The sequence below is a fragment of the Neopelma chrysocephalum genome, unplaced genomic scaffold, assembly GCF_003984885.1.
Source record: "Neopelma chrysocephalum unplaced genomic scaffold, ASM398488v2 Primary Assembly neopelma1_22b, whole genome shotgun sequence".
Classification (NCBI taxonomy): domain Eukaryota; kingdom Metazoa; phylum Chordata; class Aves; order Passeriformes; family Pipridae; genus Neopelma; species Neopelma chrysocephalum.
The window spans coordinates 25,354,337-25,420,214 of NW_020897690.1; the positions used below are offsets into that span (position 1 = coordinate 25,354,337).

A 65,878-nucleotide genomic window follows, 5' to 3' on the forward strand; every position below is an offset into this window, starting at 1 on the left:
ATAAACGTTTCTTATTCATATTCATAAGCTTCTCACTCTCATTCAGAAGTCAAATTTTCTCAGCTACCAGAAGGGGAATATGTAAATCCTGTTAGATGGCTTGCTTTAAAATGAAATAAGTCACCTAATACAGCTATACAGCTTTATCCACAGCTATTCAGTTTGTCTAGTTAGCAGATGAAGCATTTTGGCATGTTTCTAAGCTTTTCTGGCTAAGTTACACAAACTGGCACAGAAACATAGTTACTACAGCAGACCCATGATTGCACTCTAGACCCCTTTCCCCTTTCTTCTACTATGCTGCCCTCACCAGGAGTAAAACCAACTAAACAAAGAAATAAAAATTGGTAAATTAAATTTAAATTTATTTGATGTAAGAGTAGAGAGGAGTCAATGAACAGCTGTTTCCACTTATGAAAGAGTTGTATATGCTGATGTCCACTATTGATTTCCCTGCCAAAATAGTCAAGGCAGACAACCAGCTCCTTTAAGAGAGTTAACAGGGGCATGTCCCAGGAGAACCAAGGAGAAGAGTGAAGAGCTGAGATGAGAATGAAGGGCTTCATAAAAATCATGAAGGTGAGAAATTGATGGACAGGTAAGTTAGCAGTGAGGTTTACAACTAAAACAAAAGTAGAATCAAAGAACCATAGAATCATAGAATGGTTAGAGTTGGAAGGGACCTAGTTACAACTCCCCTGCCATGGACAGTGAAACTTCCATTAGACCAGATTTACAGGTTATAGTAAAGAACTTTTTCCTATATCTAGTATACTCTACCCTGAATAAGGGTGAGACATCCCTGAGTAAGGAATGAACATGAAATTAGTGTTCCACACGGAGGGACCCAACTTGGGCTCCATCATGATCCTGGAAGCAAGGAGGAATCAAATCATATCCCTGAAATTCTTCTTCCTATCCTTTCTTCTACCACCTAATGCTGAACTTTTACTTCCTTATTCTGTGAAGTATTACAAGAATCCACCTCTCACCCAGCAGGTTCAACTCACCTTCTGTTGTCTTTTACTAAGGAGAAAAAGAGGAACTCATTGTGAATGTGGAAAAATCCAGGACTGGGAAATGAGGAGAGGAAAAAAAAAACAAACAAAAAACAAGAGCTAAGAAGGTATGAACCAGTCTGCTTAATTTATACTACCGGAAATATTTCCACGGAGAAAATCATGTCGGTTTGGATTTCTGCTCATGTGGCCGTAAGGAAAGTTCAGGCCACAAATACTTGAAATATGCAGATGAATTTTAAGACGTTCCAAGGAAAACAATAGGATTCATCAGACATTCAGAAAATAAAGGGAATATGAGAATTGATGTAGGCTGTTTAGAGGAGAAGTTGGAAGGGAAATGTTAAATCTTCAAATGCATAAAAGACAAATGTAAAGCAAAAGGATATCATCTGTTATCCATGTCCACTATCAATAGAATGAGGATAATGGATTTAAAATGGAATAGTACAGATTTAGTCTAATCAGGAGGACGAAAGGGCTAATAGCCAGCTCAGGTCAGGTGTCCTGGCCATGTTCCCTTCCAGCTTTTTGTGCACTTCCTCACTGGTACAGCACGGGAAACTGAAAAGTCCTTTAATTCAGAGTAAGCACTATGTAGCAACAACCAAATCATCAGTGTGTTATCAACATTATTCTCATAGTAAACACTGTACCCACCACTAAGAGGAAAATTAATTCTATCCCAACTGAAACCAGGATGATACACAGACCACAGCCTCTCATGATCACTTTCTGTTCTATATTTCTATGACTCCCAAGTGAATTAAAAATAAGATAAATTTTCCTTGTGTACATGTATATGTATATATGTATATGTGTATATATATGTGTGTGTATATATATATTTAGTTATACAATTATTCAGATTTTCTGAAGCATACAGCCAGTTTTTCTTACTAACCTAACAATTAACTGAAAGAGTTAAGATTTTTTTGCCTGCAGCAGAAAGTGTGCTAGTAAGGAGTACAAGAATGTTAGATTTTTCAGATTATTAGAAAACTAAGGGAAGGTAGCTAATAGGCCTTAAAAATGTGTGTAATAATTAATGACTCTGTCTCTTATTAAAATAATTGAGACATATACTTACAGCATCAGATTTCTTAAAAATGCTGACCCATAATCTTCAGGTTTTAATTTAGATTTTGTGATTGGTGGGGTTTTCCCCCAGGTATTTTGTTACATTTTGATTTGGGGTTTATTGGGGATTTTTTTAGCTCTTCAATAGTAACAATTGGATAGAAGCTTCTCCAGCTTTGGAAAAGATACAGAATGAGGGGAGTAAAAAATGTATACTTCATAACTTCCTTCTCTAATTTTTAAAGTTTGTGAACCATAGAAAAATTTCACAATACCAGATTTACAGAGTTTTAAAATGGAAATGTCAATTTAAAAAAGTCCTAGAAATTCTATCTAAAATTAATCAATCAGTTTTATTCTATTTAAAAAATCACAACAAAAGTATGTACTCAGTTTTGGGTACCAAAGAAATATGTATTTCTACGAAATCCATTTTTCCAATAATTTCTTCCTTTTTTTCTAGACTGAAGTGAAAATGATTACGAAGTGTCTCTGTTAATGGGGTGTGAAGTTGAAAAATGTTGGCCTACAACTTATGCAGTTCATTAACACATACTTTATCCTCAGTTGGAGTCTTCCTGATTTGAGTGAAACTTTGTAGCTTCCAGAAATATCAATCTCCTTTGAAAACTATCAGATATGAGGAACAATCACAGAAATTTTCCAGTAGGTCTCTTTACCCTTCAGAACATATTTCCATATTCATGACATTTGTTTAAGCATAAAGTTTTTCTATTTTCATGTAACACATATGAGAATAGATATTCTTGGTTACAGGCTAGTGCTGTAAAGGGTGATTGGCTCATCCCAACACGACAATTCTTATCTTCTTTCTTATGTTATTTCCTGGAACAAAGAAATTACAGTGCTTAGAGTCCTTATACATTTTTAAAGAGTCTCGAACTCAGTTTTGTCAACAAAGAAAATTAGCTGCAGACCCTAGATCATTTCCTAAAATCTCACATCCTAGACCTTGACCATGGTGGAGATGCAGATAAAATGCATCTTGTTCATAACAGTACTTTAAATTATAGTGAATTAATAAAAAAAAGTAGTGTGCTTGTTTCAATTTCAGAGTTGTACAAAGAAATTATTTTTTCAGTTATAAATAATTTTCAAGCAGGAGCTCAACTGGATATGTTTGTTGTAAGACAGAAAAGATAAAAAAAGGGCTTTTAGAAACAAAACAATAGTCAGTTACTCTGCAACATTTTTCAGTGGAGAATCCATTGGCAGCTATTCAACTTCATTTGTAAGCTAACTTTAAATTAAGTCTAAATGTAGACAGTCCTTAACCATACTCTTCCACCTAAATATTGCTGAGTTTTAGGGGATTTAAAATCTCCAATTTACATGTTACAACTGAGGTCCTTGCCTCATGAACTTCAAACTACTTACACAATTGGTCAGCTTTCTTTACTTTTATGTGTCTACAGCTTGGAATTATATTTAAATCTGAGAACTGTAGAACATAAATGATGCCTAAAAAAAAACTCAGGGAAAAAAAACTCCGAGGCAAATTAGTTTTGAAGGTGAGATAAGGAAAGGATTTTAATTTGTGTCTAGGCATAAAGTTACAAGATGTGCGTCCCTCTGTTACAGATGTTACAATTTATAATACTGCCTGTCCAATCCGAGGTTTTCCCACCCTTTGGCTTTTGCCCTGGACTACCTTCAGCCACACCCCTTGGGAATTGGGGTTGGAGTCTCTGAAACCCTCTCTTCATCAATCTTCATCTTCTTCGGGGTACAGGGGGCACACATTCACCCAGTTCTTGACTGTACTTTTGCAGTTCAGGTCAGGATTAGATGTCCTTAAATAGAAGAGGCCTATCTTAAAGAGAGACTAAACATTTCTACTGGAATTCAGGGGATATTGATATGGGGTACTGGGGTAAGAGGGTTGTAGTTACTATGCTAAGGGTAAGGGAATAAGTGCTGCTGCTTCTAAATCTACTTCTACTATATAACTACTTATAAAACTTACAAAAATTTAAAAAATAAAAAAAAAAAGATGGACCTTAAGGTATCATAAATATCACAGGACTGGTATGGGATGGTTTCTTCTTTCCCAGCACACAGATTGGTTGGCATCATGAACAGAGAGACAAATGGCAAGATGCTGTTTATCATGTGTTCGCTCTTAGAGTGATTGAATAAGACTGGACTTGTAAAAAATGAAATCTGATGTAGAATTTGAGGTGTGTAATAAAATATATGCTGGAGTTTCTGTGTTTCTGCTTAAGTGTTTTCAGGGCAGTTCCCACTTTGTCAGTTTCAGAAAATCGTTTCAAATAGGTATCCTAACAGTAACTGCAATTTCATTAATGCTTAAACTACAATATTTTTGTTGCATGAAAGTTTGTATGGGAATTGTTTGCAAGAATGCCTGAATTCAGTCAATTTATTACTCAGAAGAAATACTTTTTGGTCAATGTACTTTGTGGTTTTTTTAGCCAGTCTTAGTATTTCTTCAGTAATAAGAATGCACAAAGTAGTAGAGCAAGCACATTGCTTGCATGGGAACTTTACTTTTTGTTCTTCACCTGCAGACAAACCCAAGCACACTGGTAAGATCTAGGATTTCCAGATCAGAAATCTCAATTTCTTCATGCCTCCTCTCTCATGCCTTTATAAACAATTGGACACAAGAACAGTTTGCTTTACTTTACCCCAAGAAGTATGCATGTGTAAAGTCATTTCTTGTAGAATATCTTTCCCTCAGTATGTTACTCCTTCTGGAAATCCATGTAATCATCTTGAAGTGATAAAAATGTCTTTTTGAATTAGTGAATAAATGGGACATTTCACTTTTCCTTGGAATAATCTTTTATATTTACCTTGGGGTTTTTATTAAATAAATAGGAAAAAATAATTTCTTAATTCTTCCCTTAATGATTCTGTTATGGCATACTGTCATTGTTCAATATGCAATACAATAATGAGGCACACATGGTACTTAAAAATGCATTTGTCTCCTTAGGTCAGTGTTAATTCTTCTGAATCCATTATGCTTTTAATTTCTATATTGGATGCAGCCACATATCACAAAATTATTTGCTCTAGCAAGAGAAATAGAGTTCAGTTCCATCTCAAGCAGATTTAGTAAGTACTTTGATTTATAAATAATAAAAACACTAAACCATGTCAGCAACAAAACTAAACAAAAAGTAAAAAATACATTATCACAGAAGAAAAGATTTAAGGAAAGGTAACCTATTAAAAAAGAACCCTTAGGGGTTTTTTGTTTGTTTGTTTTTTTGTAATTATAATTTTGTGGGGTTTTTTGGTTTGTGTTTAGATAAATCCATCTCTTCTGAGCATACAAGAAGTGTTTGAAAGGCAAAAGGAATGTTCTGCATCATGGAGCAGACAGCTTATTTAGTCAGGTTCAGGTTAGCAGGAACTAAAACCATTTCATGAAATGTATAAGCCAGTTTATTGATTTGACAAGTAAGAAGGGAAGGGAACTAACAATAGGAAAAAAGAATTTAAGGAAGACTGGAATTAAGATTGTAGGAGAAAGGTCTACAGGCACTTACAGCTTGGGTTTTGTTCCTCATAGGACTTTGTATTCAATGAGTGACAGACTCTTTGCTGTATAGTTGATTACTTTGGTAACCTAGTTATGTTAAGAATTGATACATAACTGAGAACAAAAGAAAGAAAACTAGTGACTGACCTGAAAAGTAGTGGAAATTTTTTGAAAGTTTTCAGATATCTTCAGCAGTGCCTGGTCTAGCAGGCACTAGAATACCAGCATTTTGTCATGCTGGTATTCTTATCTTCAGTTCATAGCAGGAAGCTCAGTAACTCATTGAGGTTTCTATTGCCTCTATTGCTGTTGGCTACTACTTTCTGTACATAGGGCTTTATACATTGTCAAGGGCAGTCCTTTGTTACAAAATAACTTATTTGTTCATAGAGATAGTCTTTGAATTAAACTTAAAAATACTGCCTTCTTGCGTTTTATACCCAATGATAAAAGAATTTTTTTTTATGTGCAATGCTAGTATACTGTCCTTGACCCTATGTATACTGCAACCATGCTAAGCCATGACCTACAAGATCAATGAAACCAAAGCCTTTTAGACTTTGTTCTGAGGAATACAGCACCATAATTTAAAACAAAGTGAACTATGATTTGAGCACAATCTATTCTTCACTGGTTACAGGAGTTCACCTACAGAAAGTTTTTCAAAGTAGGAAAGTCAAATGTGACCAGATGTTTGTGACAGTGAAACTAATAAAGTCTTCTTCCGGACACATTCCCTTTCCCAGAGGCTTTACCTACTGTATTCCAGTAGAAAGAGTATATAAGCAGGTTCTTCTTATGAAAAACTGCGGGGAAGAAAGCAACTGAGGCTAGTTGCTTCCTAAGAAAGTATTGACTGAGTTCTTTCTGTCTCTTCCTCACTGTCAGAATCAATTTGAATCTTCACCCTCCATCTAGTGGCTCATTTTCAAGAAATATGAGACCTTTTTTCAGTTCCTGTGAAAATGGCCAATATGTTTAACAGTTTAGAGTGTTATGAGAAATAGACTGTTGGCAAGAAGACACATGGACATCACAGACATCCCAATAATTTAGTATTTCAAATGTGTAGCATGAGATAGTTTCCTCTTCTCACCCCCTAGAACACCTATATCACCCCCAAAGGAACTAATAGGATCTCTCAGATTTGTAAAATGCACATGTGTGTGTTTGTGCAAATAGATACACATATAATTGCACCCACACTGGAAGGACAACATGCAAATATCCCTGTATTCAAGCTCAGGCATAAGAAAAGCACTTTATCCCCCTTCCCACTTCCCATGAAGAAAGATTACTTCTAAAAGACATAGATAATTACAAGGAGTGTCAAGTGGATGGCTCACAGTGCTATCATTACAGATTTGTATATTTTCTATTGCTCTGTGTCACCTAACAGATGCTTTTTACCTCACCTATAAGTTAATTAATCTTTGACGGTACAATATCAAGTACAAGGCAATGCTACACTAAAATTCACTTAATGTGTGTTTGTCTGCCATACTAATTAAAAGAATAATTTTCAGTCCTTCCTTTTTCTTCTATTCATGAAAAATAAGTTCAGGCATCCTGGCAAAGATATAAGGGAATGATGTAAATAACTTAAAAAGGAATGAATGCTCTGCATTACAGCAGTAGGAAGAATGTCATATGAAAAGGAGTAGAAATGAAGGATTTTCTGTCCCATTTCTATTAATATATTTTTTGTCTATTAGTGTCCCCCTCCCGGGAGTTCAAAGTCTCTAAAGTCCGAAAACAGTCAGTCAGCGTCTTCTTAGGGGGAGACCCTTCACTTGACAGATTCACTGAGATGGACAGGACTTTTGATACCCTATTTATGGGGACTGCACTTAATAGCAATGGAGCTCAGCAAGTTTCTCCTATGAGTTATTCCACTGTCGTCGAGCCTGCCAGCACCATAAAACCCACCAAAAATGGACTAACTCTTAGCAACTCACAAAATAACTTTTATTAATACAAATCTGTGACAACTTATAGGGTTTGCGTATTGGTGATAATGTTTAACTGCAAAATTCCACTTAACTAATAAAACCTCAAACCAGAAGCACACTCTCCAAAAACAACACAACTCTGTAAGAAACAATAGATCACTATAACACCTTAACACAAAACTCAAGCAACCCCCCTCCACGACAGACCAATTTACAAAGACTAGGACAAAATCTAAACACACTCGCTAACACAAAGCAAAAAGGAAAGAATATAACTGCTTCTCACTAGCACACACTTTAACTCACTAATACCAATAAATATGCACTGTAAGGCAAACCACGTAAAATGAGTCACAGTACACGATCTAAAGCAATAAGGTACAATATAGTCTATAAGGTATAGGGAAAATTAGTATCTATAAGGTAAAGCGAAGTACAATTAATATCTATAGGGTAAAGGGGAAGTAAAATAAATAAGTAAAGTAAGGCAGGATATAAGGAAAGGTGAAAGCAAAGTAAAATACAAAAATGGTTGCTCACGTCGCAGTGTCCTGAGGAGTGGAAGGAGAAAAGGCAGCTCATCAGTTACCCCCACAGAAATGATGGAACTTTCCCTCATTTTTGATCACATCCGATCTCTTTTTATAATTTTTTTGTCTTAGGCAGTTTGAGTTAGTACAGTCAATAAACTAATTTTTGGGGTGACAGATAGATGACATAGGCCTAAGGATTACCTTCCTGAGTTCTTGTCAGGTAGGATGTTTGTGAAGAAAGACCATGCTACCCCCATACCATTCCATCCTTCCTTGATCCTATCAATCTGTTGCTGGGAAGTCTACCCCAGGTGCTGGGGTCTTTCAGGAAGCCATCAGGAGTCTCTTTGTCCCTTTTTGTGTAGCCTTATCACCTTACAATGGGTTTCTGGGAATACCCCCTTCAGGTGCTGGGGCCTTTCCTGTAACCGCTAAAGACTGTCAGTGTGGCCTTAAATTGGTCTATCACCTTACAAATGAGGAATTCTTGCACAGGATCCAACACCAGAGAAATTTGCTAGTTGGAAGAATCTGAGGATCTGGTGTACCTGCCACTAAATTTACCACACAGGAGTCTTTAATTTTACTTCTCTGAAAGATACAACTAAACAGTAACTAGTTATAGAAACATTAAAAATCCCTAAACCAAACCAAACCAAAAAACATCCAGCTGGTTACATAATAACAGTAAAGAATATAATAATACAGAATAACTTATAAGGTAACAGGTAATGTTCTGAAGAATTCAAAAATGCCTAATAAATTATTGTAATATGAGCATTGTCAGTGATGGTGGTGTACATCACAAGAATATCTTCCCTTTGTTTTCATATTTTAAGACGTACAATATATTTTTTTTATTTATTTATTGACGTATATTTTTGCTGAGAATCCTGCAGATGATGAAGATACATACAAAAAGCTTCATTAATAATATAGGTAAAATCATTGGTATTTATGCTTCATATAATTTTGTAATATAGTTGATCCCTCAGTATCTTCTAAGCCATAGTAAAAATCTGTCATTTTGTGTTGTTTTGTTTTTTTTTTTCTCCACAGTTTCATGAAATATCAACTAAGTTTACCTTTAAGTGTCTTCATGGAGTTAGATTCATTTTTTCACCTATCTATAGAAGAAGAAGTTGGTTTGGATTGCTGCCCAGCGTGTAGAGTCTCTCCCTGATGCACCAAAAATGGGAATCAGATTGAAGGACATAGCTTGTTTTACTCAGTAAAAACTCTGGAGTACAGAGCTTTTAATTTACCGTATTTTGAATTCAGATGAAAGTCACTAATTAGCTGAAATTGCAATTAACCCCATGAAATGAATAAAGAATTACACTGTGAACATTGGAGGCTCTGTGCAGAGGAATGGTAATATAGATGTCAATGCAGAGAGTTCTAATCCTCATTTATCTAATCACCATAAGGTAATCCAAACTATTAAAGACGTTTCCTCATGCTGGACAATAAAGTACTATAGGACTTTGGATCATACCTCACTACAGTGGGTGCTGTTTGACTTTCTCACGATTACTTTTAAAGTTACGGCAAACAGAGCTTCTCAATAAGGTTGAACATAATGAGCAAACATAAGATTTTGCAGGAGAATGTACTAAATATAAGAGAATACAGTTTGATTCTGAAAAACAAATATGATGTACTTACATCATTGTTTAACCCCAGCCAGCAGCCCAGCCCCGCACAGATGCTCACTCACTCCCCCACCAACAGGACTGGGGAGAGAATTGGAAGAGTAAAAACTGGAAAACACATGAGTTGAGATAAAGATGGTTTAAATAGGGAAAGCAAAAACTGCACAGACAAGCAGGACAAAACAGGTAATTAATTCATTGCTGCCCATGGGCAGGCAGGTGATTAGCCATCTCCAGGAGAGCAGGGCCCCATCATGTGTAATGGTGACTTGAGAAGATGAATGCCATCACTTCAAATGTTCCCCCCTTTCCTCCTTCTTCCCCCTACTTTATATACTGAGTATTACATCATATGGTATGGAGTATCCCTTTGGTCACTTCGGGTCACATGTCCTGGCTGTGTCTCCTCCCAGTCTCCCATGCCTCCACAACTTCCTTGCCAGCGTGGCAGTATGAAAAGCAGAAAAGGCTTTGGCTCTGTACAAGAACTGCTCAGCAATAAAAAAAACATATTATCAACCCTATGTTCAGCACAAATCCAAAACATAGCCACATACCAGACACTGTGAAGAAAATTAACTCTACCCCAGCCAAAACCAGCACAATTTATGTTCAAATATTGTATTTGATTTAAAAAAGATAAATCTACTTTTAAGGTTAGATGGAAGTATGAAATCAAAATGTCATTTTAAAGAAGCATTTTATAGATTTAATTTTACATTGGGCAATAGTTGTGAAGTAATTCATCTCCTTATCACATTCTGACTGAGGCCAGTCCAAGTACAAATATCCCTAAGAAGAAGGCACAAAAAGTGTAGCCTATAATCCCTTCTGTCCTCTCATAATACCATCTGTGGTGGAGAACTAAATTAATGTTTTTGAAAATACCAAAAATATGTAAGAATCCTAGCCCAACTGACTTTAATGAAAAATTCTATGAACTTAGATCCTTAAATACTTCCCTCTGGAAGCTTCTGATTTCAAGAATTATACTTTAATAAGAGAAACTGAAAGTAGCAAACAGGAAAGAGGACCAATATCTATGACCAGTTTGAAGCTGATTTTAAAGATCAGTAGAAACATGTGCTATTTCTAATTTTGTTGTTAATCTAGTTTGTTAAGAAATGTCAGAGAACATTTTGCTCCTAGGGTATTTTAACTCTATTACCACTTACAATAAAGCTGTTATGATTAATATCTGAATTCACTGTTTGCCTATTTTAAATGATATTTTAATTGCCTATTTTTTACTGTTCTTAATAGAAAGTAAGTTTATAAAGCATTTGTATTTTATGCCAGGCTTTCACTTAAAAAGTGCTCAGTGCAGTCACACATCTTACATCAAATTTTTCATATTTTTAACATTTTTGGTCATTTGCAAATGAATCTGATGAAGCAAAGCTAACTGCAAAAGTATCATCATAATATGTAATAATGGAAAATAAAACTGTCAGTTTATGTCTACCCCATTCTTCTTTCCTTCCCCAAATTGTAAACATTACATTAATGTGGCTAACTTATTACATCTGAAGGCATCATTATGGAAATATGCTGGATATCTATTATTAAAGCATTTAGTATATAATATTACAGAGATAGAAATGGTTTTTGTAATGCTATCAATTTTATATACTGAAAGTCAGCCAGAGTTCAGCTTGTTAGACATTATTTTGACTACAAAAATTATGTGATACTACGAAACTGACATCACAAAAACAATTTTTGCACTGTTTTGGCTTTTAATAATACTACTACTCTATGAGAAAATTTCAGATTACAGTTTTCATAAATGCTTTTCTAATCCAGGGATCTGGGAAGACAAGAGGAATGAAAGGAAATAGGCAGACAATAGGCAGACAGTGTTCATACACTGAAGAAATTATGACTTTACTAGAATATACTATAATTAAAGACTATCATAAATGTTTTTATTGTCAAGGTAAGAAGCTAGAAGACTGAGAAGATGGCTTGCTCAAACAAGGTGCATGTGACAGGTACAACTTTGTTATGCCAAATAATGAGAATCATTTAAAAGGGCAAGATTACACAGCTACTTGATAACTGCATGCATCTTTTTCTGTAGACAAAAAAATATGGAGCTGAGGGGAAACTAACCAGTTCAGGTTAGTAGTTCAAATTGCATTACCTTGATAAAGCAGGACATTTGCAGATTGTGCTCTATTTTGTGTCTGAAACTGTTGATGGCTTAAGGTCCTTTTGGTTTTTTATTTTTCTAATTTAATAAGTTTTATAAGTAGTTATGTAGAAAGTGTAGATTTTAGAAGCAACAGTATTTATTCCTTGACCCTTACCCTTACCCTTAGCACAGTAGACACACATTCCCCAACCCTCTCACCCCAATTTCCCATATCAATCCTCCTAAATTCCATTAGAATGTTTAGTCTCTCACCAAGGTAGGCCTCTTCTGTATAAGAACATCTAATCCTAGCCTGGACTGCAGAGTATAGTCAAGAACTGGGTAACCATGTGCCCTTTGTGCTCCGAGGAAGACCAGGTGATGAAGTAGGTGGTCTCAAAAAGACCCTAGCTCCAATTCCCAAGGGGCGGATCAGGGGTGGACCAGGGCAAAAGCCAGAGGGTGGAAAAACCTGGGATTGGTTGGACAGTATTATAAAATTGTAACACCTAAGACAGAAGGGGCACACATCTTATAACCCTATGCCTGAGAGGCATGATTAAATCCTTTTCTTATCTTACCTCAAATTAAATTGCCTTGGAGTTTTTTTTCTCCCTGAGTTTTCTTTTAGGCATTACTGTGCAAATTCAAATACAAACTCCAAAACTTTTGGAATGTTATCTGTAAGAACTGATTTTAAAGCAAATTATGTTGCATTAGTTCTAAGCAAGAAACAGTAAACAAACTTAAATTAAATGGGCAATGTATTCGAGTGTATGTGAGTATATACAGACAAGCACACAAATGTTGGTCCAGAAATAAACAAAGAAAGATGTGCCCAGGCGAAAATGAACACTTTTGTGTTGCCTTTAGCTGCAGGTCAATGGTAAGTTGAATATGAGTCAGCAGTGCCCCATCAGCCAGGAGGGTCAAACGTGTCCTGGGGGACATCAGGCAAAGCATCACCAGCCAGTCAAGGGAGGGGATTGTCCTGCTCTGCTCTTCACGGGTGAGGCCTCACCTTGAATTTTGTGTGCGGTTTTGGGCACCACAATATAAGAAAGATATTAAGCTATTAGAGAGAGTCCAAAGGAGGGCAATGGAGATGGTGAAGGGCCTTGAGGGGAAGCCGTACGAGCAGTGGCTGAGGTCACTTGGTCTGTACAGCCTGGAGAAGAGGAGACTGAGGGGAGACCTCATTGTGGCCTTCAAGATTGTCACAAGGGGAAGCAGAGAGGCAAGTACTGATCTCCTCATTCTTATGACCGGGAACAAGATTTGAGAAAATGGCATGAAGCTGAGATGGGGGAGGTTTACGTTGAATATCAGGAAAAGACTTTTCACCCAGAGGGTGGTTGGGCAGTGGAATAGACTCCCCAAGGAAGTGGTCACAGCACTGACAGAGTTCAAGAGGCATTTGGACAATGGTCTCAGGCACATGGTGTGACTCTTGAGTGTCCTGTGGAGGGCCAGGAATTGGAGTCTATGATCCTGATAGGTCCCTTCCAACTCAGCATATTCTACGATTTTATGATTCTATGTTTCTATATATTTCTGAACATCCAATGAGTGAAGTTCAAGCTGTTTTGCCATATTATCTCTTTACAGTACCCACTTAAAGGTAAATAGTAAAGCAAGAACTATTTGCAGAAACATAATTTTCTGAGAAATAATAATCTGATTTTACTTCAGTTAGTGCTATTTGGTTTGTACATTGTGAGAAAACCTTTATCTCTGAGCTAAATCTCAGAATAATGTCAAAGATATCTCAGTCTTGGTCTTTCACTAAGATTTTACATTTATCCAAGCCTTCTCATTGCATGCTTGAGGGCCTGTTCATTACAGAATCATAGAAAATCCTGAGTTGGAAGGGATCTACAAGTATCATTGAAGCCCAGCTCCTGGCAGTAGCTCTATAAGAGTTGTAATAACCCATCCTTAATATTGTATAACGTTAACAGCAGCTGATTACGCTATCACCAAGTACAGATAAATTAATCATTCCCTGAGAACCAATGCTATAAATACAGTCACAGTATGTTATTAGAAGTCAAGTTGCCCAGATAAACTCTGCAAGTGCCTTCTACAAATTCAGGTTTCAGAAACTTGATCTTTCTTGGTTGAGATCTTAAGGTACCAAATAAAAGGGAAAACAAGGAAAAAAAAAGTCTTCCTCATCTATGAGGCCTTTAAATTGGTCCGTGTTGAAGTGAATCAGAATACGGTTCTGAGAAAAAAATAACAATGCTTCTGAAAACAACAGAAATTATATGCATGGGCATATTATTGGAAAAACAGCTCTTAAAACCAGTGGGATGCTTCAATTATGTAATTAATATTTTACTGAATAGATCCCCAGTACAAAAAAAATCTGTCACATTCAGTAAACATCAAACTCCACCAGAAACATCACACATTTGAGATTTATCATACAATAAATGATCAGCTCACTTGAGCACGTAAGTTCAGACACTCTTGAAGCTCAAGAGTATTTCTGTAGTTAATTGACATAGTCTCTACAGGGAGGATGTTTTTAAAAAGCAGGATTAGATTACAGACATCTACCCTTGAAAGTGAGGAAAAAATGCTATTATATACCAAACAAATATCTTATCGGGTAGTCATTTATCTTTGAAGTTTATTACAAGGTTCAGACATCCTAATAAATTGCCATTCTACTCAGAAAATTAGTCTGCTTTTTTTTAAAGGAAGGATATGAGCGTATGAAACAGTATTCACAGAGGATGAACATGGAGATAATATTGTTCTGATTTTTTTGACCTTTAAAGACAAGAGACATGTTCATTTTTATAGACTGCAATAACTTTAAGCCATATTCTGTGAGACACTCTCCAGGGTCACAAGCTTCCCTGCAAACATCTATGTTAGGGACAATATAAGTTTCCAAACAAGTTTCTGTTTTTTTCTGACCTTAACAGTTAAAATGACAGTGTACAGACATGTCAACTACTCCGTGTAGGAAGGGACTCAGGGCTCTCCCAGGTGGCAAGTACAACCCCTTTTATTCAAAGAAAACACACTTTTGCCTATTTCCTACAGATACGTGCATCTCTGCAAGCTCCCAGCTTTCCTCTGAAGACATCTTTTTCTTGTGCCTGATTACAACGTGTAAAATAGGATTCACTGTGTTGATATATATACATATATTTGCATATTGTCCATTTTCTAATTTTTAGTCTTGTTTTACTGCAAGTGAAGCATAAATCTTGTGTCAATATTTCTTTGGTTGAAAGTTTATATTTTTTTTAAGGTGAAATGTCTCCAAAAGATGTTAGACCAATGAAAGAAAATTAGAGAAAGGAATTATTTTCAAATATGTGTAATTTAATAGCCTGTTCATTAGCCTTCAGAGCATGTACAAATTTTTCATGGTTGCTTGGTTGCAATTTAAAAATATTTTTGCTATGTAAAATAAAGAAAAAAACATGTTAGCATATAACAAAAGTCTGCTTGTAACCTTCACTGTGCAGATGCTTTTTATCAAAGCATTTTTTTGATGACCTGTAACTCAAAAATCAGCTTGACAGATTTAAATTCATAATTTGCAGGAAATATACACATTTGGGTGCCACTCTGCAACAAATCCATTACCACTGCAGAGACGATAATCTACATAAACCATACAAACCTTCACATCTAGGATTAGCTCTTGTTAATCCTCTTTTTACTTCTCTCCACTGTCTTTCCATTCCCTGCTGCACCAAGCATAAATGACTTGCTTTCATATTTTAAGTCCTTATGACCTATCTCTGCCCAGCCTTTCATCTCTTCTGTGATAGCGAGACATTGACTCCCACCTACAGTTTTGCTAGCACTACCTGTACATATATTTGGTGATATTTTGTTGCTTTTCAGCAAAGATCTTCCCTCCTTTTCGCAAACCATCTTGCAGGAATGGACAGTATGCTCTTTTCATTCTGACCCCTCATATCTTCAAAATGATGACATTATCTTTCTCAAGTTCTTTAAATCTATTCTATGCTTTACAGCCCACAATGGGTAGGTAAATGAGGTGGTGTGACTCAGGTGTACCCCTAGCATTATTTCCCCCACCTTGGATATTTCTAATTCTACTTCATCTACTGCTGCAGTACATAGCTATGTTGGTCTTCCTGACACATCTCATTCTCTGTATTTGATGGCTGAAGGGATAGTTCTCATCATAATCAGTCAAGTGCATTTTTCCCCTTTCTACTTTTTAGAACATTAAGATTCTAATATGTCAGGTTTTGAAAAATTTCAAGCATCCTGAATTGCATCATAGTGTCTAATGCCAGAATGAGTACTTGGAGTCTGGTTCTGGATTTATAAATAATAATATATCATTCTAGAAGTTCTGACAGAGTTTTTCTGACAAAAAATATGTTACCGATATGGAGAAATTCTGTCTTAGAGTACAAGTTACATATTAAAGTCATTTATCTTCTTCCTGAAAGTCTAAAATAAACTCTCAGTTGGCAGCTGGCAGCCTAAAGAAATGAGGTGCATTGGTTTATTCCGACCATGGAGTTTGAAGTGTGATGACTACCCACACTTCTCTTTTTATTTATCAACAGGCTTTTTCATTTGCATCACTTTGCCTCATATCCCATCTTTATTGAAATCATAATGATCAACTCCTTTTCCTGACATTAGCAAAAAATATATCTATTAGAAAAGAAACAAATTAATCCAAGAGAATCGGTGCTGTTTTCTATTTTGACTTATACCACCATTTTGAAAATTAAATGTATACTTTACATTGTTCATCTTCCCCTTTTTTCTGTGGTAAAAACTGTTTTCTGAATCCTAAACAATCACAGTAGTTGAGGTTTGTCTGTTTTCACTAGGCAAAAGACATGCAGACATACATCAATCAGACGTGATGGAGACTTTACACCAAGCTGGAATGTCATAGAATCATAGAATCATAGAATCATAGAATCAGCTGGGTTGGAAAAGACCTCTGAGATCATCAAGTCTAACCCTTGATCCATGTCATGCTAATTTAGGCCTTTATGTCATTAAAAAACCAGCAACTTATGCTTTTCTACTAGAGTACTATAATGCAATTTCTCAATAACGTGTCATTTAAGTATAGATTAGCTATGCTCTTCCTAGCTGAAATTAATACATAATCTTTTCAACCTTCCTGTGATGCAGGTGCTGTCTATTGTGGGGCTAACAGAAAAGGTTAGAAACACAGTCTTCCATTTTTTGAGACTCATGTCATTTGTCAACCTCAATTTCCATGTAACAAGCAATAAAATGAAATGATAAAATGATGCTTCTCAGCAAGAGTTTGAGTTCTAAGCAATAAAAAGATATGCTTATCTGGGAATATTGCCATCAATTCATGCTTTTCAGTGGAGAGAAAATAATTATGCTGAGCTGGCTTTCATGTGAAGCAGAGAATTTGAATTGTAAGAATGTTTTATATTTATAATTGTTATCATTTAGCTGGATTTTAAAAGTGGAATGATAATGATGAATAAAAGGTGTAATTAGCCTTTCTCTGGCAGTTATGCATGAGTGACAACACATATAAATCCATTGTGATTTTGTTTGTGCAATCTGATAATATATCTGATGGACAGCAATAAATAGCTGATAAGGGACAGAGTGTTGATTTTTTCCAATTGCTTTATCTGTTTCCAGGGTCTGACTCAAACTAGTATGGGTGGTTATATTTTTATCTATTTGAGTAGGGGAAGTATTTTACAATCATGTAAGAGAGGAGGGGGAATAGATGTACCAGTATCTGCATGTGTATAAACAACATGGATTTTCCTTTGCATATTGTGGTGTTTCTTAAGAAAGTGTTGTTCTGTGAAAATTGGACTAGTGTTGAGAGCACCTATGAAGATGCAGTTGAACACAAATTAGGGGTGAGGCAGCCTGATGTTGTTCTGAAAATAAATATTTTGCTTCATCTTTCTGAAGTGCTGCCATAAAGATTACTAAATTCTTAGGCTTTTCCTCACTGGGACACCAGTAATCTTGAAATACTTAATCCTGGATTAATTCTCAAGCTTGTCAACTTTACTGGAGAGTATTGAATTGTCCTTGATTAGCATTGTAATTATGTTACCATGTCCCAAAGCCATATTTTCCACCTCGTTGACATTTCATTTAGAAGCGTTCATTGCACGTTGTCTTAAATATCTACACTGAGTCCCATAGACCGCCTATTTTTTTTACACATTACAGGTACAGAACTGTAACTTAAACAAATTAAGTGAGCCAAGTTCACACTCAGCAACATAGTTAAATGCAGAATCTTGTGACTACTGGGAAACATTGTTTCTTCTCTGTTCTCTAATCTGTTTGCACACTGAGTCTAGAATTTTCAACCTTTAGATCGATTCAGAAACCAAACATGGTTGAATTCATACCAGGTGTTAAGCAAGAAGTAAGGATCTTTGGAGTCTTCAGAAGCAAAAAGTAGTTCCAATGTATAGTGTTTAACCTAAAGAATGCATAGATGCTTTCTAACTTTTCTGTATCACAAACCCAGCAGTTCCTACAGTTCAGACAATTTTATGGAAAGTTAAATAGGATTTCTAAGATAAAGGGGTTTATGTTTGGTTTTGTCTTAGTGCTAAACTGCCTAAAATCTTTTAATGTTTTTTTTTTCCTATTTATTTTACATTTGTTGAGACCATTAGTTTGCTGTTTTCTCATGACAATTAAATTAATTGCTGTGGAACAACTGTCCAGCTGTTTCATCAAATGACCTCTGGACTTTATTTTTTTGAGTCCTGAATAAGCAAAGCTGCAAGAAAAAGTCAGTGAGAGATATGAATGTTCAGAGCTTTAGGAAAAAGAGGAGAAAAGTCAAGTTAATGCCAGCTGATTGGTAAAAAATATTAATCACAGAAAACACACAATTAGTTATCAACTACTATGTCATTATTAAATGTATATTGTTCCTGTTTACAAAAAAACCAAACCACCCGTCAGTATTTGAATTGATGATGAACTGGGTTTATTGCATATACTTGCTGGTTTTATTCCAATAAGATCAATACCCTCACACCTTGAGTGGAGGAGAGACTAAGAAGGATAGGAATTGGAAGATATAACTAGCAATAATGTAATCTAATATTGTAATTAGCCTGGTAAGTGGTGCTAGCAGATTAGGCTGATGGAATTTGTAAGCATTCATGGTAAGGAATTTGGTTTTAATATTTAAGGTCTTTTAATTTACTTTATGAGTCACTTCTTGGTATGAAAGATTGCTTTGAAATTTCTCCCCATAAAAACACACATTATGTTTATTTTAATTGTGTAAAATTATACAAGATTTAAGAATTAATTCTACCTGTACAACAGCAATTGTATGTTACTCAGAGTAGATCTAACCTTCATGTTGCCAATATAATTTTCTTGGTTACTAGGCTTTATTTAGTCACCAATCTGAAATGCCTGCATGAAGAAAGCAAGAATATGTGTTGAAGTCTTTCTTATTTAATCACAAAGGTTATGGCCAGGCATTTTTTAAGTATAGGTTCTCTTGTAATGTGTTTTCTTGACACATGTGCTCCATGCAATATGTATCAAACTGTACACAGTATGACTGACCCAATTTTAAACATTCTATGCCACACTATTTAAAATATAGATCCTCATTTGTCAAGACCAAAGAATTTACCAAATGTTGTTCACAGCTTTGTTGTCTCGCCACAGTACTTCAAAAAGATTTTTCTATTTAACTGAAAATTATCTCAAAGTTTTCTAAAAGGAAAATGTTTCCATGAATATTCAATGACTAGCATGAAAATTTGAAGTTGGAGAAGTGTATAGGCAACATTGTTAAAATATTCAGGGGTAGAGTTATCCATATTGCACTTGAGTAGTCAATTGCTTATTGATGAAAATTAGTCTGAAAAATTAATTTGGCAAGGTTCAGATCTGGAAATTCCCATACTTAGTGAATCAAAAGTCGGATCTAAAATGTATATCAAAACAGCTTATTGTCAATGATGAAAACACACGAGAAGCCTTGAAAACAACAGGGTGAAGAAAACTGACTCAGAAAGCCTCTGAAGAGTAACCTGAATGTCAGCTTTGATCAATGTTGACAAATTTGTACATTCAGCCCTTTTCTGCTATTACTTGAAAGTATTGAAAGAGCCTTGGGGGGATATATTCTTTGGAAACAGGAGTAAAATAATACAAAATGTGACCATTTATCATGTAACATTGCTTGAAAATTAACTATCATATAGATACATTATGAACAGAAAATGTCAGCCTGCACACTGTTACCATTTTTTTCCTAGATATTTGAGATGTTACCGAAATTTGAGCTCTGAAGTGCTTAGGGAAAAGAGTGCTTAGGGAGTCAACATGACCATAGGACATCAGATACAAAGCATTTCTGTGCTCATCACTTTACATTACTTTTTTGTCGGAAAGAAAGAAAGAAAGAAATGGGACCTTACAGTTCTGACCTATAAAATGAGGATCCACAAAGCAAGTTAGGAGGTGTTTGTTTTTAAAACTGGAAACTATAGTTTTTCTCTCAGAAGAAAACAATCCAGTTTCCTAAAGAAGACAATAGTTCTATCAGTGAAGTAGAGCCTTTTTATCTACATTGATACAATTGATGCAATGAAATCTTTTTTCCACTGGGCAATTGTTTGTACAAGCTCAGAATGAGAGATAGTCCTTGTCCTCCTGCAAAAAATTAAATCATTTTAAAAAGGAGTCTAATACCTTTAAGAATGACCTTTAGTCTGTGAGGATCTACTTATAGAAGGGGGAAAACTCAGTGATCATGTAGGTTTCTTTCTGTCATGTGTCTTGACAAAAGCCATGATGCAGATTCGGTCAGATCCGAAAACTAAACCCTTATCTCCTGAGTCCTAAACTCCAGGGCTTTTCTGATTGAGCACTTGTAGTAGCTGGGAACTAAATTTTACATTTTTCTTTGAGTTCCTGCATGACTGGATTTTGAGGGATGTTGAAATAAACTCATTTTTTTCTGGCAATAGACCTATGTTTTCATTTTTGGATCATTGACCAGTCTGCCACAAAGTGATTGAAAATTGTGCTTTCAGTTTACTTAACATTGATTTATTAAGGGAGGGAAAAAAAAAGAGAAAAAAATTATGAACTCCAGTCCCTTCTGCGTTAAAAATAATTAAATGTGTTAGAGCCTATAAGCAATATGTTGCTGATAAAGGCCATGTGTCTTGTCACTCTCAGTCTGCTGTCTCGACCACCTCAACCTCACCTGGCCATTTCCTACCCATGCCCTTGGCAGGACCAGTCCTGACCTTGACCCTGTTCAACTCAGTGGGACACGGGGACTGCGTCCCTCTAGGGAGTGGATTACTGTACTCAGAATGCTAGAAATGCCCACACAGGTATTTATTCATTTACTTAATTGTTTTGAAGCATCAATTTGTATTATGGCCAGGCTATAGCCCTAGAACCAATGCTCTATCACATAGACAGATATGCTGCATAAATGCTTTAAAAAAAAAAAGTTAAGTAGTTCTCTGACTCATATGTTGCTATGATTAATGAGAAGGCAGAAGAGAGATATTATTCTGCAATGGTTTATATAAATTGATAGCTTTTTCTGGCTTTTGCATCCTGTCATCTTTGCACTACACTTTGGTTCAAGGGTCTGCATGTATCCTGGTATGAAATCAATTACTGGGGAAAAAAGCAAAAATGAATGGGTCAAAATATACTCAAGAAATTATAGAAAACCATGACTCTGGGGTTGGAACATGCAATGTAAATGAATTTGATAAGACATGAGTATGTCATTTCACAGTAGAAATTTGGATGAACCAATGAAATGGGCATTTTCTTACTGCACACAGTGCAGTTGCATTAAGCCAACTAATCAATTGTCTGCTATTTAAAGTGACTGATGTACTAAATCACTACAGCAGGAGTTTTCGGAGCGAACAGATTTTTAAAAATGTAAAATAGGTTTTGCTGCTCAAGTTTTCTCCTGGTCCCTTTTCCCTGTATTTCTGGTTTAATCTTATGTTCAACTTCAAAAATAGTCAAAGACAGACATGCTTACCTTTCCCAGATCCAGCATGAGAAGCCAGCATGAGGGAGTTTCATATATATATATATGAAACATATATATATATTGTTCCCCTGTGCTCAACACTGATGAGGTTGCACCTCAAGTACTGTGCTCAGTTTTTGGCCCCTCACTACAAGAAAGACATTGAGATGTTGGAGTGTGTCCAGAGAAGGGCAACATAGCTGGGGAAGGATCTGGAGAATAATCATCAGAATCAATCATCAGAATCATACATAGAATGACTTAGTTTGGAAGGAACTTTGAAGACTGTCTAGTTCTAACCCCCTGCCATGGGCAGGGTCACCTTCCGCTAGACCAGATTGCTCAACTCCCAAATCCAGCCTGGCCTTGAACGCTTCCATAGATGGGGCATCCAGAACTTCCATGTGTAACCTGTTCCAGTGCCTCACTACCCTCTGAGGAACAAGTTTCTTCCTCACATCTAATCTAAATCTCTCCTTTTTTCGTTATAAACTGTTCCCCCTTGTCCTATCACTATCTGCCTGTGTAAAAATTCATTCTCTTTTTTTATAAACCCCCTCTAAGTACTGAAAGGCCACAATGAGGTCTTATCAGAACCTTCTCTTCAGGCTGAATTTCATGGGAGAGGTGCTCTGATCAATTTTGTGGCCCTTCTCTGTACCCACTCCAACAGGTCCATATCTTTCCTGTGCTGAGGATCCCAGACAAAATACTCCAGGTAGGGTGACATAAGAGTGGAGTAGCAGGACAGAATGAACCTCCTTGACTTGCTGGTCACACTTCTTTTAATACATCCCAGGATGTGGTTGGCTTTCTATGCTGTAAGTGCACGCTGCCAGGTCATGTTGTTTTTCATCCGTGAGAACTCCTCTTCCACGGGACTGCTCTCAATGAGTTCTTCTACCAGTCTGTGCTCATGTTCGCAATTACCTTTAGCCAGGTACAGCACCTTGCATTTGGACCTGCGGAACTTCATTAGGTTCTCATGGGCCTACTTCTTGTCCAGGTCCCTCTGGATGTCATCCTGTCCTTTTCTTATGTCAAGTGCACCGCTCAGCTTTGTGTCATCTGCAAACTTGCTATGGGTTGTTACAACCTGCTCCTGAAGATGAGGGTAACTAAGGTTCTTGGTAATAGATCCCTCTGGGTGGATTAGAATGAAATGACATTGAATGATCAATGTTTATATATATACATATATATATATACAAAATTTTATTTTCTTAATATACACATATATGTAGGATTTAGTTTAGAACAATTTGGTTGCAATGGAAAGGAGATATGTAGCCATTTTTGCTATTATCTATAGAAATTCAACAATATAAAAGCATAAAAAAATCATTTAAGAAAATGTACAAAGAAAAGAAGATGAAAGAAAGGATAAGAGTAGAAAGATATTACCACCTATGAATCCAGCGAAAATTGTTTCAATTTACATGTCTAATTGTCTAAATCGTTTCAATTTAGATGGCTGTTGATTGAAGTAATGATTATAGTCTGGATCTTCCAGTGGTGGCAGAAGCCTATAAAACACTAAGTTCAAGGGGTTAATATATGCTTAGGCTTACATGGGAACACCCACATACTTGCCCTGGTGGGGGGAGCTTTGTTGTCTGTTGCAATACTGTGGATCATGCATAGTCCTGTGGTGGAAGGCCCCTGAACTTAGTCTGGGGGCACTTTGGGGGTCTTTGATGGTTTATGACACCCTCTAAGACATGACATCTGCCTCTCACATCAGCACAGTTGAGCCAATTATGTCCCATCAGAAGGGATGAATACCTTCAGGCCTATGGGTGAATGTCCCAATATCTCTCCAGGAGGGGGGGGGGGGGAGTTTTAGACCTGAGCCAGTTGTGTAAGGGAGGACATTGGCATGATAAAAAGCATTATCCCACATTGCAAGATCTGCTTCTTATCAGCCTGTTCCCTTATCTGGCTCAAAACCAAGCTTCTTGCTGAACAAAGGTTGATTTGCTGGTGCTCACACCCTCTGTACCTGGGCTGTTACCTTGTGCATTGTCAGCAAAGTGCCCACTGCTTTTGCAAATGGCCAATAGTCTGAGCCATTAACCATCAACATTTCAGTCACTCACAATGGTGCACTCAATCCTATTGTCTGTGTCACTGATAGAGATAATAGTCTGTGTCATCGATAGAGCACTAGTCCCAAGACGGAGCCCCTAAGGGACACCACTTGTCACTAGTCTCTGCCTAGACATATAGCCATTGAACACAACTCTCATAACAAGTCTTATGAGGAACAGTGGAGGGAACTGAGGTTGTTTGATCTGGAGAAAACCAAGCTGAGGGGGGAACCTTATTGCTCTCTACAACTACCTGAAAGGATTGTTGTGAGGTGGGGGTCAGTCTCTTCTCCCAAGTAACAAGTGTTAAGAAAAGAGTAAATGACCTCCAATTGAACCAGGGGAGATTTAGATTAGATATTAGGAAAAACTGCTTCAGCAAAGGGGTTGCAAACACTGGAAAAGTCTGCTCAGGGCAGTGGTGGAGTCATCATCCCTGGAGGTATTCAAAAGGTGTATAGAAGTGGCACTTAGGAACATGGATTAGAGCTGGACTTGGTAGTGCTGGGTTAACATTTGGACTCAGTCATCTCAAAAGTCTTTTACAACCTGAACAGTACTATGGTTCTGTGATTCTGTATGTGCAGACACACAGAGGCTCCACAGATTCTTATTTGACAGCCTATTTTTCCCAAACTGCCACCTACACAGCTACTCTCATTAAGTGTAGGAAAGGTGGCCAGCTGAACTAGAATCACATCTGTGTGGCTTTACAGGTAAAAAAAAGGGCTCATTTAAGAGTCTCTGGCTAAGCAGCAGGTTTTGTGATGTTTACCTCGAACTTACGAAGTTGTCTGAACTTTGCATTGTCAGCCATTACAGCTCCAAACCCCTTGTACACCAGCAGAAAAACATGAACTTGGAGAGCTGGCTAAAATTTGTTCTTTAGTTCACATGAACTGCATAGCTCCTGTGCAACTCACTTTGGCAAATAGTACCTCAATATCTGTAATTGTGCTCCTCTTACCTTATTTTCAAAAAGGCTGACCGAAACCTTTTCATTGTAAAGACAGAAAACCTATTAAAGTCATCTAGGACAATGGAACACAATAACCTGGATACTGTCCAGGACAAGTGTCAGTTCACAGACAGAGGTAAAATTTCCTTACCCATGCTGCAAGCTGGCAAGCAGTGTGCTTGTGTAGGGAAACAGATGGCTGCTGTGCTCTACTAAAGTAGCAGAACTAGTACACACTCTCTCCCAGCTTCTACATCAAAAATAAAAGAGTTCCCCCATGTAATATATACCAGTTTTATTTGGTTATGACTCTTCAATCCCATTTTGTCTTTAATTTATTATGTGATGCCCAAAACAGCACATATGTACTATATCAGTTTAAATAGTTAATAATTTTTATTTATATTTTAGCCCTTATGGCAAGAATTTTGAAAACCTGGTTTTCTGCAGTATCCCGCCTAGGAGCCAGGAATGAGATTTGTAGGAATGAAATATTAAGATAGGATTGAGTTAAAAGCAAAAAATGGTCCATGATCAGTACAGGAAATAAATCCTAAAATGTAGTAAAATGTCAAGTATGTACCAAAAGTAAGGAGGAACTTAATTACAAAATAAAATAAAATAGAACCCAAACAGAAAATCTGATGAAACCAATCACTTTGAGCACCGAATAAAGGGCTATAACACAGCACTAGTTTAGGAAAACTAGTTTATCACAGGCTTAATCTCTGTTCTCATTATAAACAAAGGGGATTTTGTCACCACCTTCAATCACATGTACTGAACTCTCAGCTCCTTTTATGTTTTATGTTTCTGATCTCTCAGCTCCTTTCTTTGCCAAACTCCTAGCTAAAGAATTAGGCACATTATTACATTGCTGTCCCAGACATTGATAATACTCTTACATTTTCTTATGACCATTTTTTGGTCACCTCACAACCTTACATTGTATCTCTGAAATCTAGCATCAAAGGATACAGAACTACATACAAAACCTCAATTAAAAGCAGACTGCATATGGCCAGAATTACTGTATCTACAATCAGAGATAAAAGAGAAAGAAATCGAACACTAGTTCTCTCAAAGTCCTGCACTCTAGAGGGATTTTATATATGAAATCCGCAGCTTGAATTTTACGTACCATGAGCTTGCATTTGATTGCAATAACTTGAATGTCAAAGATATTCTTTAAGGAGGGAGTATGACCTTTGGTTTCATTTGTTTCAATTTCATGCTGAACACTGAAGGGGTGAGGTCTGTTTATGTGTAAAATAATGTAGGTTTCCCCATCCTTCAGTCCAAAGCAAAAGGGGAAGATAAAACATACAGAAAACAAAGCAAAACAAAATAACCCCCGTGGAATGTTAATATCAACTCCACATGAATAATGAGATATGAACAAGTTACTTAGGAGATAAAAAACTTCCCATAGTTTTGGACATATAACTTTCCTCATGTCTTCTGTTCATGTTGTAAAATACAGCTTTTGCATACTCATGTATTATTCCCATGGCCAAATATCTGAGGGAATGTAAAAATGTAAAAGAGGTAACATAAAGCAAATTTCCATCCTCAGCTTTCAGATTTTATCTTTTTTTTTTGTTCTTAGTAAATTTCTATGTAGAATAATGCATCACATCAAATACTTTCACTTTCTTCTTTTTGCATTTTTTTTGTAAATAAGGAGGAATTTTAATGCTTCTTATAAATTTGCGCATCAATCTAACAATTACTTCCTTTTAAAGTTTTACAAAAGAAAGACCTTTGATATACATTATGTGATATCATGCCAGAGGTATCTGTGTTCAGAATCTTCTTTTCACATGAATACTTTCACTTCATGATACTTGCATTGTTGAAGTGTCACAATTACAATTTGATTTGCAGAAAAGGCCATGCAATAGCATGCTAAATGAAAATAAATGGGGATTTTCAGGGATCTATAATTCATATTTGGTTGGGAATCTAAATTTTTTCTTAGACTGAAACTGGATTTTATACTAAATTTTTAGTAAATGTAAGAATTTGCATGAAGTCCTCAGAGACTTGAACTTTATGAGATTCAAAACTGTGGTAAAAATTCTAAATCTTAAGCCCATATTTTATGAGAACAATCTCAAATAAATTTCCTCAGGAGTGTTTTCTTAATAAAAACCACAATTACCTTAAAGCTAACTCTAGTATACAAGACATAATAAAAACAAACAAACAGAAAATAATGAATAGATGTGCCCAGGCCATTTCTGTGTTAACTCAACATTTCACTTTTATGAAGCTTTTTCTTCCCGTCTTCCAGTTCTTTCTCTCCTCTGATCAATGACTCTGATATAAAGATTAAAAATTATTCAAAGTTCTCCACGTCAGAAAACTTGAATTTTCTGTCTGTAAAGTACTTTGCAAAGTTATGGCTTCTAGAAAATAAAGAGAACCTACTAGTTATTCTTATATTCTTGTTTATTAAGGATTTTTTTCCTCAACATATTATTGCTTCATGTTAGTGTAACAAAAACATTGAAAGTAAACGATTAATACTCCAGACGTAATCCTCTTTGACTTCAACTGGTTTCTTAAAAAGAATAATACTGAATTTTACTGTTGCACAGAAAAAATGTTTCTTTGTATAATCTTATTTTGAGAAATGAAAACTTTTTGCAGTTCAATACTTTTAATTGCCAGAAAAGAAAAATCCATGTTCCTTCTCTAAATGGTTTGAAAGTTGGCTGACAGAATTTTATTACTATGCTATATGCCCGTGAAAATGGATGTACTGACAAGACATAAACTGGAGCAGTTTAACTGACATTGCTCTCTAATATATTCATCCATTTATTTATTACTGCCATGTTTATATTTTTCTATTTAATTTTTAGTTATGTTTTTCATTTACTTGGAGATATAAATTGCTAATTTTGGCAGATAAAAAAATAGCGGAACTCAGAAAGTGGTTAAATAATGTAAATATTCAGAATTTTTATTCAGATGCCTAATAAAAGAAATAGCAATCCAGCATCCTTTGATCTGTGTTTGCAGAGGAGATAGTAAGAAAAATATTCTGTCACTTACTATTTCAGTTTTCCTATATGGATCGCTAAGAAATCAAATCATAAAATAAAAGTCTGAAACTTCACCTAGGAGCATAATATGCTCCTGACACCTCTTATTAATAAGACAAAATTTAAATAGAGATTTATGTATACTTTTAACCTCTTTATTCATAGCCATCCTGTCAGCCCTAAGATTTCTTGTAAAGAAACTTGAGCAAAATTTCTTGCTTTCCAGGTGTATGTTAGTATATTTCCTTTCCCTCAAAAAAGTCTCCAACTAAATAAACAAAGAATATTGGAGAAGACTGTAGCGTGTCATCAAGGACAGGACATTCCTTTGTATTAATATCTTTTCTGTAGCATTGTTACATGAATAAATATTGTAGTATGCATGCACAGTATGCCAACTTTGTATTTTGTTGTAAAATTCCAAATGCATATATAAAGAATTCAAATAATGAAAGCATTATATAGCATTATCATTATGGGGCAAATATTGTGGAAGATTTAATATTGAGTTGACATAAAATTTATATTTTATATAAAACATTTAATTATCATTAGATAATACATATATGAAAAGTTTGTGTCAAGGGCTTTCCTTTTTCTTAGAATGGAGTAGAATTACAGTCATAAATTACTTACTATAATCAGATCCTAGTCCTTGACTGGGTTTCCTTCACTTTTGATAACAGAGATGGCTGCTGGAAGTAGTTATGAAAAATCTTCAGCATCGACATTTCTGACATATATATAGATGGCTTTTTAAAGTCTTAGTACACTACCGTAAACAGTCTTATCTTAACCCTATTTTCTGAAATTCAGTAAAACACAACACATTTTTACCTGTGGATTTTAATGAATGTTATGCTAGTGATGGGGAAAAAGCTTGAAGGCCACCACAGAAGTTATACTGGAAGTCATACTTTGTACTGTAGGGAATTTATTTTCCAATAAGATCACTCATAACTCTTAAGGTGTTAAGGACATGTAGTACCATGCTTTTGATATTAGCAACTTGTTGCAGTAGGGAAGTGGACAACAAAAGAGTTTTTCGGACCTTAAAAGACCTCTTCATGTTTCTGTAACATAAAAACTTTAATTTGAGTGACAAATTACTAACATCAGTAAACAGTGAAATACAAGTATTATGTTGAACTAAAGAATCATATGTTATTTCACTGGTCTATGTCAACAATCCTAACCTGTCCTCTCTCCGCATGTACTCTCTAACCCGTTCTGTGATTTCCCCAGAATATCTACCCAGCAGATCATGCTCAATATGAATAAAGGAAAATTCCTATTACTTTTCTGTGCTTCACGTGCTACCTACTTTTTTTCCCAAGCACATTTTCTAACAACTCAGTACAGTCAATCATGAAGACCCATAGACCAAGCATGTTCTTCACATGATACATCAACCAAAAATATCTAAGTCTCAGAGGTTTTCTTCACAAAATCACAAAGGCATGGCCCTCCCTAAGCATTCACATGTTTACCGAAAATGTTCTCTAATATTCTAACACCTTTTTCTTTGACAATGTCACATGCAGTCTTCCCTATTTATATCCTGCTGCGAGTAGGATTTAGACCTTGACTTAGGACGTAAAAAATGAGATAAAACAAACAAACAAACATATTAAGTCATTAGAAAGCATCCAAAGGAGGGCAACAAAGATGGCGAAGGGCCTTGAGGGGAAGCTGTATGAGGAACAGCTGAGGTCACTTGATCTGTTCAGCCTGGAGAAGAGGAGACTGAGGGGAGACCTCACTGCAGTCTACAACTTCCGGTTGAGGGGAAGAGGAGGGGCAGACACTGATCTCTTCTCTTTGGTGACCTGTGACAGGACTCGAGGGAATGACCTAAAGTTGTGCCAGGAGAGGTTTAGGTTGGGTATTAGAAAAAGGTTCTTCACCCAGAGGGTGGTTGGGTGCTGGAACAGACTCCCCAGGGAAGTGGTCATAGCACCAAGCCTGACAGAGTTCAAGAAGCATCTTGGGCACATGGTGTGACTTTGGGAATGGTCCTGTGCAGGGCTGAGAGTTGGACTCAATGACCCTTGTGTATCTCTTCCAACTCGGCATATTCTCTGATTGTGTGAAAAAAAATACCACAAAGATCCTCGACTACAGGAAAATATTTTCATTTATTTTTTCTAAGTGGAAAGCCTGTGATACAGCAGTAAACTGTTTTATTTTAAGGTAGTAGAATGGACACAGCCAAACCACTCTGATAAGATATAGATGATCCACACATTTGGAAGAGATAAAGTTTTGTTCTTCTTAGTATTCTTTTCCATTATTTAGAATCAACAGTCCTGTGACCAAGAGAACCTACAAAACAATTATTTATTCAATAAGTTAACTACATATGGATACTTCCTAGAAATCACAGATCAACAGGGTTTTTTTAAGAAAGGTTGGATCAAAACAGTCATGTGGTAGAGCCCAGCTAAATTTGCAGAAATCATTATTTACTATATTAAGACTAGTCTCTCTGGATCAGTTTAGGTTTAGAGAAAAATGTTAATCTTTATTCAATAGTCTTCATTTAACATAAGATGGTTTCTAGTAGTACTGACTGTGTATCAGTTTAAGAAAAGTCTTTGCTTGTTTTCAAAACAGCATCACTATATTTGAGAAAAGAAGTCATGAAATGCTGATACCTTTTCTGTTGAAGTAAAACAGTGCATGAAGTCATAAAAATATTAATATTTTGACATTTTTGTGCATCATATCTATTAGTTTTGAAACAACACAATGAATAGTTAATCTGTGTCTATGGGATTCATCTTTGATGGGGATCTGAGCTCCAGTTGTGTGAACAGAACTCTTTCCACTGAAATATCCAGGAAGATTTCCTAATATAAAGAAGTTTAGAGCACTCTCCCTCTCCCGGGTACAAAGATCATTATTTTGTTATTGCTACAGTTACTGTTCCTGAATTAATGTGACTGTTTTCTGCAACTGTGGACAAGTAAAAATAATTCCTTTATGGCTAAATGTTCTTCCATCATACTTCTGATAGTGATTTTACTGAATTCATGTCCAGAAAAAACATTAACTGCTTGTTCTTGGAGATCTGATGTCAAAATCTCACCAAAACCTCTAAGTATTTTTGCCGTCTAATGTAAAAAAATAGATCAGTGGATAAGTTCAAAAGCATTCAAAAACATAAACATTGTAAGTTATGTAATCTTCAAGTCCACTTGTGGATTCTGGTCATCCACACTCCTTTTACATCATTATTTGGAATTTGTTACTTATATTCACCTTCCTTTTTAAAGCTTTAAGGCTGATTAAATGAAATACAATACATATATATATACAGAACATATTTGTAGCTAGGAATCAGAAACCTCACTGCAAAGACTTCTTTCCTGTGCATAGAGTGATATACTTCTGCTTTTAGTTCTGAAAATTTGAACTTAAAAAGCAGATAGAGCTTTACTAATTTCAGTCTAAAAAGCTTCAGGAAGTGCACAAAAATAATATTGACTCTCTAACCCTCAAACTAGTATGGTCCTGTGATTCCTATTAAATCTTTAGACCTCATTTATGTTTCCAGCATTCAAAGGATCAACTTCACATCAATAAGAGGAAGAAGGGCCATCATACCTTCTTAGTAATTTGATATTGTCCAACTAATATTTAATTGTTATTTGCTTAAGGTCCTATAACACAGGACATATTACATAGTCCAAAGGGATGCTAACTTATAAGTGAACTTTTTGTATAGAACATATATAAAAAATTGCACCCTAAATTTTCCATTTTGTGAGTAGATTTTTTCTTCTTCTAACACCTGCCAACAGCAGTGTTCCCTTCCAAAATAGAAAGCTAGTCATATCCTGAGCTTTTTAAGAAGGTCTTGTGTGCAGCAAGTCCAGAGAAAAGATCCTTTTCCTCTTTTGGGCAGTTGAGAGATCAAATAGAGAGTGGTGTGGCTCCTCCATACAAAAAGAGAAATAAAATAGATAGTGAGTACAGTAGAGACCCACTGGAATGACTAGGGGCTTGAGTACAGGATGTATGTGGAACGGTTGAGAGAATTTCTGCTCAACAGAGGAAGAGAAGGTGAATGAAAAACTTACTGTTGTCTGTAACTACATGATCAGAGGATATAGAAAGGATGGAGTCAGTTTGAAAGTGTGGAGTGAATAGACAGGAGACAACAGGTAAAAACTTGAACATAGGAAATCCAGATTAGATAGAAGCATTAAAACATTGTTCCATGATGGGGGAAAAACACCGGACCAGGTACTGAGGGAAGTGGTGTGATTTCTGTCCTTGTAGGTGTTCAAGACATCTGAATGTGTTTCTGAGTCCTCTGATCAGATTATCCTTTCTATGACTTTGCAGGAGGGAATTGAATTGGCTGATCTCTGGTGTCCTCTCCAACATGAGTCATTCTGTATTTCTGTCATTCTGTGAAGTATCTGAAAACTCATTTTTGCTATGGAAGAACAGCATTGTACCTACATCTCTATAGTTAGAGTATTTTTTTTGTACCATTTGCTGTCACACTACTGTTTGTATATCTAGATTTTTTTTCTTTTTACAATTTTGTAGTGGGTGGGATCTGAGTTAAATTAATTAAGATATTACAGACATCATTCTACACTACTGTCTTCGTAAATTTATAATTAAATGAGCTTAAATAAAAGCTTCTCTCTTCTTCCTTAGACTTTTCAAGACAATAATAGTACTCTTCTTCAAAGACTTTCAAAGGCAGTTTCCAAGTCTTTCTTCATATATTGTTTACTTCTCCTTGAAAGCTTTTCAACTGAATTATTTTCTATTCAAATTTCACTATGTAGAATTTTATCAAAAAAACAGAGAGCACTCTTCCCTGTTGTTCATCATCAAGCAAGATAAATGCCAAACATGCTGCCTCAATACTAATGTATTCTGCATGACTTGGAGAGTTCTTTCACAGAGCAGGCAAAAAGACATTAAACTAGAAATGCCGTTATCCCATATGTCTGTATGTCAAACAACTAAAGCACTGGCAATGGTTGATAACTAGCAACTGAAATGAACTCCTGCTAATAATTTCTGCTGGAAGCAAATACAGACCAAGAAGAACTACCTCATGGTGTATAAGATGTCAGTGTGGGTTGAAAAGTGTACCCAGATTTTCTTTGACTGTGGAAGTCAGGAACATGGCTAGACATCTAAGCACTATCATTAATTTTCAAATGTTAATGGTGTTAAAACTATCCCTTTGTTTTGAGCTGTGCTTATATATGTTATATATTCTAACCTACAGTCTGCATAAGTAACTTCATGAAATCACAGAATCACACAGAATCATAGAATGATCTAGGTTGGAAGGGATCATAAAGATCATCTAGTTCCAACCCCTTGCCATGAATAGGGACACCTTTCACTAGACCAGGTTGCTCAGAGCTCCTTACAACCTGACCCTGTACAATTTCAGCGATGGCATCTCCAACTTCTCTATGCAACCTGTTCCAGTGCCTCACCACCATCACAGTAAAGATTTTTTCCTAATGTCTGATCTAAACCTACTCTCCTTCATTTTGAAGCCACTCCCCTTTGTTCTGTCATTACATGCTCTTGTAAAAGGTCCCTCTCTATCTTTCTTGTAGGCTCCCTTCAGGTACTGGAAAGCCTCAATTAGGTCATCCCAAAGCCTTCTCTTTTCCAGGCTGAACAAACACAATTCTCTCAGCCTTTTTTGGTAGGAGACGTGTTCCATCTCTCTAATCATCTTGGTGGCCCTCCTCTGGACTTGCTCGAACAGGTCAATGTCCTTCCCGTGCTGGGAACTGCAGAGCTGGATGCAGCTCTCCAGGTGGAGTCTCACCAGAGCAGAGTAGATGGGCAGAATCACTCCCCTTGACCTGTTGGTGATGCTGCTTTTCATGCAGTCAAGGATACAGTTGGCTTTCTGGGCTTCTCAAGCTTGTCGAGGTCCCTCTGGATGGCATCCTGTCCTTCAGGAGGGGGCAACCTAGTTCTAAACAGTGTATCAAATGCTAAACTATTTACCACAAACCAAAATTTCTCATTCATATTAGAGAACTCCAACAGATACAGAAATACATGGGACTTAGCTTTCGCTGCGTTAACTGCTATAGTTTTAACAATATCTAACATGGTTGGTATTTTCCCCCAACAATAGAGATATTAATTGAAACTTTCCAGAACTTTTGACAGTGTTTGAAATTAAGTCTTCAGTAATCCTTTTATACAAGCAAATTAGTATTTTCTTTTTATTTTTTTTAACCAATTAATTCACATAATTTAGTGTGTTGGGGATGGTGTTTTGGAGTTTTTGTTTATTTGTACTATTTTTTTAAAAATATCATAATGCCTGTTGTGAAACAAATTTTTGCTTACAGCAAAAAGGAAATCCATAATGTTTTCTTATTTTGAAACTCACTGCATTTAGTTGACTTTTGAGGCAAAAGCTGAAAAACTGCAAATTCAAGAAAGATGATTACTTACTAAGTAAGTTTTTTCTATATCTTTGATTCCTAGCACTCTTCTTCTGAGCTTTTCATTAAGTTAAATTTTAAATCAAAAATTGTGAATATATTTTCAGTTGCTCAAAGGCTACCCATTAGCAACAGAGCCAGTATAAAAGGGTATATTTCTTGCTACATAAAAGAAGTAAACTATCAAGTTATTTTTTTAACTAGCAGTGATATTCAGAGAGGCGATTCTTTAAGGCATATGCTTTAAGAATGTAAAATTCAGGTCTCTAGGACTGTTTTTTTGCAGTTTCTTTCACTGTTATCATTAATTTTTCTTGCCTTTGATACTGAGGAATCACTGAAGCTGACATCAAAGCCGTCGCTCCTGTCCCCTCAGGAGACTATACCAAAACCAGTGTATCATACTGGAAGGCAATAAGCTTTGGATCAGTGATATACTCCCTGAGACAGTGGAAATATTCTAAATAAATATATGTCTAAAGGGACATATAGGCAATTAAATGAGTGAATTATGCATTTGAATATGCACTGTTCTTCACTAAAATAAATACGCTGTTAATAATTTTCAGGTGCAATTAAAATTTTATATCTATACTATTTAAGACCACCTATTCATATATATTCCTGATGAAAATATTCTTCCACAGTACTCAAAACTGCATTTCTATTAGCAGTTCTTCAGTCTTTGCTGTTATTTTTCCTTTTAATTTATCATATAGAGTGGAAGAGCCATTTAGCAGGGGGTTTGACACTTGATATTTACATTTAATTTGTTTTGGAATGCACCTTGAAAACTTCAGAATTTTCCAGAAAATAAAACTGAACTGAAAAGTAGCTTGGATGGCTAATTTTTCTTTTTAAGATAGCATTTATTATATATTATAATAAACACCAATTAAAAGTGAAAATGCAGGGTCATTCCAAGACCTAATATCAACTCATTTCATTAAAGAAAAAAACCCAAAAATATTTTTCTGTGAAATATCTGAGTGAAATCAGTACAGCTTTAGTACTTATTTATTTTATCACTATATTTACAATTTTTTTTTCTAATAAGTGCACAGAAGTAAATATACTGAGGCTTAGACTATACCATGCATATATGGGCCAGGAAAGTCAGGCAAAAACACCAGGAGACCTTTTGGATGACCAAAAATCTCCTGGACAAACTCAAACACAAAAAGGAAGCCTACAGAGTGTGGAAGTAAGGACAGGTAGCCTGAGAGGAATACAGACAGATTGTCCGAGCAGCCAGGGATCAAATTAAGAAAGGTAAAACCCGGATAGAGTTAAACCTGAACAGACCCTAATTTTGATTGTATAATGAAATGTTTAACCATTTTCAAATCCGAGCATGTTTGTCCTAGACCAGGTTTTATCTTGATTATGCTTCTACAATGACAGAAGTAGTTTCACAGGAGCTTGTAATTTATAATGCCATAACTGAGACAGTGTCCTTTGTCACATGTGTTTATCAACATACTTGTTAATGGCAATTGCATTTTCTTTGTTCACTGTCTCATTCTCCTTTTTCTGATCATCTAGTATTGACTCTTGATCCCTTGGCTCAGATCCCATCTCTATTAAGCCTTGTCCACTTGAGTTCAACATATTTATACCACTTTCTGGCAGACATACAAATGCCTCATTAGTTTTCTGGAGATATATTCTGCTCCTACTAAAAGAGTTTTATATCTTATAGTCATGGCATTTTGTTATCTGGTTACAGCTTCCTTGTCATCTGTACTTTTTAGTTTAGTTCCTAGATGACTGCTTCCATCTAGAAATGTTATTTTATCTTGTTATTAAGTTATTCTATGAAGCTGCATTTTTATAATATGAGGCTCCTTTGATGGTCTGCTTTTTATTGGGATAACGATTTTGCATTTGAATAACAGCTTTGTAAAAGAGAATAGACCTTACAGCACCTGTATATGAAAAACCACTAAAAACAAATACAGACAGAGGCAGTGATACTGCTGATTTGTGGAAGACAATTTTTTTGCTTCTGCTTTTAAAGATCATAAAATTTAAAATATTTTACTACACTTAGTACTTTGCAGTGACCTTCTATTTCTCAGTTGTCTGACTATGTAATGTGGTTATTCTCTTGAGTTCTGTTCCTTGCCGTTGCCTCTAGAAGCACTTGTTGCATCTTCAACTTCCTTCTCTACTTTCCTGCTGGTGTCTTGATACAAAATTAGATAACCAAGTGTTGCATTTTTTGAATTTGCCATGGCCACATGTTACTTCAGTGATAGAAAGAATTAAAAAGACATTCTTAACATTAGCCAGGGTCAAATCTACAAACTGAACCCTGATAAGGTTGCATCCAGGAAAATGTGAAAGAATCTCTTTATCAATAACACACCAGTTATAATTTTGGCTATTGCTGAACAGTGTTTGCACAGCATCATGGCCTTCTCCCTGTTCCACCCTCCACAAGAGACTGGGGTGAGCAATTGTTTGTGAGGGGACAAGGCACAACAGCTGACTCAAACTGACCAAAGAGATATTCCATATCATACAACTTAGTGCTGAGCAATGAAAGCTCAAGGAAAGGAGGAGGAAGGGGAGACATTTGTGGTTATGGTATTTGTCTTCCCAACAAATGGTTGATTACACATGTTGAGGCTCTGCTTCCCAGTAAATGTCTGGACATCTTCAGTGAGTGCTTTTTGCTTTGCTTGCATGCCCAGCTTTTGCTTTCCCTGCTAAACTGTCTTTATCTCAATCCACAAGCCTTCTCTTCTTCCTCCTGTTTTCTCTCCATTTGACAGAAGAGGGAAGTGAGAATGACTCAGGGTGAGTTTTAGCTGTCCAGGGTTAACCTACCACAATTATTTATCCTAACCTACTTGCTCTTAAAATCAGCATAGAAATATGAAGAGATACTTCCAAGACTTTTAATAGAAGAGTTAAAAATATTTTTCATCCCTATTTTTTATCTCTGGTGCTAGAAATGAGCTAGTCCTAATAAAGATGCAATTCAACTTGCATCTTGCTGGCTAAATTATTGGTTTGCATTAGGTTGGAATGGGGGGGTGAGGTAAGAGAGAGATGGTATGGCATTCTTTCTGTATCTCAGTAAGAAAGACCTGACAACAAACAGCTTAATGGTGTAAGGGGATTAAAACACTTGGGAGGTGCTTTCTCATAGGTATGAGGGTTAGTGGATTGTAGGATGTGGCAGGAGTACACATGAAGTCAAAGCATGTAGATCTTGTACAGAAATATGCAGTCAGAACCTGCACTCATGGATGAGGGGGTGAACTGGTAACTCATCTGGCCATTTGAGGAGCCATGCCCATAACTCTCTCTGTGAATGAGGAGAGGGATTAGACTGTTGGTTGTTTCTTGAACTTTGTAAATGGCTAGTATCATGGTTTATCTGTTGTATTACTGATACTGATCCTGATGAAAAATTCACTCACTGCTGGTTAATACATCAATAATAAATCAATGAACCACCTTGTAATTTGGTTTAAAGTACGTGGGCAGTTTTTTACCATGGCTGTTCACTACAGAAAGCTCTTAGATGTGGGTACAAAATCTTCACAAGTACCATTTCTTTGTTTTGTTCTACTTTTTGCATATTGAATTTTGGTTAGTTCTTTTCTTTAGCATTTTTTACGGTTCTGTATTGCATACTTTAATATCCTGAACCAAAGAATCTAAACAGATATTATTCGAGTATAAAATTTAAATATTAGTGAGTAAATATAAATGCGCAAGCCCTCATGTATTTGTCATCTTTTTTCCAAGAAGTCAAGCGTGTGAGATTTCCTGTCAGCTACCTCCTGCTAAACCTATAGGATTTGTATTACTGATGCTGGTGCTTAATAACAATGACAAGTACTTCTCTTTCTTCCACTGTGCACAAGATGATAATACTACGATACTTTTCACCTCCAACGTCCCGGATAAGACACAGTTTTCCTGTTGGGCAGTCTGTTTAATTCTGTCATAATCAGGATGCTGAAATTACTATCTATGTTATACAAAAAAAAAAAAAAGCAGCAGATGTGGTGAGCTGACTAAGTATAAGGAGAAGCGTGGGTGGGTTAAGCAGTTAGTATAATGGTTGCTGAAAAAATCTCACTCAAATTAGTGGACATACGCATGGAAGAATTTTGTGCACACTTTGGGAACTACTTATCAAACTAAAGAATTTCTTAAAAAAAACAAGACATAATAAAGGAGATGCAATAAAGAGAGAATGAAAAAGAAACCTGTAAAAAAGGCAGCAAAACACAAGTATTACAACCATGTAGAATCCACTACTGCAGGTAACAAAACCAGCTGTGTTCCCATCTATGGCTGTATCTGTTCAGTACAGTCATGTACTGAACCAGATCAGTGTTGCCAGATAAGATCTTGATGTTGCAGGAAATGATGAGAGTAGTAATCAGAGTGGTACAGTTTTCTTTGCCACTTCAGTTATCCCCAGTGTTTTACTTTTCCTTTGAAGGAACCAAAAGAGATTAAGGATTTGCCTCTTGTCATTATTTTATCCCTCATTTAGGCGTCCTTCTCTATGGATTTGTTTTGGTCCATTGATTTCCAATTCTTTTCTCCTTCACTAGTAAAAGATGATCATAATGTAATCATTTGTGATGCCAGTGCATTTTTTTGTGTAAAAGAATGCAGACTTTTGTCCTTCATTTCAGAAATGAGTTTATACAAAAGGATGAAATTTGCCAAAAATCTTAAAAGTACAGGCCATGATTCAAATGGTTCCTAAGCAACTTAGACATATTTCAAAATGTTACCCACTGTAATTAAATTAGAAGGGATCTGGCATATATGAGCATTTTCCACAGAATTACAGAATATTCTGAGTAGGAACGAACCTTTGTCTGACACTATTTTAATTGCTTAAGATTAATGTACATAATCCTGTAGTAAAAAGGGGAAGAATATTGCTACCTAGTGCTGAATGGTCCAATGACTTTTTTTGTGTGTATTTGCAAAAATTTTGGTTATGTGGTTTTCTTTTCCTCTTTTGTGATTGAATCATATTGGAAAAAGAATCAGTCATTAGTATGTTTCACAACCTGTCTCCTCTGTCTGACTGTTAGGTGATGTATGAGTACATTTATCGAAGTAAAGAAAATTATTGCAGTGAGACTTTTCTTTAATGTTCCAAACATCTTGTGATTCGGATAATGCCAATTGACAGTAAGGCCAAGATCTGTAAAGTTAAATCTTCTGTCTGCTAGCTTGGCATTTTGCAAAATGTGATATAATTTTTGCTACTTTTCTCACTTAGTCATCTAGTATGATATTTGCAAATTGCTAAATGACTTAAAAGCAATTAAAATGTAAATTAAGAGAAGTACGATCTTATGGGGAAAACCAGAGGACTACTGGGTGTTGGGGGTTTTTTGCCTTTAGGGCTGTAATTTTTAAGAACTTTTATCATTCAACTGTTATGGACAGAATAAGTTTTGCAATCAGCATGGATGGCACCAAACACACCAAGGTGATAGAAGTCTCCTGGGTAAATAAATTGAATAAGTTCATTCAGTCATAAAGCAGATCTATGAACTTCTGCATTAAAATTATAATTTACATAATTTACAGTTTGGTAATTTCATGTTTTAGATGATTCAAATTTCAATTAATCTGAAGTCAGTCTAAAAAATGGTAAAAAAATTTGTGCCAAATTGAAAATTGATTACAGAATAACTATAGTTCATTGTTTGTCTCTTTAAAAATTAACAGGACACATACAAATTAATATTAAAATAACTATCAAGATGCCTGCTTGCAACTCTAAGTGCCCTAAAATGCTTAGAAGATTTTAGACCGTGTCTGTATGAGAAAGCATAGTTGCACAAAGGAGTGAATAGTAGGGCTGGAATTTAAGGAACTGATGCTTGCAAGGACTTGTGAGGATTTCCTATGGACAAGATACAGAATGGTCCAATGAGACTCCTCTAGCCAGCAAGTTGGGTGCAGGACTCATGATCCTAGGTTGCATACTCTGACAAAGAAGTGATGGGGAGATTGCTTCACTGTAAAACCACAACGAGAGGTGAGCTAGAGCTCTCCTGCAGCAACACCCTTGAGATCTCAGTAACCCCATGAACACTTTATTAGCCAGTTACACAGGTTTCTATGGCCTAGGAAACCATTGCTCAGGTTTTCCCTAGCAGATATTTCTCAAGCTATACCAGGAAACTCAAAAGTACTACCAGAGAACAGACAAAGATGATGGATGCCCCTGAAAGCCTCACAGACCCTGTCAGATACCACTCGAAAATATGAAAGATCTTGTCCAGCATACAAGAATGCTGTCCTTGTATGTTTTTGTAAAATCTACTTGATTTTATAGCTATCATTGGGAGTTTGGGGAGTGATGGCATTGAAAATACTGCCAAGTTTTTAATTGTGTTCATTCCAGTGTTCTGTCTTAAGCTATGCAAAACTCCCAAGAGTCAGCCATATTTTAGAAAATGTTGGCTGGCATATGCTTGCTATTAAGTACAAGTGGATGATAGTAAAATTACCTATATATTTGTTAGACATGTGTTTAAGGACATTTCTAATTTTGAAATTCGGGGTGTTTAGAATATTTTTTATGGAAATAGAATATAGTGACACTTGCCTGGTTTTATCAGTATTTACAAGGGCTTTTCTGAATTAGTGCTTTCAAATATACCTTAACTGTGCTAATATTAAACTTGCCATATGATTAATATGACATTTTTAGCAATCAAATAATCAGTTTGTTTGTGATCAGACTATAATTTAGGTATTTACATGTGTCTTTTCTTGTCTGAGAGTAACAGAATTTATGCTTGGATAGCTCATCCATACAGTTCAACTTATTGACTATTAATAAATTAGTGAGAATGACTGCAACATTATGTGGGTTTTTTTTCCTCATCAAAGCAATACGTGGATGAATTATTTTTATATTACCTGAGATCTGAAAGTCACTTTGTATCTGATTGTTCTTATGATAGTTTAAGACAAATCAATGGATATTAGCAATGAATGTCAGTCTAATAAAATATGTATGTATGTGCCTGTGTGTGTAAGTAAACTTTTCCACCCTGGAAATAAAAATAAATGTTCAAAATACAGCTATTGCCAACAGTTATTATCCAGTAGCCTAAAGTATGAAATTCTCAAAAAATTGTGCATGTATTCAGCTCTTCATTGTTTTTCTTAAACCAGCTCATGACAGAATTTTAAATAACTAAAGGCAATTTTCTGAAATCACTGACTGGGAGGTGAGGTGAGAGTAAGGGCAGTGCACATATAACAAGTTAGCAGATATTTTCAGGTTTTCTTTCACAACATAATAATAGTAATTTATACCAGGCAGAATGAGTTTTAATTGAACATCTTTCAAGCTGCAGTACAGCGAGTAGCTTGGATTAATGTTAGCAAATGTGGAGAGCTTAATGTTCAGTTTCAGAGCATGCAGTAACTTTCTGTTTTATCAACATGCCAGACTGGAGCTTAAAGCATATTTGGCATATTTACATATTCATAATACACTGTTACTTTGCAGATTCTACAATGTCACATTGGCACTACATGGTGAGAAAATGCAAAAGCAAGTTAACATTATGACTGTTTATAATCTCCAATATTTTTCCAATTGTCTTTGTTTACAGATGGTTTCTTAGGCCAACAGTTTGCACAATAACTAATCAAACTAATTTGTTGCTGGCTCAGAATGTAATGCTTTGATTAGAAAATTTAGTTTCAGATCTATATTTCCCATATATAAACTAATTGTGGTACAATTTGTAATTACTTGTTTCTCCATGCAGTTCAAGTTGGTAGAATTATGGATGAATACTCTAGAGAGAAAAGAAAAAAGGCTTAGGTTCAGTGCTTAGAGTTTTGGAGTTATTAACTCCAGCAGACACACTGAAACCACAGATATCTGAATGGAAAGACATTTATTCCATAGATATAGCCTATATCTAAGCCAAACATATTCATTCTAGTTCACTTATAAAAGCAGTAGCCTCTCTGTATTGTCATTGGGTCCCCATTTTTTGTTCAAGGAAATTGGCTGTTTCAAGACCTGTGTTGTACTTGGATATTTTGCTCACTGACTAAGGAATGTTGTGATTTATTTAAATAATGTGTCAGTGCAATCCTTTGATTTGTTTTCAGTGAGCGCATAGTGAAATATACTGCTATACTTACACCGGAGAAAAAACACACACGTGTGTGGTTTTTTTACAGTTGTGTATATATATATATCTATATTCACATATTTTGTGAAAAAAAAAGGCATACAATCAATATCGTATCTTACCTTCAAACAAATATGTTAATTTGAATTGAAATAGGCAAGACTGCTTGTTCTTGAGAAGTGCAGCGCATAGGAAAGCAATACATTTTCTTGTCCTATTAGTTAAAGCCCAACATATTCTGTTCAGAGGAAGCAATGGCCCTGGACTGTGATTTGCCTCCCTTTCACTCTGTTAGATAGCTTCCTGCTTTCTTCTTTGTGTAAAGTATGAAAAAAGAATATGTCCCACGGATACCTTCTTCGTGCTGAATGAAGATTAAAGGTAGGTAAAAACGTGATCAGTATTGATAAATCTGCATTTGAATGGACAAACATAATTCTCAGATTCTCTCAGTAATCACACCATTTTTATAGCACTAAACCTACCATTATATATCCTTGCTTCACTATGTGATTCAATGTGAACACTTCTTGGAACAATTAATATGTCATTATCTTTTTAAAGTATTAATTGCAGAAGAACCAAATGCATTTATTTCAAGTATAGAATATTAAGAGCAGAAAATGTTACTGTTAATCCTCTTCTGATTTCAAAATTTATGTGACAGTGAATGCAATTAGTCCATTTTCTCATTAATTTTCCTGAGAAAATATGCAGAGGCATGAACAAGAAACAGACTTGACTTAATAAAAAAATATTTTAAACTAAGTTTATAAAACTTTAAAATAATGTTTCAGAATTTAAAAAAATCTGTCAAGTGGCTTAAATTTTCGTGTTTCTGTAGCTTTGCTCTTAATATAGCATAAAAGTAGTTCTGTCTGTCAGATTAAAAAAGGCAAATATAAATGTCTGATTAATTCATGTTTATTTTGATCACATCATATTACATCAGACCAGAACAACAAACTGACAGAAATGCAACTTAAACTGCACTATTCACTTACAGTCAGAAGTATGAACTTTTGGAATGAAAATCAAATTGATTGAAAGTTCATCATCCCCTTCCCTTCATCTTCCTTCTCTTCCATTTTCAAAGGTAAATACAAGTATGGTGGTGTTATTTGGGAAAAATTTTCTGGGAGAACCAAGTCACCCTGGAGAAAAGAGGTTGGACAGAAGAAGAACAAGGGAAAATATAGGACACTACATTGCCATTTGTCAAAAAACACTTTATATTCTGCAAAAGGCTTTCTAAAGATGATTATATTAAGAGTAGCTTAGCTTTGGTTTTGGCTTTATATTTCTAGTAATTTTTAAAATGTAGAGTTTGATAGGAATGACCATCTGTGGCATTCAAAGCCCATTAATTTTATTGCAGATATAAGTATGTACCAGTGACTTACAGAAGGTGACTGTAGTCCAACTTAGGAAGACTGGCTTTTCAATTACTCTCAGATGTCTAAAAACATACCCTGACTAGTTCCACCTTGCCAAGACAAGTAAGTTTCCAATAGTCAGATAATTGGATCTTCCATAATGGAAATAAATAGCAGCACCTAGTTACTGAGCTGTCCCAAGTCATGACCTGGATGTGGTTCTTTTCATAACAGGAAGTGGTGGACCCCAGAGCAGTAAGACTCATCTGCTGGAGAGCTCAGATAAGCATCTGGAGTTAAGTAAATATACCTAGAACTGTCTCATCCTTTAGCAATAAAACACCACTGAACCTCTCTCAGGACTGGTTTCAGTTGTCTAGCCAGGAAAAGGCTGACATGTATGTACATGCCAACACCAGGATCCTCCCATTCTTCCAGAATGGTTTGTAGCCACTTGCAAATTTTTCCTTCTTGTCTGTTCCTACCTTCAAGTATAAGTCTGAGCTATAAAAAGAAGTATATGTATGTATGTATATTCTTTCCTATCCTCAACTTGCAGCAGTCAATAATGTTGACACTAAAACAGGCTATAGAGAATTGCTTTGTTTGGTGCTGAGAAAGATCAGAAACCTGAAAACAACGGATACCTTCTCACAAGACACAGAGTAAAGCTATAAGGCTATACGCCATGACTATTCTGTGGTATATGAAATAGTGTATAAACTATATTGCTATTCTGGAGGTCATTTCTCACTGGCAACACTCATTACTGTCCAAGGCAAACATTTCATCCTGTAAACCACAGCCTGGACCTATAACTGAAGCAGGTATAATGTTTACTCTCTCAACTGTATTTTGTAATGGATGAAAATACACAATATGTGTCACACAGATAAAGTTATTGGTTTAATAACAATCTGTTCTTAATTCTGATGTATAGCACTGACAAAAGACACACAATAGCTTCTAGGTAATTTTTTGTGAAATACTGGGTTCCAGGTCAGCAGCAGTTTCTTTGGACTGTAATGGGAGTTAGAAAGCTACATTTCTGTGTATCACCTTGAAAATTTAGGGGCAGATGTCATGCAGTAGGCAGCAAACAAAGCTGTTACTGGCCTAAGCAGTGCTGTTGTGTTGGTGACAAATTTAAATATCTGAAGAAATAGCACAGTCCTTTATTTCTGACACCAATTTGGCAAATTTGACTGTTTCACCTTTGGTCATCTACACCCTTCCCTAATAAGAATTTCATCCACAGATATTGCTCATAAGTGTTCTTTTCCCTCCCTCATAATATTTACATCAGGGCTTAGCACAGAAATAAATATTTTCTCACAGGCTTTTAGTGACATTGCCTGTTAGGAATCATGCAAGCAGACTCCTTCACTCTTTTTCATTCATAAATATGAATTACTGTAGACTGTCAAGCATTATTCTCTATTTATTCCAGGAGCCATGATCTCTGGGGGTAACCTAGATATTTATTAGATTTCATTAACATTCTTTGTGACTTTTTAAGTAGTAATGACCAAAGTTCAGACCACTGCTCAAGGATTAATGATTAGCTGGAAGTTACGAAAGCACAAGGCATAACTGAAAACCATTAGCTCCAGTTTCTTTTACAAAATAAAAAAATTCCCTTTCCTCCAAAAAAATACTCAAAAGCCCCAAAGCATAGCAGAAGTTTGAGAGACAGAGATAGTAAGTTTGAAACCATTGTTTGAAATAAAGCTGTTAAAACTGAAAAATTATGAAGAACTTGTGCACTGTATACAAGTTTGATTAACATTCCATCCATCTTCATACATCTCTCTAATATTAGCTGTTGATTCCTCTGCAATAGGTGTACATTAAATATACACTTCGTTCATAAACACCATCTGGAGATGAGTGGGTAGAGATAAAGTAAAAAGAAGATGCTATAAAAGAAACACAATAGAAGAAACATAAACATTTTTGTCTATGATTTGCATTTCCTTTTTTTTTTTTTTACAGCATATACTAGGAAGCATCAGAACATTGAAAACCAGCTGTGATAACATTCTAATGGGAAAAATCCAAATCACTTGAAAGGTAACTTTTCCCCTACTCTTCCATGATAAATTCAAGTCACTTTATTTCCATAAAACATCTTTCATGTAAAGTACCTGAAAATTATCCATACTGAAACATAAAATAATGAGATGGCATTCATAGGAAGGGCTTCAGTGGGTTTTATAAAGATAATAGGCCAAAATAAACAAAGTTGGACCAACTTGCTCACAACATGTACATGAATTTTCCAATAACCCTGGAGGTAAGTTCAGATTTACACTGTGAATCCTGTTCCTTCAGCCCTCATTGGATAAATTTAAGTTTCAATCTATTTAAATTTACCTGATGATATTTTTTCTTGTTTTGTTTTGTTTCCTTTACATGTATATGCAGTTATTATCATTTATCCTTTTGTTTTACTTACAATAACACTAGCAAACAATCAAGATGAAACAAAGAAAAATGTAAAGAAAAAAGGCTAAGTACAATACCAATTAAATCAGTTCTGAGCTTCATATTTGTAGCAGGCCATTCAACTATTCTACTTCACCATATTACGAAAAATAATTTGACTATACGTAAGTGATTAAAGGGAAAAAAAAGTCATACAATGCAACTATTGAATATTGACTTATTAGCAATGGCATATTTCTCAATTACTTACTGTTTCTGTAAAGAGTTTCAGAAAAAAAAAAGAAAAAATTATTTTTTTCTTCAGATCTTTATTTTATGAAAAGAAGGGATTGATTACAACATGTAAGCAGACAGATATCTTTTGCTATCTGTAAATCTGATCCCAGCAGAACATAGAAAGAATTCGTGTGACTTGGTGACCAGATGCACTTTGACTGACCTTCCCTGTGCAAATGTTGTGTCTGATATTTCTTTATCATTTGTGCTCCTCTTTAACAGTTAAACAAGACAGATAAGCAATACTGACATCCTGAATGTTTAGGAGGCATGAGTGAGACACAAAAAATGTTGTGTATCCTCATTACATATTTCTAGCTTAAACTTAATTTCTAATAGGTTTTGAGTTATATAGACAAAAATTCAATTGTAAAATATGTAAGAATTTTCCCCAAAGTGTTGAGAACTAAACATTTCTGTGAAAGCAAAAAGAAAGAAGATCCACTCCTCTTCATTTGGTCATAAGAGGAACATCCTCTAAAATATCTTTCAGACTGATTAGATGCATTTCCCAGGATTCACTGAAATGCTCTTTTTAGACATGATTTTCAATCCCAAATGACTAGATATTTTCATAATTGGCGATTTTGTGAATGATCTATAGCATACTGCACAACCATATAGGTCATTGGTCATGTATTTTTTATAAAAAAGAATTATAATTTCTTGTCAAATTACACAAACTACCACTATTACAGCTTTTCTAATGGTGACGCTTGTTTCAATCTTACATGTTAGGTTATTTAATGTTAATGTACTTATAAAAGCAACAAACTTGACTTTAATGCTAAGATTTATTTAGTGGGGGCTTTTTGGTTTATCATAGAATCATAGAATCAGCTGGGTTGGAAGGGACATCTGAGATCATCAAGTCCAACCCTTGATCCACTACCACTGCGGTTACTAGATCATGGCACTAAGTGCCACATCCAGTCTCTTTTTAAATATCTCCAGGGATTGAGAATCCACTACTTCCCTGGGCAGCCCATTCCAATGTCTGATCACCCTCTCCGTAAAGAAATTCGTTCTAATATCTAACCTAAACCTCCCCTGGCACAACTTGAGACCATGCCCTCTTGTCTTGCTGACAGTTGCCTGGGAAAAGAGACCAACCCCCACCTGGCTACAACCTCCTTTCAGGTAGTTGTAGAGAGTGATGAGGTCTCCCCTGAGCCTCCTCTTCTCCAGGCTGAACAGCCCCAGCTCCCTCAGCCTCTCCTCATAGGACTTGTGCGTGAGTCCCTTCACCAGCCTTGTTGCCCTCCTCTGGACCTGCTCCAGCACCTCAATATCCTTCCTGAACTGAGGGGCCCAGAACTGGACACAGTACTCAAGGTGTGGCCTCACCAGCGCTGAGTACAGGGGAAGAATCACTTCCTTGGACCTGCTGGCCACACTGTTCCTGATACAGGTCAGGATACCATTGGCTTTCTTGGCCACCTGGGCACACTGGTGGCTCATGGATTTTTTGGGAGTTTTTAATGAAAAAATCATCAGAATTGTAGAGGTGGTGCTTGCAGATGACTAAAGGATATGTTAGACATTTATATAAAGACTCTGAGAACTGGTGAAATTAGATATCAATATTTACCATATTACTATCTGTAATTGAGCAGAAGATGTGGTAATATATATATTTGCCAATACAATGCACCAGGCCATTTTATGTTGAGGATAGACCCAATAGTCTGATGGAGTATGAGGTAAAGAGTAAAGTTGTAAACAGCGAGTTATCAAATCAAGGTAACTACATACTCAGATTACTCAGGCATGGAAGATCTGTGAGACTGATGAAGCTGAACATCTATGACTACTTTAACTATTACTTATTTTCTTCCTTTTGCAATATAGACAACATTAGGTTTAATTTTGAAAATAATAAATTCTTAAAAAAAAATCCATTGCAATATATATTTGCACATAGTGCCAAAATATGATTAATAGTGTCTGTTGTTGATTAGCCTGTGCTATTTGCTGCCAGTAGTCTGGGACTGGGTGAGATGACTGCCTTGACCCTGTGCCTTGATTACTATCAGGAACATGTTATTCCATCTTAGAGAGCATAGTCAGTTGAACAAGGTTCCTGCTGGATAAGCACCATGGGGAGACTAAAAAAGTAAGTAACCCAAACAAGCAGCAAAAATTCCTATGATCTCTCTGGGGAGAAGCAAGAAGCAGAAATGTAGGCAAGACACAAGGGTGTCAGTGAGAAAGATGCTTGTCATAGGCACCAAGTTCTAAACCAAGAACTAGGCTGGAGGAGAGACAGTCCTTTAAGGACAGAAAGGACTGGGAGGTTGCTTTTTTACTTATGTTTTTATCGTCTACCTTAGCAGGTATGTTCTATTTATCTTTAGTTTTGATTCTGTCTTTTATTAACTTTATACTATGTAAGCTTTTCATGTGGCTTCTGTTATATTTGCTTTAAGCAATGTTAGACTTACCAAGACATTCTGGCTGGCTCAAGGTCTCATCACAGGTCCATTTAACATGGGTTTTTTTAATTCAGAAATAGACTAAAAAAAAACACTTGGACATGCTTTCCTCACTTACATGATATGGTTTTATAGACGTAGACCTGCCTCACCAAGTTGAAATGAACTGCCTTAGTTTAAATAAAGAATCAAGTACAGTTGGAAGTATTTTGAATAGTTATTTATGAAAAAAACACAACTGATATCTGACATTGTGTCAAACTTCCCTGAAAAGAAGAAAATTTGAAAATCAAAATATTTAACTCCAAATAAAATACTTTTTTATTCACTTCAGAGAAAGAGTCAAGACTATATCTACACATTAAGAAATGAAGCAAAACTGATCTTTTGTCTCAAACTGATATGCTGCTTGGTGCCACATGCTGTGAGTTTTTGGGTTTGGAATGCTGAGCTTGCAAGTCAGTTTCTCAGCTGTGAGAAATAGAAATTCATGTTTATATATCAGGATAAAGCTACTTGGAAATAGCCCTTATTTAATTTTACCAGAAGTTAGGTTTCTCTTAAACATAGATCAGAAACAACAGCCTCTGGAATGCCTGGTTAAACACCAGGTTTTTGTAGTTTTCCGGATTGTCAGAATCAAAAGAATTTCTGAAACAAGCATTTTTGCTCTCACTTTTTGTGCCCTAGTCACAATGAATAGAGGTGAAGAAGATTGTGCTGGAATCCTGATTCCATGCACACCGCTAACATTACTTTCTTCTTACAGATTTCAGAAGCAGTTTATTTACTTTATTTCAGATAGTTTTTGCATTTTTTTGAATACATGTAAATCAAATTTTTGAAAGCAGTTCACTTGCTCCGAAGTTTTCTTCACTGGTAATCATTAGTTTAATATTCTACCACAATGAAGTCCTTTAGAAAATTTATCTTTAGGATTATAACTTCCATTGTCTTCCTTTAAAAACCAAACCTTTTTAAAGTTTTCTCTGTTCCCATCTGGTAATGTGTCCCTCATATTTTCTTCTCTTTAAGTAAGTCAGTGTCCTCTCTAAGACTGCTATGAGAGACTCAAAATTACATAGCATAATTCAGTAAAGCTTATGCTATATATTCTGAGCTATTTTGCCCTCAATATGGTAGAGAGGATTTGACCAACAGTTTACCATCCATCTGCCCATAAAACACAGAACTCACTGCACTTCCGTGAACAAATATATACTAGCTAAGCAAGAATCTTGCTCGTAAGATATCTTAATGACTTCAGAGTTTTTTACAAGTAAGTTATCAATTGACAATTGTAATGATAGTGCTCAGCCCTGCAACAATTTAGAAAATTAATGTGCTCTATCAATGAAACATAAATTAATAAATTATGTGTTCTGGTTTCCTAGAGAAGGTGTGAATAACTGTATTGATGCCAAACCTATTGCGCTGTATTTACACAGTATGCCTGAAGACTGCTTTCCACAGTAGAAACATGCAAAATTAAAGGAGTTGGGGATGGCTTCAACGACAGTAGAATAGTTCTAGCTACCACATAATAATTTTAATGTGTGACTTGATATGAAAAGCAACACTCAAATTTCCAACTCACTGCAAATCAAGTGACATACTGCATAAAATAAATATGCAGCAGAGATAAAAAGTATATTTAACTTTATGTGGGCATGTATGGCTCATTGAATACTTTCACACTTTTTGTGAGATTTCTTTGAAAAAGCTATGAAATAGAGTGCACCAGGGAAAATCTTTTTATAATAAAGTGTAAAAGAATAACTGATGGATAGTAACTGACAACCAGATACTCAGATGAAACTTTAAAATTCATTTCATCATAAAAATAACAAAAAAAAAAAGATTTATGTCTTTACTTTAGAAAAAAGTTTAGATTCCCTAGTGGTACTATAAATCATAAATAAAATTACTTTATTAATCTTAAATAACAAAAATATGAATGAGCACAGTTATTATTTTACAAAAGGTTTTCTCTCCAATGTTTCAGCAATATCAAGGCAGCTTTATCCAGGAAACTTTAGCAGTATATTTTATTTACAACTAACAAATGGACAGAGAATCTTGAACACTTCATATACCAAAACTGACTCTGCATATTATTTCTCTTGCTTAAATGAACATAAATCATATCTTTACTCTTAAACCACTTTTTTATGTAATACTCTTTAACACTTCCCTTGAAAATTGCTTTTAGGCTGCAGTCACAGCACAGCTGCACTTGTAGTTTGTTTTGAGCGTGATATTTTCTGCTGCTAGCATGGTAAGGCACCTTTTCAGTCTCATGAACACTAGGTGTAAAGACAATTTAGGATGTGGGAAATTTGGAAAATTTCAAACATTTCAAACATTTTTGATTTGTTTACTCCTAACATCAAACCAATACCTTCTAACATCTGAATCTGATTCACTACAGCGCAACCAGTGCTTCTTACATTAGAAGCTGCTCCCACTATTCTAGTACCAACCTTTTTCTTCGTTTCTTAGTATCAATCAGACTCATCAATGCTTCCACTGCTTGTTTTATCTCGAAAATTCTTGTGTTTTTGTTTGCACAGGCCAAAAGAGAAGCCTTCTTGGTATTTTTGAAGCATTTTTTCATGCTATTCCTGAAAAATAACACATCGTTTTCAGAAAACATTCAGTGTCTGGTGCATGCAACAGAACAAACTTTGACTTTGTGATTCCAAATATTTTACTGCATGATCTCATAAAACATATTTAAATTCTCATTTTCTTTTATAACAAATGCGTTAATCCTTGGTATTTCAAAGAAAACCTTGCATGAGTACCAGTGTAACAGTGACTGTATAATATCTGCAAGCAGACCTTTCTTAAAACAACATAGTATTAAGAAGATTGAATTTTAGCTGAAATGAAAGCATGGAAGAATACATAGAGGGAAACAATATATTTCTGATTCTTTTCTATGCATACTTTTTCCTTTTCCTAGATTATTTTTGTTTCAGAGTTTCTCTGAACCAGAAAAAGACGTATAACAAAAAATTTATTCTGGAAATTGCCTGAAAACTGTCTGAAAATCTCTCATGGCAACTAGCTAGTTTGGAAACCTTTATTATCTGAAATTTAAATATAGATACTTTTAAGTCCGGCGTAACACTCATTAATTAGCTGCATAGATACATATTATTGTGTGTTTAGATCAGATTAGAAAGAGTGATGTTTGTTACATAAAAATTTACATGAGAATTTTTGACCTGTGTACTCATATGAATTTATACTGAAGTTTAATATTTTTCTTGTGTTGTATTGCAAAAAAATTCCCTTAGAGCATCAGAGTGGAGTTTCTTTTCTTCTAGAATCACAGTTTAAATATATACTGCTTGCAAAATATCTAAGAGAAAAGGGAAATTCCATTAAAAAATAACTATAATAATGATTCTCACTGCAATTTTTTTTTTAAACCCATATTCATTTCCTGAGTTTGGTAGATTCTGAAAATAAAAATGCCTAGATTTGTGACCTGGAGATTAGTAAATCCAGGCAGTTTTATGTGAGCTTTGTGGCATCAGATATAAGTGTAATCAAAACTTGCTTAGTGTTCTACTGCTTTACTAAGGCTATCCAAGATACTTAATTTTCCTGAATCAAGACAAGTTCCGGGAATAGCTTCCTAGATATAAATAATAGCTGAGAACCTGGCTAAAACTGGGAAGAATTAAAAGAAATTCCACAATTAATTCTTCATCCAGAATTTGTTAGTCTATATAGATAAGAGGTCACTGCATCTACTCACTGCCAGGAATACTTGAACAAGCCAAATTTCTGCAATAGTTGTAATTTCATGATCTGAACATGGTATCACTGAGACCAAGAGCCTAGAAATTAAAGAAATTAATTTGACATTCATGTGACAATGAGATCTTTTTACCGTACTAGAAAACGTTGGCTTTTAAAAAAATGATAGTAAAAGGCATCGCCTTTGTACCTCAGGGCACGGGCTCACCCTCAGCTGATCATTAGGAGGTGAGTCAGTTAAAATGCAAGGTCAGCTATAGAGACAGTTCTTGCTGCTTCCACTGAAGTGAGTAGGCCTAATTTCTGGTGGGAATAAAATGCTGAACTAGAGAGATCTGTGGTCTGATTTTTCATGGCAGCACATGTGTTTCATAAAAACCCTTTTTCCATTTAGTTCTAAGATACAATTTTAAAGGGTCATTTGTTAACTCTATCTGCAAACATATAAGGGCACTTGAACCAGTTGAGCTCCAATTCCATCCAGAAGCAGTAAACCTTACTAGAGGCTTTTAAAATAATTAATAGTCTGAATAAGTCCATTATCATTTAAGATCTATTTTAGCTACACATATTAATATTCTGTTTTTGTAGCAAAGCTATTTAGATACTGCCATTCATTGATAATAAGTCATTTATTCCTCATTAACTGTTAGGATGGATGTAGATACTCATTATAGCAAGACAACAGACTCATTTAACTGCACACAGTACTTGATTATACACACGAACATTGACTGGAATACAAATTTCATTCTACATAAGTCTCAACTCGGTTGTTATTCTCACCGTGGGATAAAGTATCTTATCTGCTGTATTTTTTTTTCTTTTTTAGTGTCTTTTTTAAAAGGCAAGAAAGAACATAATAATGATTGGCAATAATCTTAATTTGGGTAAATACTGACACAAGAAATAAAGGTTTCCTCATGTAAACTGCTGTGGGTTTTAAAAATGTGCCCTTGCTTGATAGTTCTCCTAAAATTAGTACAGTCTTAAAATAAATGAGATTCAGATTTTAGAAATGTGAGACCTTAACAAATACTCATTACGCTGGTCAGGGACACAAGCTTTTACTTTCTCATGAAATACAGATATTCTATGTCCCAGCTACAGAAATCAAAGGCCAATCTCTCCCTGTCAAGTGGAAATAAAAGTATATTCTCTGTCATCTTTTGCTCTATAACCGTGACTTATTTTTTTCTATGTTTGTAATTTCTTTCCTTTTGCTTTTCAATTTTAGCTGTTTACATTTATTGAAAATCATTGTGTGTATATGTAGAAGAATTGCAATCACCCTTCAGTTATTATTAAATAGTATGCCACTTCTATGCCCAGAGCATCGTACAAGGCTTTTAGTAATGCAAGAAAATTACAGCTTAGAGATAAACTGAGGCTTTGTGTGATAGGTAGGTCAAGTCTACTGCTCTATCTCATGAAAGGAACTATGACTCAGTAACACAACTGCATTTATTGTTGAAAATATAAGATAATTTTGTGGTGCTTTTCCATGGCCCTACTCAAGGCTTCCCCATCGCAAATATATATGCATATATTCTGCAAGATATGGGTTCATTCCCAAGGGGTGCACATAGGAACTTTGCTGCATAGTCAGTGATGTCTGCGCTTTCTGCAGGCAAATAGTTCCTTCTTAAATGCAAAACCAGCAACTCCACCTACTCCTTATTGAAATACAGAGAATAGGTAACAGAACTGTCCAAAGCAGCTTAAAAACTGGGAGGAGAACAGAGCTCGGATTTAAAGAAGAATAGCTTCATCAAGTCAGTTGTCTCAGATCTGCTGTTCATCTGGTGGAAGGTTTCACAGAGAAATTCCCAGCTGCCTAGAGCAATAGTTCTTCTTTCCCACTGTGAGTGAAGAAGATTGGATTAGCCTTTGCCAACAATTAACACTTCACATGCAGAAATTCAGGTTTTTAGTGTGAGTAAAGTCCTTTTATATTTCTTTCTGTATACTAAGGGGAGCACATTGAATCTAGTATCCTGTTGCATGCACATCCAGACGATGTGATGTCTACATGTGGTGTGGCATATATATGTAATGTCACATACATACACAGTTACATATGATGTAACTATACATGAAAACTGAAAAAAAAAACACCCCAGAGTTATTAAGAAATAATATTTTACCTTTTCTTTGGCATTTGAGATTTATTGTGATTGGACTATCTAGATTTTAAGGACAAAAACTCCCAAAGAAATATTCTGAAAAGTAGACTTTTTCTTAGGAAGAAATCTGTGTGATCAAAACATAATTTTACATTGAAGAATAGCTCTGCTGAAAAATGTTCAACTAGCCTTATTGGAAAACTTTTCATATGGAGGAGACAAGACATACAGTATCTTGCAGGACTAAACTGTTCAAAGATCTATGAAAAAAGCCAGTACAGGATATGCTATATATAGGCAGTAATACTGAAGGCTCCAAGGGCTTCTAATTTCTTCCAGCTGAAACCAGTTTTCCTGATAACATACTCTCAGAAGTAAATCTTATTAAAGACTCTTTTCATCCACATTTGAACTTTCTATTCTCTTCCACTTCCTCTCAAGTCCTTAAAAGTTTTTGTTTTCTAATCACAATATATATTTTGGAAATTCTGTTAATGAGGAAAAAATGTCAAATTATCACATCTGTGAATGTAATAAGACACTGTGAGTACTTTAGAATCAGGAATTAGAGTGCAAGAAGTAGACAATACCATAGTTTGTCATAGATTCCACGGCCTGAACATTTTTTTATAATGTGTCATACTTACAGAATTATGCAAATGTATGTTTTATTAATTTAATTCACTTGATAATTTAGATATTAAAAAAACCTCTAAAAAGACCTAATTTTTTTAAAAAAGCTACTACATAGAAGAAAACTACTACAAAAGCAATTTATTAATTGGACCACAAAACTGAAATTCTTGTTATTATGTGAATCTCCAAAAAAATATAGGAAATTCTATGTTTCATTATCCTAGTGAGCCATACTGAACCTTGTAACAAAGCAAGTGCTATTTATAATTTTCTTTAAAGTGCACAGTTTAATTGGCAAAATGTCAAGGCTGATTCAATCAGATTGGTGGCATGATCGTTGACAACATTCTCCAAGAATTCTGATTCACGTTAGAAATTGAAGACATATGTTGTGGGAGAAGATGCCTTAACAATGAAAATATTGTTGGTTCAGACAGATGGTAACTTTTTTAGTAAGGAAGATGATAGCAAGAATGTGACAGCTGAATAAAAGTTAAAACCTATTAAAACTGACAAGGTCAAAGATGGGATGGGGCAAGAAGGAGGTGGATTTCAAAATAACTGTTAAAAATAATACTTTATAAAAGAAAAGTTCTCTCCATGATGATCTTCATCACCAAAAACATTTGCCTTTTTTTTTTTTTCTAGATGCATAACTGGTACAAAACTGCCACTGTTTGGGGAAAAAAAAAAGAGTCCCTAAAGTTCATTCAAAGTTTAGTTCTTTTTATCTTGCAAATCAATACTGCTTTATGTTACTGGATTCTTTATTCAGAAGTAGTCTTTCAAGGCCAGACTCTGTAGCCTGTATTCACACAAGTGAACATGTAAGTTCTTCTGCTACAGCCAATAAATTTAATTGCTTATTTATAGATTGGCAACACATTATGGGTTTCTCTGTTCCTTTCCATTTCCAGAGAGTGACTTTAAATCTTTGTCCATTATTTCATTTCACTTTCCTTTTTTATTTTTTCTTAGCTGGTAAGTGTTCTTATTTTATCTTGTAGTTAAGTTTTTTTATGTCTATACTTGATTAGGTAGAGTTAAACTTGTTGCTTGGCACCAATAGCACTTTTCAAATAATTCAATTTTGAAAGCTTAAAAGAAAAATAAGAGCTCGAAATATGAAACATTAAAATTACAACCATTTTAGGAAGTCCACCTCTAAATGACATATTCCAATCATAATTTATAAATTAAACTGCTTTATCAGTGTTATATAATCTCATGTAAAAGAAAAAAAAAGGTACAGAAATATAGTAATACTTTGACTTGTGATAAAACAATATTATCTATACAAAGACTAGTTTAAACATATCAGTCATTTTATTTACTTTTCATCATTTTTCTACTGACAAGAAAAAATATTCTTCTATCAAACATTAAAAACCATTTTATTTGTGCCCTTATAGGCTTGAAATTATTTATCTTAAAATCACATTGAACCATCAGAAAACCTACAAAAATTAAATTAAATTTAGGAGAAGCTGATTCCCCAACATTCAGGAATCAAAATTCTACTATTCCAGAATAAGACAATGTTTTCTTAGAACTGTAATGCTGTCCCACCCTTCTAAACAGGTTCTTCTCATTAGGTCATCAAAGTTTAAATGAGACTTTAAGTTTCTACAATGAATACTTTCTGGGATTTTTATTCTACTGAATAGCTACCAATACTTGATGTTATCCTTATTAGGTAAGTGTCATTAAAAGGACAGAGAGAGAAAGTTGTAAGATATTTATTGTAAGGAATTGTATTTTCTGCCTGGCACTAAGCAAAATTTCGTTAAAGTTTTCTGCTGGATGACACTGCTACATTACTGTTTACTGACCAAAAGCTTCTTTTAATAACTCTTATAGCAGAAATAAAACACACTTACCCAGTTGTGGCATATTGATGAGAATTTAGGACAAAGCCATACAGCAGTGCTGGCTACCATCTTAACTCTTATTTACAGTTTTGCATATACCATACTTTGGAGTGCTTAAATTTGAAACAGAGAATTATTCTTATGTGGTATTTTGTAAAACAATGTCATAACCCAACCCTTGTTAATAATGTTCTTACCTTTTACAGGAAGGGATGAATATGCAGATGGATTATCCAGGCTTACATGGATACCAGTGTCAGAGCAGCGTAGAACTGAGAAAATCTTGAAGTCTTCTTTGCTATTCAGCACTATTTCATGACAGACTCTCATTTCAAATGGTGTGTTAAGGACAACTGATCTAGCACATAGGGGTAACCTAAATACTAAGTCATCTAAAAATATTATTTCCACTTTTATTGGTGATTATAAAAGATCAGAATATGCACTATCTCTCAGTCAACCATACATTCATTAGAATTCAGCGTGAAAAATAACATCTGTATTCTCTGAAAGAAAAATGAAAATTATGCAAGGAAATCACTAAGAAAAAAAGAAACTTCTGACAAATTTCTCATTGGTCTTTGGAGGTATTTATGTGAGAGAAAATGACAGGCATTCATTTATACCACTTTCATGAAACTTTGGGTTTTATGGATTCTGTAGTATGTAACACCCCCATTCCAGAATCCTTCTGTAACAGATTCTTATTACAAAAGGAATGATGTTCTTTTTTCTCTGAAGTTATCAAATGATTGCTAAGTACAATATAGACAGGATTTCAGAATACATGATTGGACTTTCTCATAGGAAAGAAAAGGTTTTTTTCAGGAGTAAAAATATTTTTATAATGTGGAAAACCTTTCCTTTTCCTTTGTTTCTAGGATAACATCGAACCTCCATCCCACAGGACTGATATTTTTCTTACTGAAAGCATAATTCCTTCTGATCCAATTGTGAGTTCCAACTGTATTAAGACTGAAGGCTGGAAGTCTGCCACATCCATCTAGAATTTTAATTAGATAAAAGTATGTGCTTAGACTTAAGCACAGACTTAAACTCTTGTTTGAGTGGGATCTATGTCAGTATCTTGGCAGGAGCTCAACAAATACAGCCCAAAGCAATTAAAAAAATAAGGGCTTTTTTAAGGGAATGACTTTACCTATGACTTCACTGAATGTACAGTCAAGCCCAATAATTGATGAATAAGCTTAACTTAAACATAGAATCAAATTTATGTGGTCTCTTAGACAACAATGTTAGGTTAAGTTTTGTCATACCTGAATTCAAAAGACTCCTAGACACTTGGTCCTATTAGAGCAACTAATTCCTCTTTAAAATTTTAGAAATAACCAGGTTTTATATTACTCTAAATAATATATTAATAATAATGGCCCATCTTCGCCAACGAAGATTTGGGGAAAGGTCTTTTTACCTTTCCAGCCTGCGCAATGGATTTTTTAGGTGAGACACAGCCTGCGCTGAACTGAGCCCACCCTTTGAACAGCAAATTTTAAAATTACCTGCTATCTAGAAACAAGTAAAAAGTTCCTTAGGAAAGTTAATTTAATTTTTCTTCCATTCTCCAAATATGTTTGACAAAATACTTTCCTAATATCCAAATTATGTCAATTAATTTAATACTTCCCTAATATCCAAATCATGTCAATTAATTTTTCAGTATTTTAAAATTGTTATGGGTTTTCTATTTCTTTATCAGAAGTAAAATTAAATATTACTTATGTACTGGATAAAGTAAATAGATTTGTTTCCTTAGGAAAGCAAAATAAAGTCCACACAGAAATCAGTCACTTATTGGAATGAAACATCATGGCAAGTGTTTAAGCTGCATGAGAAAGAATTCACACCTAACAGCAGGTGTCTAACAAGATGCATTAAAAAAATCCAGCAACACAGTTTTCTTTATCTGTTCTAGGTGGTTTCTTCTATCTTTTTTTTTAATAATAAATGTTTCTTGTGTTTTCATTATATTAGTTTAAAGCCCCATCTTTTATCTACCTCTCTCTGTTGCCTGTCCCGAACTTCTCACTGTCTTCTCCAGTGCATTCCTAGCTCCTCTAAGACTTTTATTTGATAACTTTAAAACATTCTGATTTTGAAAGTCTTCTTTAAGTTAGGGTAGCCGTAGCATGTCACAACTAGTGTTCATATTTTAGCATGAACTTTCATTTCAGTTCTTCATACAATCTTTTACTTGCAAATTCAGGATTTAACTTCAAGAAAATAGTTAGATTTCTTTTTCAAAGGAAGCTTAGCTCACCCTGCATTCTAAATAGTCATAGAATCTTCCAGATTAATTAGAAGTTCTATTACTTATAGAATAAATTAACAGTTGAGCCAAACAGAAAAATAGTGATTAGAACATAAATTGTTTTATTATTTTCAGACAGGAGAAAAAGAGTTTGATGCAAAGAGATTCTCACCATATGATTGTTGCTTAAAGAAAAATCAAATTATCTGGGAAAATTAAGATCTATTAATTAGAATATTTAGTTTTGAAACCATGTTGTTAGCTGGGGATGCTGGGAGACTTGGAAATAAAGTTATCAATTTTATCTGTTAATTATAAATTATTAGAAAAAGAGGAGAGATGTCCGATTTCCAAAAAAATATCCTTTGATCTAAATTTGAGCTCTTAGCAGCCCAGGAAGCTAATGAAAAATTGTGTAGAAGCTATGCCCAGCAGGAATAATAATTTCCTTCTTCTTTAAAAGTTCTGCGTAAATAGATCAGAAGTTATTTCACAATTTCATATAAAACCTGAAATGCAAATATGCCACATAAACACATAGGTGTGCTTCGGATTGTAATCCTACCCAGTACCTTTTTCAGTCACCTTAGCGCATGGAGCCCTGATATCACATGGAGATAAACAACTGAATTCATGGTACATGAGACATCAGGAATCTTTGTGAGAAGCATGGTGCCTCTATTAACCTTCAGGGTTCTGCACAGGCACATTAACATCAAACAGGTAGACTATACTTGTAGAATCTCTTCTGTGACATTTCTGTTTTATTGTGATTTACAACAAGGTGCCAGCTCGTGAGATCTGGGAAGAAATGAATACCCAAATAAAACCTTAAACTACTATTTTTTTTATTTTTTTTTTTTTTGAGGAACAAAAAAACAACTAAATACTACCCACAAATTTACAGCCTCTGCCTTCTAAAAATATCATAAACTAAACATGTATTAGATGGACTAACAGAGAAAATATTTACCTGTAATGTGAAAATCAATTTTTAGGTGTGTTTCCACTATTACAGAAGTGGAAAGTTCAAAATAAGTAACTATCATGCCTTTGTGCATGGTTCTTCTGGTTCTTCTGAAATGGAGAAGAACAGAGTAGTCAAACCTCTCAAAACTCTTGTTTTAAGTGTTACCCAGTTGTATTTCTGAGTCAAAGGAGGGGTCTGCAGATCAGCGTTATAAGCTGCCAGATCTGTAACTCCTGTTTCCATCAGTCCTCTGTATGTTCTTATGCAAAAGGCTTCTGTCCTTTATGTACAATTCAGTAACATGGTTTGGTAACCATTTAACTCAGAAATTTTGTTTAAAATGAAAGGCAGTTTTTTGTTAGATTTTGCAGTGTAATCACTTTCTTACTTTCCGGAACATAGGGGCAGTGAACAACTTAAAAAGATTTTTAATTTTTTTTTAATTATTATTTTTTTTAGTCCTCATCCATTAGAAGAAAGGATAACTTTTTCCTTAAATCATAGGCAAAACTAAATAATGTAGTTAATCACCAACAAGAGATTAAAATAAATATAACAGGAGTATTTAGGTGACACATTGAAGACTGACATACATTTATCAATGAAAACTGACAGAATTTAATTATCTAAAGGAAAAAAAAAAAACCTGTATACATACTTGTCTATATCTCTAAAAATTTTGGGAATATGTAAGAAGAAGAAGAAATGAGATTTTATTTAAGACGATTTCTATCCCATAATATATTAATATGGCAGAGGAAATTATCTTCAAAAATATTGGTTAAGAAAAGAAACAGAGGCTTTTTTTACATTGCTTATCTTACTCTAGTTGGACTGTTTCTGTGCAAATAAACTGCATGTTTACTTCAAGCTGAGTACCTAAAACTCAATCTACAGAAACTTTCTGAGCACTTCTAAAACATAAGCAGCATAATTCATTTGGCAGCATCCTAATTAATTTGTGTTTTACCACTTTAAAAGTGGGGTTGAAATGTATTTTATTTTTAATAAGCCTTATGTTACTGAGCTACAGCTTTGCCCTCACAGTTTTATATGACAAGCAGGATTACAGAGTAAAGGAGATAAATTAACTGTCCTAAACAACGAAGTGGATTCTCTGCTTCCCTTGGCTCTGTTATGCAGTTACTTGATCGTGCTTTTCAACTGCACTATTTAAATAAAAAATTCTTAAATAAGAATGGCTTTAATGCTGTACATCACTTCTATGATAATTACAGTAATATTGTTGGCACTCAGAAGTCTGTAATATTTTTTACAATCTACTGAAGTGTTTTGATGTGGCATTTATTAAACCAAGGAAAACTGAAAGAGAAAATAAGATGCACTACCGTGAATTGAAAGATAATAAAGACAATACAGTGGCACTGATTCATAATATTTGTATACTTGTTCTACACTGAACTATGACTAACATTTAATCATATTACCAAAAACTTTTAATCCTCTGGTCTTTGGCCTCCTTTCCTTTACCACAGAGAATTAGAGGTGAGGTAGTTACAAACTCATTGATCTCTTTGAAATTAGGCACAAGTAAATTCTGTTTGATGGTATTCACAATCTTCTTCATCCTTGCACCAGATTTCTAATAGAGCAGGAGGGAAGCATGTGAGTCAAATGTTCAGCCCATAAGAAGGAAAATATTTCATCAATATATATTTACAATATATTATTACAGATTGTAGATTTAGCGCAACTTTCAGAGGGGCTGGAAATTTTCAGAGATAATGGCCTACTTTGGTTAATTAACCACTATAACTTTTGGCTTGGGATGTATTATTTCAATACATTAACTGTTGAAAATAAATTTTTATATTTATAAAACAGTATATAAGATCAATAGTTTTCCTTTTTTTTTTTTTTTTTAATTCTTTCCAACAATAATGGTCTATAGGATTGTTTTTTTAACCTGGTTTTATATATGAATATTTCTGGCAGGAGACAAAACTAAAATGTACATAAGCATTGAGCAACAAGTATGTACTTTTTTAGCAGCCAAAATATTTTTTTGCATTTTTTCATTATTTATTTCTGTTTCATCAATTATCATATTCCTTGACTGCTCCTACTTTCGTATGCAGATCTGTGTAAAACTATTCTAAAATAGTGGTGTCATATGGTCGAGGGAAACTTATCAAAGAAAGTTTTACATTTTCTAATAAGCTAGAACATATGAATATACATCATAAGATAATACGTACTATTTACTTCCTTATAGTTTTCATTTAGCCTTACTGACTGTGAGGCCAAACCCAAGAATAAATCTGCAGCAATTTCCTTAGGTTCAGTGTTTTGACATGGAGAGGTTCTGAATGAGGGTCAAGATCAAAATCTGTAATCAAAAATGTACAGGTATTTTTAAGATTTTTGAAAGGCACATCTTATATTACAGGCAAAGAACAGGTAAATACTTAATGAAAATACATTTTGAAAATAAATTTGATACAGTTTAGACTGACAACTCAGCAATATGAATCGATCAAGCTGAATGACAACATAAATGCCGTGCCAAGAATCCTATAATTAAGGTGATCTTTCATAGTGGTCTTGGAATTAAAGTGAAATCAGACAGCTTCTCTGTGGAGAAAATGGAAATGGACATACATCTGACTAGACTTTAATTGTGGAGGGATGCAGTACTCTATTTTCTTAGTTACTAATATTTTTTTTTGACAAAAATAAAAGAAACTATATAAACAACCAGTGTAATTAGGTTGAGTAAGGTGGATATAAAGCAAAATTCAATTCAGATTCTTTCCCATTGATTAGCTCAGACTAATAGTGCAGCATATTCCCACAAATTACATTATCAATACTCATGCAAAGAGAATTTCCAGAAAAAATCAGCAGCTCTAAACTTGAAGAAGCAAATAAACCCATAAAATCTCAGAAAACTGAGGGATTTAACTTGTGTTGCCCTATTGAGTGAATTACAATTTCAGTTCAGTCAGTTGTAATAATGTTTGCTGCTTGTATACAGACACTTGAAAATTACTGTTACAGAAATATGTTGAATGTAAGGCATTAAAAATTGCCACAAGAATGAAGTCTTTCAGATGTTGTAAAAGTTATCTTACCTTCTATTTGGTTGAACTATATTGCCATATAATTTCTTGACTGACAAATAAGTTGATTCTTGTTATTATTTGTATTACCATAATTCTTAGAAGTCTATTAGAGGCCAAGATCTCTCTGCCAAATGTGAGCCAAGAAGACAATCCCTATCCAAAGAATTTTCAAACCAAGTAGAAGACGAGACAACAGATGGAGTGAGACAGATGGTTGGAGGCTAGGAGTGGTAAAATAAAGCCCAGAGATCATATTAGGCGGTGGTTTTAGAATCTATGAATTTACCAATTGTCAGATGCTTTGAAGATAGCATGAAAAAACAGAATTTTAATTGGCTTTCTGAGGAATTACAATGAAGACCTGAAGATATCTATAGGGGCTTCTTGTGTGGGGAAATTAACATTTTTAATATCTACCTATCTATATGTACATTTATATGTTTATGCATACATAGATACCTGTTTGAAAATCTTGTAAGCAATGATAGTTTAACTTGTATTTGTGCATAAGATTCCCCTCACTAAGGTGAGTCAAAAGAAAAGGATAGATGGAAGGTAATTTAGATGAGAACCTGAAAAATATGATTCAGGAAACAGCTAATTTATCAGCACAAAGATATTTTTATTTTATTGCATTTGCATGGCCAGGTTTTGGGAGTGGAGGGGCTACAGGGGTGGCTTCTGTGAGAAGCTGATAGAAGCTTCCCCCATGTCTGGCAGAGCCATTGCCAGCCGACTCCAGGATGGACCTGCCACTGATCAAGGCTGAGCCAATCAGAGAAGGTAGTAATACTTTTGTGTTAACATATTTAAGAAGGAAAAAAGTTATTGCATAGATGTAGCGTGTTGACCCTGGCTGGCCACCAGATACCCACTAAAGCTATTCTCTCACTTCCCTCTGCAACTGGACAGGGGAGAGAAAATATAATGAAGGGTTCATGAGTTGAGATAAGGACAGGGAGATCGCTCACTGATCATTGTCATGGGCAAAACAGATTCGAAGTGGGGATATTAATTAAATTTATTACTAATGGAATCAGAGAAGGAGAATGAGAAGTAAAATAAATCTTAAAAACATCTTTCCCCACCCCTACGTCCTTCCCAAGTTCTACTTTCTCCTCCACCAGCAGCTCAGGGAGATGGGGAATGGGAGTTACACTCAGTTCATCACAGGTTGTTGCTGCTGCTGCTGAGAGAAAGGAGTCTTTCCCCTTCTCCCTGTGGAGATAGTCCCCAACAAAATTCTACAGTGAGTCCATCCCATGGGCAACAGTTCTTCACAAACTGCTGCAACGTGTTTTTTTCCATGGGGTGCAGTCCTTCAGGTACAGGCTGCTCCAGCATGGGCTCTTCTCTCCATGGGTCAGCAGGTCCCTGCCCGGACCCTGTTCCAGCACGGGCCTCCAGCAGGGTCACAGCTGCCTTCAGGCATCCACCTGCTCTGGTGTGGGTGTCCTCCATGGGCTGCAGGTGGAACTCTGCGTCCCTGTTGACCTCCATGGGCTGCAGAGTCACAGCTGCTTCACCATGGTCTTCACCACAGGCTGCAGGGGAACCTCAGCTCTGATGCCTTGATTACGTCCTCCTCCTCCTTCTCCACTGACCTTGGTGTCTGCAGAGTTGTTCACATGTTCTCAGTCTGCTCTTCTCTGGCTGCAGTTTTCATCTGCCCAACAACTTTTTTCTCCTTAAATATGTTATTATGGAGGCGTTACTATCATTCCTGCCTGCCTTGGCCTTGGCCACTGGCAGGTCTGTCCTAGAGCCAGCTGGCATTGGCTCTACAGGACGTGGTGGAAGCTTCTGGCAGCTTCTCACAGAAGCCACCCCTGTAGCCCTCCTGCTACCAAAACCTGGCCACAAAAACCTGTACAACAGATAAGGGAATGGTCTGAAGCTGTGTCAGGGGAGGTTTAGGTTAGACATTTGTG

General features: G+C 35.3%; 1 long non-coding RNA gene across 2 annotated transcripts; it reads left to right on the forward strand.

Moving 5' to 3' along the window:
- Window positions 1–45,639: 45,639 nt before the first annotated feature.
- LOC113964974 lies at window positions 45,640–58,744 on the forward strand. Of its 2 annotated transcripts, XR_003533374.1 has the most exons (4): window positions 45,640–45,757; window positions 46,052–46,129; window positions 56,400–56,578; window positions 57,829–58,744. It is a non-coding gene; the product is annotated as an uncharacterized LOC113964974 (long non-coding RNA). The 2 variants fall into 2 exon arrangements; XR_003533375.1 differs by lacking the exon at window positions 56,400–56,578.
- The last annotated feature ends 7,134 nt before the right edge of the window (window positions 58,745–65,878 follow it).